Here is a 72,089-nt window from a genome sequence, read left to right on the forward strand (position 1 = left end):
TTGAAGCAGCTTCTCTAGAGTCTATGGAGGCTTTCTAGCGAAATACTGGGCAGTAGGTCCTGGACGAAGCCCCTTAATCATGGCCTCAATGACAATTTCATTGGGCACTGTAGGCGCTAGTGCTCTCAGACGCAAGAACCTTCGGACATATGCCTGAAGATACTTCTCATGGTCTTACGTGCACTAAAACAGGGCCTGAGCTGTGACTGGCTTCGTTTGAAAGCCTTGGAAACTTGTCACTAGCATATCCTTAAGCTTTTGCCACGAAGTAATAGTCCCTGGCCGAAGAGAAGAATACCATGTTTGGGCCACATTCTGAACTGTCATGACGAAGGACTTGGCCATGACAGCTGCATTGCCTCCATATGAAGATATAGTTGCTTCATAACTCATCAGAAACTGCTTCGGATCTGAATGCCCATTGAAAGTCGCCTAGAGGGGGGGGTGAATAGGCGGAATCTGAAAATTATAGACTTAAGCACACACACTACAAGCCGGGGTTAGCGTTAGAGTTAAAATCGAGTCCGAAAGAGAGGGTGAAAACAAATCACAAGCAAATGAAGAGTGAGACATGGTGATTTGTTTTACTAAGGTTCGGTTCTTGCAAACCTACTCCCCGTTGAGGTGGTCACAAAGACCGGGTCTCTTTCAACCCTTTCCCTCTCTCAAACGGTCACCTAGACCGAGTGAGCTTCTCTTCTCAATCAATTGGGACACCAAGTCCCCACAAGGACCACCACACAATTGGTGTCTCTTGCCTTGATTACAATTGAGTTGGAAACAAGAAAGAAGGAAGAAGAAAAGCAATCCAAGCGCAAGAGCTCAAATGAACACAAGTATCTGTCTCTCACTAGTCACTATTTGATTGGAATGATCTTTGGACTTGGGAGAGGATTTGATCTCTTTGTATGTGTCTTGAATGAAGTCTATAGCTCTTGTATGAAGTGTGAAGGCTGAAAACTTGGATACATTGAAGTGTGGTGGTTGGGGGGTATTTATAGCCCCAACCACCAAAAGAACCGTTGGTGGAGGCTGCTGTCGTATGGCACACCGGACAGTCCGGTGCGCCACCGGACACTGTCCGGTGCGCCAGCCACGTCACCCGATCGTTAGAGCTTCTGACTTCTGGGCCACCGGACAGTCCGGTGGTGCACCGGACAGTCCGGTGGTGCACCGGACAGTCACTGTTCACTGTCCGGTGCGCCTTCTGGCGCCTATCCTGACTTCTGCGCGCGCAGGCGCGCACTGTAGCGCATTTATTGTTCATTGCAGATGACCGTTGGCGCAGTGTAGCCGTTACTCCACTGGCGCACCGGACAGTCTGGTGAATTATAGCGGAGCAGCTCCCAGAATTCCCGAAGGTGGGAAGTTCGGAGTTGGGTTCCCTGGTGCACCGTACACTGTCCGGTGGTGCACCGTACACTGTCCGGTGGTGCACCGGACACAGTCCGGTGGCACACCGGACAGTCCGGTGCGCCAGACCAGGGCACACTTCGATAGTCTTTTGCTCTCTTTGTTTGAACCCTTTCTTAGTCTTTTTATTGGTTTGTTGTGAACCTTTGGCACCTATAAAACTTGTAATCTAGAGCAAACTAGTTAGTCCAATTAATTTGTGTTGGGCAATTCAACCACCAAAATTCATATAGGAAAAGGTGTAAGCCTATTTCCCTTTCAATCTCCCCTTTTTAGTGATTGATGCCAACACAAACCAAAGCAAATATAAAAGTGCAAAATCGAACTAGTTTGCATAAGGTAAGTGCAAAGGTTGCTTGGAATGAAACCAATAATTATTTCTACTAGATATGCATGGATGGCTTTCTTCTTATTTAAAATTTTGGACCACGCTTGCACCACTTGTTTTGTTTTGCAAAGTTTTGGAAATTCTTTTCAAAGTCTTTTTGCAAATAGTCAAAGGTATATGAATAAGATTTTGAGAAGCATTTTTAAGATTTGAAATTTTCTCCCCCTTTTCAAATGCTTTTTCCTTTGACTAAACAAAACTCCCCCTTAATGAAATCCTCCTCTTAGTGTTCAAGAGGGTTTTTAGATATTAATTTTGAAGAGGGTATCCCAATTTGAAATTATATCAAAAATAAGATACCAATTGAAAAATCTTTTCTTAACCTAAACTTGAAAGACTACATTTTTTAAATTGGTGGTGGTGCGGTCCTTTTGCTTTGTGCTAATACTTTCTCCCCCTTTGGCATGAATCGCCAAAAACGGATACTTGTGAGTGAAATATATATAATCCCTTTGACAAACTTGCTCCTCCTTTGGTAAATAATATAAGAGTGAAGATTATACCAAATTGGAGAGCGTTGTGGAGCGACGGTGAAGGATGAATAAATCGATAGAGTGGAGTGGAAGCCTTTGTCTTCGCCGAAGACCCCTTTTCCCCTTTCAATCTATGACTTAGCATAATATTCACTTGAAAACACATTAGTCATAGCACATGAAAGAAAATGATCAAAGGTATATGAATGAGCTATGTATGCAAAATATCAATCAAAATTCCTATAATCAAGAATATTTAGCTCATGCCTAAGTTTGGTAAAAGTTTTCTCATCTAATGGCTTGGTAAAGATATCGGCCAATTGATCTTTGGTGTTAATGTAAGCAATCTCGATATCTCCCCGTTGTTGATGATCCCTCAAAAAGTGATACCGAATGGCTGTGCTTAGTGCGGCTGTGCTCAACGGGATTATCCGCCATGCGGATTGCACTCTCATTATCACATAGGAGAGGAACTTTGGTTAATTTGTAACCATAGTCCCTAAGGGTTTGCCTCATCCAAAGCAATTGCGCGCAACAATGGCCTGCGGCAATATACTCGGCTTCGACGGTAGAAAGAGCTACAGAATTTTGTTTCTTAGAAACCCAAGACACCAGGGATCTTCCCAAGAACTGGCAAGTCCCTGATGTGCTCTTTCTATCAATCTAGCACCCTGCCCAATCAGCATCGGAATAACCAATTAAATCAAAAATGGATCCCCTGGGGTACCAAAGGCCAAACTTAGGAGTATAAACTAAATATCTCAAGATTCGTTTCACGGCCCTAAGGTGAACTTCCTTAGGATCGGCTTGGAATCTTGCACACATGCATACGGAAAGCATAATATCCGGTCGTGAAGCACATAAATAGAGTAAAGATCCTATCATCGACCGGTATACCTTTTGATCTACGGATTTGCCTCCCATGTCGAGGTCGAGATGCCCATTGGTTCCCATGGGTGTCTTGATGGGCTTGGCGTCCTTCATCCCAAACTTTGCAAGAATGTCTTGAATGTACTTCGTTTGGCTAATGAAGGTGCCCTCTTGGAATTGCTTGACTTGAAAGCCTAGAAAATACTTCAACTCCCCCATCATAGACATCTCGAATTTTTGAATCATGATCCTACTAAATTCTTCACAAGTGGATTTGTTAGTAGACCCAAATATGATATCATCAACATAAATTTGGCATACAAACAAATCTTTTGCAATAGTTTTAGTGAATAGAGTAGGATCGACTTTTCCGACTTTGAAGCCATTAGCAATAAGGAAATCTCTTAGGCATTCATACCATGCTCTTGGGGCTTGCTTGAGCCCATAAAGCGCCTTAGAGAGTTTGTAAACATGGTTAGGGTACTCACTATCTTCAAAGCCGGGAGGTTGCTCAACATAGACCTCCTCCCTGATTGGTCCATTGAGGAAGGCACTTTTCACGTCCATTTGGTAAAGCTTGAAGCCATGGTAAGTAGCATAGGCAAGTAAAATGTGAATTGACTCAAGCCTAGCTATGGGTGCATAGATTTCACCGAAATCCAAACCTTCGACTTGTGAATATCCCTTGGCCACAAGTCGGGCTTTGTTCCTTGTCACCACACCATGCTCATCTTGCTTTTTGCGGAAGACCCACTTGGTTCCTACAACATTTTGGTTAGGACGTGGAACTAAATACCATACCTCATTCCTCGTGAAGTTGTTGAGTTCCTCTTGCATTGCCAGCACCCAATCCGAATCCCTTAATGCATCTTCTACCCTGTATGGCTCAATAGAAGACAAAGGAGTAATGTTCACAAAAATGAGCAACACGAGATCGAGTGGTTACCCCCTTTTGAATATCGCTGAGGATGGTGTTCACGGGGTGATCTCGTTGTATTGCTTGGTGGACTCTTGGGTGTGGCGGTCTTGGACCCTCATCATCTTCCTTGTCTTGATCATTAGCATCTCCCCCTTGATCATTGTCCTCCTCTTGAGGTGGCTCTTCTTGATCTTCATCATCATCATCTTGAGCTTGATCCTCATCTTGAGTTGGTGGAGATGCTTGCATTGAGGAAGATGGTTGAACTTGTGCATGTGGAGGCTCTTCGGATTCCTTAGGACACACATCCCCAATGGACATGTTCCTTAGCGCGACGCACGGAGCCTCTTCATCATCTAGCTCATCAAGATCAACTTGCTCTACTTGAGAGCCGTTAGTCTCATCAAACACAATGTCACAAGAAACTTCAACTAGTCCAGTGGACTTGTTAAAACTCTATATGCCCTTGTGTTTGAATCATATCCTAGTAAAAAGCCTTCTACAGCCTTAGGAGCAAATTTAGATTTTCTACCTCTTTTAACAAGAATAAAGCATTTGCTACCAAAGACTCTAAAATATGAAACATTGAGCTTTTTACCGGTGAGGAGTTCATAAGATGTCTTCTTGAGGATTCGGTGAAAATATAACCGGTTGATGGCGTAGCAAGCGGTGTTGACCGCCTTGGCCCAAAACCGATCCAAAGTCTTGTACTCATCAAGCATGGTCCTTGCCATGTCCAATAGAGTTCTATTCTTTCTCTCCACTACACCATTTTGTTGTGGCGTGTAGGGAGAAGAGAACTCATGCTTGATGCCCTCATCCTCAAGAAAGTCTTCAATTTAAGAGTTCTTGAACTCCGTCCCGTTGTCGCTTCTTATTTTCTTGATCCTCAAGCCGAACTCATTTTGAGTCCGTCTCAAGAATCCCTTTAAAGTCTCTTGGGTTTGAGATTTTTCCTGCAAAAAGAACACCCAAGTGAAGCGAGAATAATCATCCACAATAACTAGACAGTACTTACTCCCGCCGATGCTTATGTAAGCTATCGGACCGAATAGGTCCATGTGGAGTAGCTCAAGCGGCCTGTCAGTCGTCATGATGTTCTTGTGTGGATGATGAACACCAACTTGCTTTCCTGCTTGACATGCGCTACAAATCCTGTCTTTCTCAAAATGAACATTGGTTAGTCCCAAAATGTGCTCTCCCTTTAGAAGCTTGTGAAGATTCTTCATTCCAACGTGGGCTAGTCGGCGATGCCAGAGCCAACCCATGTTAGTCTTAGCAATTAAGCAAGTGTCGAGTTCAGCTCTATTGAAATCAACTAAGTATAGCTGACCCTCTAACACTCCCTTAAAAGCTACTGAATCATCACTTCTTCTAAAGACAGTAACACCTACATCCGTAAAAAGACAATTGTAGCCCATTTTGCATAATTGAGAAACAGAAAGCAAATTGTAATCTAATGAATCTACAAGAAAAACATTGGAAATAGAATGGTCAGGTGATATAGCAATTTTACCTAATCCTTTGACCAAACCTTGATTTCCATCCCCGAATGTGATAGCTCGTTGGGGATCTTTGTTTTTCTCATATGAAGAGAACATCCTTTTCTCCCCAGTCATGTGGTTTGTGCACCCGCTATCGATGATCCAACTTGAGCCCCCGGATGCATAAATGTACAAAACAAGTTTAGGCCTTGTTCTTAGGTACCCAAACGGTCTTGGGTCCTTTCACATTAGAAACAAGCACCTTGGGTACCCAAACACAAGTCTTTGACCCCTTGTGTTTGCCCCCAACATATTTGGCAACTATTTTGCCTGATTTGTTAGATTTGTTAGTTAAAACATATGATGCATCAAAGGTCTTAAATGAAATGTTATGATCATTTGATGCAATAGGAGTTTTCTTCTTAGGCAATTTAGCATGTGTTGATTGCCTAGAACTAGATGCCTCACTCTTATACATAAAAGCATGATGAGAGCCAGAGTGAGACTTCCTAGAGTGAATTCTCCTAATTTTGTGCTCGGGATAACCAGCCGGGTATAAAATGTAACCCTCGTTATCCTGAGGCATGGGAGCCTTGCCCTTAACAAAGTTAGATAATCTTTTAGGAGGAGCATTAAGCTTGACATTGTCGCCCAGTTGGAAGCCAATGCCATCCTTAATGAGGGCGTCTCCCACTATAGAGCATGCTTCTAGCAAATTTAAATTTTTCATTTTCTAAGTCATGCTCATTAATTTTGGCACTAAGTTGAGCTATGTGATCATTTTGTTTCTTAATTAAAGCTAGGTGATCATGAATAGCATCAACATTAATGTCTCTATATCTAGTGCAAATAGTAACATGCTCAACGGTAGATGTAGAGGGTTTGCAAGTATTTAATTCAACAATCTTAGCATGTAAAATAGCATTCTCATCTCTAAGATTGGAAATAGAATCATTGCAAACATTTAAATCTTTAGCCTTAGCAATTAATTTTTCATTCTCAATTTTAAGTCTAGAGAGGGATACATTCAATTTGTCAATCTTAGCAATCAAATTAGCATTATCATTTCTAAGATTAACAATTGAATCATCACAAACATTTGATTTCTCAACCTTAGCAATTAATTTGGCATTTTCGTTTCTAAGGCTAGAAATAGTGTCATGGCAAGTGCTTAGCTCACTAGTTAATTTTTCACATTTTTCTACCTCTAGGGCATAAGCATTTTTAGTCTTAACATGCTTTTTATTTTCTTTAATAAGGAAGTCCTCTTGGCTATCCAAGAGTTCATCCTTCTCATGAATAGCACTAATTAATTCATTTAATTTCTCCTTTTGTTGCATGTTAAGATTGGCAAAAAGAGTGAGCAAGTTATCCTCCTCATCACTAGAATTATCCTCATCACTAGAGGTTGCATACTTAGTGGAGGATCTCAATTTTACCTTCTTCTTTTTGCCGTCCTTTGCCATGAGGCACTTGTGGCCGACGTTGGGGAAGAGAAGGCCTTTGGTGACGGCGGTGTTTGCGGCATCCTCGTCGGAGGAGGAGTCGGTGGAGCTCTCATCGGAGTCCCACTCCCGGCAAACATGGGCATCGCCGCCCTTCTTCTTGTAGTATCTCTTCTTTTCTCTTCTCTTTCCCTTCTTGTCGTCGCCCCTGTCACTATCACTAGACAAAGGACATTTAGCGATAAAATGACCGGGCTTACCACATTTGTAGCAAACCTTCTTGGAGCGGGGTTTGTAATCCTTCCCCCTCCTTTGCTTGAGAATTTGGCAGAAGCTCTTGATGATGAGCGTCATTTCCTCGTTGTTGAGCTTGGAGGTGTCGATGGGAATCCTACTTGGTGTAGAATCCTTCTTTTCTTCTTCCGTCACCTTGAATGCGACGGGTTGTACCTCGGGTGTTGAGGTGGCGCCTTGCTCGATGATTTTCTTGGAGCCTTTGATCATCAATTCAAAGCTCACAAATTTTCCTATTACTTCCTCGGGAGACATTAGTTTATATCTTGGATCACCACGAATTAATTGAACTTGAGTAGGGTTAAGAAATATGAGTGATCTAAGAATAACCTTGACCATTTCATGGTCATCCCATTTGGTGCTCCCGAGGTTGCGCACTTGGTTTACCAATGTCTTGAGCCGGTTGTACATTGCTTGTGGCTCCTCCCCTTGGTGAAGCATGAAGCGACCGAGCTCCCCCTCGATCGTATCCCTCTTGGTGATCTTGGTCACCTCGTCTCCTTCGTGCGCGGTTTTGAGCACATCTCAAATCTCCTTGGCGCTCTTTAACCCTTGCACCTTGTTATACTCCTCTCGACTTAGAGAGGCGAGGAGTATGGTGGTGGCTTGGGAGTTAAAGTGCCAGATTTGGGCAACTTCGTCCGAGTCATAGTCCTCATCCCCCGGCGAAGGTACCTGTACTCCAATCTCAACAACATCCCAAATACTAGTGTGGAGTGAGGTTAGATGGTGCCTCATTTTGTCACTCCACATATTATAATCTTCATCATCAAACATGGGTGGTTTGCCTAATGGGACGGAAAGTAAAGGAGTACGTTTGGAAATGTGAGGATAGCGTAGGGGAATCTTACTAAACTTCTTGCGCTCATGGCGCTTAGAAGTGATGGACGGCATGTCGGAGCCGGAGGTGGATGGCGATGAAGAGTCGGTCTCGTAGTAGACCACTTTCTTCATCTTCTTTTTCTTCTCACCGCTCCGACGCGACTTGTCGTGTGAAGGGGATCCCTTCACCTTGTTGCCGGACTCCCCGGATGGAGCCTTCCCATGGCTTGTGGCGGGCTTCTCGTCGGTCACCATCTCCTTCTTGGCGTGATCTCCCGACATCACTTCGAGCGGTTAGGCTCTAATGAAGTACCGGGCTCTGATACCAATTGAAAGTCGCCTAGAGGGGGGGTGAATAGGCGGAATCTGAAAATTATAAACTTAAGCACACACTACAAGTCGGGGTTAGCGTTAGAGTTAAAATCGAGTCCGAAAGGAGGGTGAAAACAAATCACAAGCAAATGAAGAGTGAGACACGGTGATTTGTTTTACCGAGGTTCGGTTCTTGCAAACCTACTCCCCGTTGAGGTGGTCACAAAGACCGGGTCTCTTTCAACCCTTTCCCTCTCTCAAACGGTCACCTAGACCCAGTGAGCTTCTCTTCTCAATCAATCGGGACACTAAGTCCCCACAAGTACCACCACACAATTGGTGTCTCTTGCCTTGATTACAATTGAGTTGGAAACAAGAAAGAAGGAAGAAGAAAAGCAATCCAAGCGCAAGAGCTCAAATGAACACAAGTATCTCTCTCTCACTAGTCACTATTTGATTGGAATGATCTTTGGACTTGGGAGAGGATTTGATCTCTTTGTATGTGTCTTGAATGAAGTCTATAACTCTTGTATGAGGTGTGAAGGCTGAAAACTTGGATACATTTAAGTGTGGTGGTTGGGGGTATTTATAGCCCCAACCACCAAAAACCCGTTGGTGGAGGCTGTTGTCGTATGGCGCACCGGACAGTCCGGTGCGCCACCGGACACTGTCCGATGTGCCAGCCACGTCACCCGACCGTTAGAGCTTCTGACTTCTGGGCCACCGGACAGTTGGATGACGCACTGGACAGTCACTATTCACTGTTCGGTGCGCCTTCTGGCGCCTGTCCTGACTTCTGCGCGCGCAGGCGCGCACTGTAGCGCATTTATTGTTCGTTGCAGACGACCGTTGGTGCTGTGTAGCCGTTACTCCGTTGGCGCACCGGACAGTCCGGTGCTATACCGGACAGTCCGGTGAATTATAGCGGAGCGGCTCCCAGAATTCCCGAAGGTGGCAAGTTCGGAGTTGGGTTCCCTGGTGCACCGGACACTGTCCGGTGCGCCAGACCAGGGCACACTTCGATAGTCTTTTGCTCTCTTTGTTTGAACCCTTTCTTGGTCTTTTTATTGGTTTGTTGTGAACCTTTGGCACCTGTAAAACTTGTAATCTAGAGCAAACTAGTTAGTCCCATTAATTTGTGTTGGGCAATTCAACCACCAAAATTCATATAGGAAAAGGTGTAAGCCTATTTCCCTTTCACCCATCATACATGGGGAGTTGAGGTGGCTTGTATGATGGGGGCCATGGAATAGCCTGCAGTTCTGCTGCCAAGGGAGAAGCATCATCAAAGGTAAAGATATCATGATTAAAATCATCATACCATCCATCCTCATTGAATAAGCCCTCTTGATGAAGCTCCCTGTGTTGGGGCCTTCGATCTTGTTCGTCTTGAGCAAGATGGCGTACTTCTTCAGTGGCTTCGTCGATCTGTCTTTGAAGATCAGCCAATCGGGCCATCTTTTCCTTCTTCCTTTGTACTTGCTGATGGATTATCTCCATGTTTCTGATTTCTTGGTCCAGTTCCTCCTCCTGGAGTGTTGGACTGGTGGCCTTCCTTTTCTGGCTTCGGGCCTCTCGGAGAGAGAGGGTCTCCTGATTTGGGTCCAGTGGCTGTAGTGCGGCAACCCCTGGCGCTGAAACTTTCTTCGGCGGCATGACGAAGGTCAGTGCTTGCCGAAGGTGGTCGAAAAAGGGTTCACCGGAGGTGGGCGCCAATGTTGGGGACTTGTTCTCAAATGCTATGAATCGAGAACTAGGAAACACAAAATGTTAAATGTTAATATCCTTCGTCCTTCGAAGCATTATCTCCCTTAGGATATAATGATCTTCAGACGAAGGTCATGAAGGACATACCTTCTTCATCGTAGAATATGTTAATAAAAGAAGAAGTATATGAAATATACGAAAGAACATGAATGATCACATAACATTATCAATTCATCCTTATTATATTAACATGGAAAAATAGAGACAATATTGAATTACATATGTACCTTCGGCTTGACAGAAGGCAAAAGTACAAGCGCGACGCACGAGTGAATACAAGTCAGTGTGAACATTACGGGGGTACTGTTCATCTATTTATAGGCACAGGACGCAGCCTGTGAGAAATTACATTCATGCCCTTTACATTTATTATTGGCTTATAGAAAAATCTATGAGGACTGGATAGCCTTTTCCCTTTTAAGTCGGTTCCTTTTCCCGTGATTGAGTCGAAGCTCCTTTGCGCATAGCTTCGAAATATTGGCAACCTTCGTCACGATCGCGCCCTTCTCATCGTGTAATCCGAAGGTACCTGTCCATAAGCCATACTTGGAAGACATTGTTAAATTACGTTTTTGAGGACCTTCGGAGGACGAAGGCCCCCAACAGAAACTAATACTTTTTCTTAATCACTTGGATAGGTCTTGGAAGGTTTTGGAGAATGCAGAGGGTCACGACTTCAACCCCAATGACATCCTCGACCTTCTATGCAGGGAACACTTCCGTGGACTTGTTGAGTACGCCAGAGTGATGGGGCCGGCCTATTCCTTTGACCACTACATCGTCGCCCCCGATGCAATGGATCAGGACGGCAGGCAATTCAACAACAAGGCAGAGTGAGTGAAGCAAGAGATGTGAGTAAGTCTTCCTCGCACTATATTGTATAATACATTGCATTCGTTGCACATTCTTGAAATAATGTATGTATACATCGTCTTTGTATGCAGGATTTATTTAGATGCGAGGCTGGATACGAGACCAGGGCGGATGTGGTGGCTACCGCAAGCTGTAAGAAGTTTGTCATGGACATGCACTATGAGGCGCCCATCTAAGCCATCATCACTAACTAAGACTCCATCCTTGGGGAGAAGGTGAGCAAGAAGGACGCCTGGACCATGTCGTTGACTTCAGACCAATACTTGCAGGTAAATATAAAACATTAATATTGATATTAAATATGCTTAATTTTATCTTCTGATATGTTGTGTACTTGTTATTTTGTAGATGATTCCTTATTGGTGTGTCGCACATACTGAGTGTTGGGAGCAGATGGTGCAAAGGTGGTGCGCGATCGAGTGGGACGAGGCACACAACGATATCTGGGAATGGCGTTTGATGATGTAATGTCCCTCCCACCACCAAAGCAGTTGCAGCTTCGACAAAAAAGCAGAAGCATGGGTACACACTCTCTTTAATTTAGTCTAACTTTCTATTAGGCATGATTTCTAATCATCTCGTTGGTTTTCTCGCAGTCGGCTTCACATTGTGGCCAACCTTGCTCCATCTTCTCGGCGTATGCTATGGCCCACAAGGGCATGGAATGGTCCGACTTCGCCTACAACCCGGAGGACGGGCCTGAGGCGTATAGCAGCCCCACCGCCCATAGCCGCCTCAGTGAGTACACTGCCATGGCACAGCATGTCCATGGACCATATTACGATCCGAGGACTGAGGACATCGACAGAGATGTCCTCATGAGGGTTGGAGGAGGCAAGAGGCATGGGCAATACTAGATTGTCGATGGGGCAACCGACTTGTCCTCCACTCCCACTCTGTCTTAAGTGCGAGCAAGAAGCACGAGCGCGAGCTCAGCTATATGACCTCGGTAGGACAGCTCACAGCATCACATCCAAGAACTCCAGGGCTTTTGTGCCTCATCATTCATTGTGTTATATACCTTCTCTTTGCATTATTATAACATTGGGGTGAAATATTACAGGCTCAACTAGAAGAAGAGAGGAGGGAACAGATGAAGATGGAGGCAAGGATGAGGGCGGAGCGGGAGGTGGAGCGAGCGGCTCAGTTGGTGGATCAGCAGAGGATGGCAGAGATGTTCCAGTACATGTAGAGCCTTGACACCGCACAGGGTTTTGCTCCACCACCTCTGTTGTTCCCTCCAACTGACCCTGCTCAATTTCATGCTTCTGTGAGTATCAAACTGTTAGTCTTGCATGATATATATTCATCTAGTCTCACACATGCAATCTCTTCTCTGTACCGGGACAATCGATGGCATCAAACAACCCTCATGGATCGCCCATCCCATCATCGAACTAGTCCAGTTGCCCACCTCGTTGATGATCCTATGTTTGTTGGTGTTGGTAATACTTTGTGAGATAACTTGGTCTGAACTTGTTGATGTTGATAATACTTCGTGAGATACTTAAGACTTATGTTTGTGAGTTGGAGACTTATGTTTGTGAAACTTGTTTGATGTGGTGATATTTGTGAGATATATGGTGTTGGTGATACATGTGTTGATTCTGCGATATATGTGATATCAATGATATATATCTTTTGTTTGTTTGGATGTAATAATAAAAACAAATAAAAAGGGGTTTTCTGGTCACTTTGCTGAGTGTAACACTCGTCAAAGAGGTACTTCGCCGAGTACCTTCACCATAGCACTCGGCAAAGAAGACACACCTGGGAACCAATAAAGCTTCTTTGTCGAGTGTTGTGGCCCCGACACTCGGCAAAGAAGCACCCTTTTACTGAGTGCCTCTTAGTGCACTCGACAAAGGGACTGGCAAATGGGCCCACTGGTGCTCCCTTTGTCGAGCGCTAGTCCAGCAGACACTCGGCAAAGAGGAAGCCTTTGTCGAGTGCCTCCCGGAGCACTTGGCAGGGAACCACTGGAGGCTTTTTTTTTGCCGAGCGCTAATCCAGCAGACACTGGGTAAAGGAGCCTTTACCGAGTGTTAGGGAGGACACTCGGCAAAGGCTCTATCACCGTCACTTGGCGCCGTGACGTCGACTTTTCTTTACCGAGTACCAGGTGGCACTCGGCAAAACCTTTACCGAGTCCGAGTGTCCGACAAAAAGTACTTGGCAATGAAGCCGTTGCCGATGTACAGTTCACCGAGACCTATTTACCGAAAGTCACACTCGGCAAAGAGTTTGTCGAGTATTTTATAAGAGCACTCAACAAAGCAGCCGTGTCCGGTAGCGTACACTGCAAGGAGTACCCGCAAAGTCAAAAGTTTATTTTGCAATGGTAGGTGTGCAATTTGGTTTAATAACAAGTCTGAACCTAAGAAGTCAAAATTCCACTGCTGGGGAGGTCTGCTGTATGCATGTTCACGTGCCTAGGTTTGAAATGGTCCACCAGTCATCAGTGTGGGAGAAAGAAGCTAGCTCCCGTCGCGTTGACGTCCGCCCCTTGTTCAACATGGACGGAGATATATCATGTCAAACATACCATATGCTAAGCTTGCAAAGTACAACTTTTCAATTACCTGACCAGATCACGTTGAAAGTAACCTCTCCTCCCGGCCGGTCTGCCTTCTCGGAAGCAACACAAAACACTGTAGTACTAATTAGGTGTGAGGAAAACAGCCGTGTCGGATTAAAGCTTTTCCCCGAGTCCCTAAACTTGCCATTAGTACTCCACCTAGCTAGCACCGCCGAACAGGTCGTCATCTCCTTGCTGCCGTACCAAACGGTGCGTTCCTTCCTTGAGACAACGGTCACCCACCATCACATTCAGACATGACAGTATCGCCAACCTTTTCTCTCTTGCACCCATCTTGCACCCATCCGTTCAGTTAGCAGCAGCAGCGTCGCAGCATCGTTTGTTTTCTCCCTCCAAAGCAAGTCCATGTTGTGTGAGCCACACAGAATTCACATGCGGCAGCATCACAGGCTGTGCTGTCATGTCAAGCAATTGGTCAGTTGCTAATCCGAGGCCTGCCTTTTGGCCAGCTTCAGAAAAGGTGGTAGTAGCCACACGGGCTCTCGCAAAAAAAAAAAAGTTGTTTGGAGATAACACGCCAAGTACCTACCTTCCTGCCATGTTGTATGGAGAAGGCGACACGATGAATGAATGAATAAATACGTTCAAATCTTTGCCTACTTTGGAGAAAAATTTTCTTATTCTAAGCACACTCTGTCAAAAAAAAACTGCAGCAACTGCCACAAGGTCAACATCGATCTGGTAGTAGTAGTGTCCATGGGGAAGAACAATGGATCCGATCCACAATATGGTTACATACAAAAACCAAGAATTCTTGTTATTAACTACTAATACACAGCAGTGTATTTCTTATCTAACAGCGGTTTTCTTCCATAATACTTCTATATGTGTCCTCGTAACAAATGCTATATTTCTAACCTATTAACCCGCAGCGGGCTGCAGTGCAGCAACACTTGTTTTGTGTTGTGCCGCTGGATCTTTCCGTCCACCGTTACACCGTACCTACCGCCTTCCTGGCCCTCCTGCAAACCTCCTGGCAGTGCCGAAGATGACGGCCTTGGTCAACAACCCACCGTCGAAGGTGCAGCAGGCCAGGGCCACAGCGCCACCGACCATGAGAACCTTGGGTATGCTGTTCGCCCAGTGCTTCGTCACCTTGCCAACCTCTGCGCCGTCGCCGGACGAAGAAGAACTGGCCTCCGTGTTGCCCGGCCCTGCGATGACGAGCTCGTCGGCACTGAACCTGGTGGTGACCTGTGCCATGGCAGCACACTTGGAAACAGCCTCTCCGGCGGTCCTCCCGACCTGGTACGCCCGAAGGCCAGGCTCTATCCTCTTGACGCAGCCCCACATCCCCTGCCGGACGCCAAGCTTCGCGATCTCCCATGGAATCCCCATGTCTTCGTGGTGGAACAAGAGCACCTCGCATGCACTCATTGCACCGTCGCCTTTTCTCGACTCAACTGGTAGATTAGATACAATAGGATAGGTTCAGTTCATGCACTTGAGTCATCCTGCTACCAAGGCTGCAGAGATCACTGCTGTGAAACTAACGTATAGTTACCTGGACGGATGCACCAGCTAGAGTAGTACAAGTCCACACGGCGAGGTTTGTTTTGTCTTGGAACGGAGGGACGAGGAACACCCTGGAGAGAAAGAAAAAATGGGCATCAACGCAACGCAAGCACAGGCAGCAGAAATTCCGTCCGTCCGTTCGTTCATATATATCAATAATAAGCTAGCTATTTCGTTCCATACCTTGGTCACACAGTAAAATGTCTTCCCAGACGCCCATATCCTGCGGCCTATGATGTACTCCCTGTCGCTGCAGAAGAACGGGAACTGCACGCGAGAACCACGCATCGTCGGTTTATATAAGCAGCCTGCGCCATGGTTTGAGCTCAATAATCACCAGCAGAGATGTGTGGATGCAGAACGGCTCACCTTCCTGACCCACCGGACCACCATGGTTCCAGTCTCGGTGCACTCCTCCAGCGTCTCGTGCTGAAGAAGCATGTCGTCCCAGCTGTTCTTCATCCGGAACTCATCGTCCCAGAAGAAATCTCTCACAACCTCCGGTGACGCGTCCTCGAAGATTGTGCTGCTGCGGTACTGTGGTGGACCACTCTGGAATGAAACAAACACACACACACACAAATAAATAAATCAATTCGACGAGTTCTCTCTAGCCATTTAACAGTGGGATGAAGAAAAGACTTGCTGCTGCATACCGGTGGGTCTCTCCGCCAGGCTTGGTACCTCATGGTTGGTAAGGTGCGGTCCATCATGTGAATCCACGACGGGCCACCGTCCTTCTCGTCGACGAGCCGCCAGAGGTGCAGCAAGTCACCGGTGTTGACCGCCAGCTGCTGCTGCTCGTCCTCGGCCGCCGCATGAGCCACCACAGTTCTGCAGACACCGGCGCAGCAAATCCTTTACAGACAATTCAGGGTACAATCACAAGAGGTCGCGCATCCAGCGAGCGAACGAACGGACGGACGGACGGACGCCTCACCTCGGTACGACGGCGGCCGCCTCGTTGCGAGAGACCACCGCGGTGGCGGTGGCGCGGTCCGGAGGAGGCGCCGCCGCGGGGAGCTGCGCCATCTGTTGGGCGTTGTCGACCGTGACGACCCCCGCCCACCTCGGGCGCCACGCCCACCCGATGAGAAGGCCGACGAGCGCGGCGAGCGAGAGCGGCGCCGCCAGCGCGGCGAGCTCCAGGGCGGCGCCGCCGAGGGTCTGCTGGCGAAAGATCCCCATCAGTAGATCGAGGAGAGCCGACATCTTGGTTGGCAACTGGAATCCGCAGCAAAAGATCCGATCTTCCACCACAGAATCCTCGAGACACGTCGCGAGAACTCAAATGTTCGCCGCCGACAGGGGCGATATGCCGCACCGGTAGCTGAGAAGAGTTTTGGGTGTAAAAGATTGGAGACTCTGGATAGTCACGCCAAAATCTCTCTCGTCAGTGAGGCCGCTAATGGAATAATGGGGGTACACCTTCTCTAAAGGAACTAGCGGTGACAAGTGACGAAAAAGAAACCAGGGGAGGAGACGAGCCCGGTGGGCAGAAGGAGCTGATGCGAAAATCGGGTCGGGGAAAAAAATCCAGACGAGGTCGAGAGCTGTAGAGGCGCGGAACGTGTGGCGGAGGCGAGGCGGGAGATGCGTGAGGGATAAGGATCGGAGTCCTCTGGCCTCGGGCCGCGCCAGCGCGAGATTTTGCAGCAGCGGAAGAAAAGAAAAAGAAAACGAATCGGGAGGAAGAAGACAAGCCCGGCCCCGGGGAGAAGGGAGGGGATTGTTGGTGTGGTCTGTGGTGGCGATCGCGAGGCGAGGGGATCCGCGGGCGCGGGCGAAGTAGATATAGCTCTCTCTGGTCAGGTACTCAGGCGGGCCTGGAGCTGCTGGACTGTGGCTGCGGGCGGAGGCGCGAGGTCCTCGTGTTTTTTCTGCGGTGGACGGAGGTCACTGGTCCGGGCTCCTCTCCGTCCGCGGCTCGGTTTCGTCAGCTCCACTCGCTCGTTTTCCTTGCTGCCGGAGCCGGAGTGGAGTGGTCAGGGAAAGCGATGGTTCCACACGGATGACCCCGGACCGGCGGAGCGCGTGACGGCTGGGCACGAGCGCGGCGTGGAGATACGGTGGCCACAGCCGCGTGCGGGCATCCACGTCCTACGTAGTACTGTGGCATGTATAGGTACCCCGTACCTATGATCACAACCGCCACTGCAGACTGCACGGAGGAATTGAAGTTCTCGCACTGGTCGGTATTAGATGGTGCTCAATAGTCCGACACCAGACAGTGTTTGTTTTAGAAGAGGACATATTTGGTGCACATATTAAATCATCACAATACATCTCATATCTAACGTTTCTGGTTGATCATTTTAATTTATAATTAACACTTCCACCACTACACCCCACTACGTTACAGGATGTCCTAGTAAATTATATCAAGCAACTAGAGACGTTTTATCTAAGATGAGTGGTGGTGGTTTAATACGTGCATCATGTGCACTAAATATCCATGTGCACCGATATGTTCTCAAGAAACCAAACACCCCCTTATTACTTTAGGAGTAACACAAATAAGATGATGTTTGAATCTATTAGAGCTAATAATTAGCTACTAAAATTAGTTGAATACATTCAAACAGTCTAACTAATAGTTCAACTATTAGTTATTTTTAGCAAATTATCTAATAGTTAACTAGTTATTAGTTAGCTAGCTAATTTGACTAACATTTTAGCTAACTAACTATTAATTATAGTGCATTCAAACACCCTCTAAACTAAGTTTCATGCTCACCCTTCGTTCTGTCTATTTCAGGGGGGAAATAGAATGAACGAAGAAAACATTGAGAGTCAATAGAAAACAAATAATGAATAATAAAAAAATGAAAATAACATAATGTAAAGATAAAACATATGATTCAACCTTATTGAACAATGTTTCTTTTTTTCCTTTTATCATTTAACAAAGGATTACAAATATACATTTGGCTACTTAAAAGTTTTTTTTAATAACGAACTCCACTCATTTATAGGCGATTTGCATTATCCGTTGGATAAAAATAAATATCATAATCAAGTAGATAATGTGATGACTGCCTATCTCTTTCGAGAAGGAGTCCTTCCCCACCGCACCCCAAAAGGTCATTTTCAATAACGAGCACCGAGAAGGTGTTTTTCGGATCTTCGGTACAAAGCCTCCTTTGTTTATTCCGTGATCTAAACTTGTTATGAAAAATAAACTATTCTCACGAGAGGCTACTATTGGGGGCCTATCGAAAAGTGACAAAGCTAGCCTTTATCTGAAGTGGCACGAGAAGAAGGGACAAAACTAGGAGCTTTAGCCCCGTGGAGTTGAATGGCAGACAGGAACAAAGGAGAAAAGAAGCTTTAGCTCCACGACACTAGCACAAAAAAGCATATATAAGTGGATGAGTCACCTTTAGCATTCGTGAAGATGTTTTTTGGAGGTCAGACGAAGTCATAACCTCCCTAGGCTCAGTCCCTAGGCTCAGTGCACATCTCTACTAATTCCTCAACAAAACCCTCTGAGGCCCTTGCAGTCCCTGGTGCCTTCGTCACACCCTTCACCTTAACTTCAACCTTTCTCTTTTCCCTCGCTGTTGTAACCGCAACCTTCCCCTTTAAGTAGACTTCTTCTACCATTGTCGCCACTCTTTTCTTCTCTAGCTTCAGCAGAGTCCTCCTCAGGGTACAGACCGTACCAAAGACCATTCAACTCAAATACACGGTTCAACCTGACGTTTGAACCACATATATCCCAGCTCCTCGGCATATTCGTCTTCATTGAATATTTCCCCCACAATCTTCACAGCCTTCACTTCCACCTCTCGGACAAAGGACGCAGCATGCCAACCATGCAGTTCAATGTTGAAGGTAGGTCTCAACACCTGCCGACCCTTCAAGAAAGGCATCGGGCGCAGCTTCACTTAGCCCAGTTCCCAACCATGTGCAAGTGGCCACACTCCGCATGCAATAAATTCCTCCACCAAATCATGGATGTTGCTCGTCTTGGAAGCACGCAAAGGGCGTCTTCATTCACATCTCCCTTCTTCAGTTAAACTTCAGAAAGGCGATGTAGCAGTGCGAGCACAATATGGACGGAGGTAGCCCCGGTACACCTTCGGCATCTTTCAAGGTCACATAAAACTAGAAATCCCACCAATTCCCCCATTTATTCTTCGCGCGTGGAACAAGCTCCACAACTTCACCCAAAGTCTTGCCAGTCCTCGAAGTGAACGTGCACGAGCCAAATTGCATAATCTTCCCACCAGCAACCTTCTTCTGCCAGTGGAGGCAATAATTCTTGGCGAAGACTTCAACCGAGGGCTCTCCTCCATATGAAGTCGACGCCCACATACACTTTGCCAGTGCCACCATGGCGTTCAGCGTGAACTGGTGAATCTGAAATTCAAAGCGCTGCAGCACTTCGACGACAAACCGATGCACAGGCAAGCAAAGTCTAGCGGTGAAGAACGCCTCAAAAACGACCAACTCACCTCTGGCTCTGGGACCTCTTCGGCTCCTCGAGTGCGCCCCACACTATCCCAAAAATACCCAAACGCAACATCTCATGCACACGACCCAAGTAAATTCTTGACTTCCCAAACTCCACAGTATGCCCCGACAACAACTCCACTACCGCCGCTGAATTGCTAACCATCTTCTCCGACGACGACGCGCTCGTCAGCGCAATCGCGACAGATGGGGACAAGAAAGAGGACGACATAAAGTACCATCTGCGGCGGCGGTCGGTTTGCTTCACGCGGGCCAGTTCACCAGCGGTGAGAGAACACGCCCGGGACTGGTCTTTATAGGCCCGAAAAAGCGCCGCGAGAAACCAACGATCCCGCAGTAAAAGTTCACCTCTCAACGATCACTTTTCGAACCTCCCCCAGAGGACCACTTCAACCTGACGAGGGCAGCGTCATCTCCCAGAAAAGACTTCGGGACCAGCTCACCAAGTTAAACCGGCTCCTCGAGGGGCTAGTGTTGGAGCGAAGCCAGCCCACTCCCCTCGATTAGATTTATTTAACATCAATTGAACATGTTTTATCGTAGATATAGGAAGTGAAGGGTACCTCAACCGGTATCAGAATTGAGGTCCTCGATCAGAGCTGCTGAAGGCATCGAAGCGAAGGGTTGCACCGTTTAAAAGGGGGCTCCTTGTAGCTTCGCGAAGGCGTCCTCTCCGACAAGGACAGTTCTGAACAAACAGTCTCGACAAGGTTGAAGACCCGACTTCATAGGGCGAAGGGTGCCACGTGCAGGCAAAGGATGTCACGTGCGAGTGAAGGCCGCGCCGCCCAACCGTGAGGCTCAAGCCACGTTTCGCTGTCATTTGGGCCCTATTTGTAAGCCCCTCCTTAGGGTAGGAACTGTAGTACGTTTAATCAGACTGTACTTAACATCGCTATAATGACCCTGTAAGGGAAATATTTCGAAGCTGTAACAGGTAACTAGGGCATAATAGTACTTAGAAGGGCACAACCAATTACTCAGTTACCTATAAATACCCCCCATTGTACATTAATGGAACACGCTTAACAAGACACAATAGTTCTCTACTTATCGTTTTGTTGTGCACCTATGTTTACCCTTTTCGAGCGTTTGGACCCACCTAACCACGTGTCAGTCAGTCCCAACAATTTTTTTATTACGGTACAACAGATACGACACCGATATCTAAACAAAGATGTCACTTTATGTATTCGTCATCTTTTTTTAACATTTTCCATTGAAGGAACATGCTAGAGGAGAATATACTAGTACTTGGCTACTTGCAAACAGGCTTCCCAAACAAGCATTTGCTTCGACGTACGAGAAAGTAGATTACAAATGACCGTCCGTGTGAGACAGCAGAGAGTAGAGGTGCAGCTAACGTTTCTGGAAGTTGAAGAACTTGATGGAATAACCGAAAACGAAGAAGAACGCAATGATGTAGGCGAAATGGACTAGCACGACATAGCCGAGTAAGTCATGCTGGATGCCGAGATTATCCTTCAAGAACTGCTTCACCACCACGGGCTTCCCACCGGGAACTGAAAGCTCGCCTTGGTTCTCGCCGAACTGAGACGCAACAACGCCGTAGATGGTCCACGACACGGGGTTCGCCCAGTAGTACCACCTCCACCAAATTGGTATTGCCTGCCAATCATACATAACATGAGGTCGTCCGGCCAGAAGTCTAGCTCAATTGATTTTTAGATCATTAGACTAGGCGTTATCTCACCGGTCTAACGATGAGGAATCCAGCGAAGAGGTTCCAAAGAGGCAGAGCAAACGTGATGAGAATGTTGGCGAGCAATGCGGAGGGAGTGCACGCTACCAACATCATGCCGAACAACCCGAAGTAGTTGAAGCACGCGGTCATGAAAAACAGGAAGTACAAGAACTTATCCGCTTTCCAGTCGTATCCGATCGTCGCATATATGATGACTGTGTACAGTATCCCCTGTAAGATGGTGTAGATCACCTCCACGCACGTCTGCCGAAACCAAATGCCAAATAAGTACCAGGCACTATCTTAAATAGTACCAAGAAGCAGGTTAATTAAAGGGTTACCTGAGCAAATGCGTAGGATAATGGAGAGTACATCCCCGCTGCCTTCTCACGGTAGAACACTGCTCGCTCAATTGATACAACAGGCTGAACCGTGATGCTATTTGAAGCCCCCAGAAAGAAGGTAGCAGCGTAAGTGGCTCCGAGTAGATTATATAAATCTTGCTGTGAATCTCTGCGTATCATAAATAAACAAACAAATAAATGAAGGTATTATTGTCTCCATAAACACTAAAGTAGAGTTCATTCGGACACAGGTTTTTTTTCAAATACAACATCAAAGTAGCCAGAGATTCCCGTACATGTTCTTTCCTTTTTGCCAGAACACTGTACCAAATACAAGGCCGAAGAGAAATGTCATCAGGTAGCGCATAGCATTGTAGGGCGGATTCTTCCAATAGGAACGGTATTGCTTCCAAAAGTTCGCGGCGCATTGGTTGTAGAAATTCTGCGAATATTTTGTAGGGAATGACAGGTCCTGGTAGTCTGGTGAGGGAACACTCAACTCCTTGATGAGCTCTTGATTTTTCCTGAACATAGTTACGAAGAGAGAATAATTTGTCATTAATATCCCCCCTGCATTTCACTTTTTTTTTGTGCAAGCCTATTCCTAGCACAAACCAAGGAATCATCTAATCTAAACTGTCATAGGAACTGAATGTTTTATTCCACAATGGACAAGCAATATGAAACCAAATTGGTGATAAAGAATGATCTTTTTGAAAAATTGAGGCTGGTTACCTATAAAGCACAGAGTTAGCATAAATTTCAGCAAAATTCATGTTCAATCGAGCCTCGGATAGAGGAGAGCTAACTTCCAGCGCCCATGTTGCAGGATTATATCCTTCTGTGATCTTTTGAACACCTGGAATCGCCTGCGAGAAAATGAGATCAATAAACGTTAAAACACCCACTTTTGATAAACCCTACATGACTGCATAAAGCTTATGACTTTTTGGTCTTTTTGTTGAACTGGTTTATACACACACTAGTTAAGTGTTTGTGCAACCGAAATAGAATGGCAATTGAAAAGAAATTCCCTAGCAATCCAATGTTGATTTTGTATGATTCTATTCCTCTTCTGCAGAACTGGGGAATCCTCCTCAAATCCAAAGATCAACATTCGTTGTATGATTTTCAGTCGGTGTCTGGAGGGGCCTGAGCTTGAGGTGATCTAAAGTCTGGTGGCTCGTCTACGGCATAGTGTTCTACCGAGGATAGGTCTGCAGGTGATCCAAGGAGCCAAAGAGCAATCTTCTTGGCCCTGTCTTGGTCTCTTGAATTTGTGTGTCGGCCTAGGTTGTTATCGGTTCTTTGGTTTTAGCAAGGGTCTGGCGTCTACTGTTAGACTGAGCTGGAAGGAATGCTTCATTTCCTAACTTCTGTTACTAGGTAGTGGTCTGTTGTTTTTCTTTGTAAACTGGTGTCACCAGTGGTGGTCTCTCGTGTGGTTTGGTTGTGAACCTTAATTAGCTTTCTTAAAAGCAGAGCAATAAACTCGTTTCAATATATAAAAAATATTTGTGAACAAGGTATGCATTCCCCTTGATAAACATCTAAAAACTTCTCAAACACATAAGAAAAGATATCTAACCTCAAAATATTCAACTAATTTGTGAGAGTGGCGACCAAGTTCACCAGCATAAATAACCTGACCTCCACGTTTCAAAAGCAGTAGCTGGAAAAAAACCAGTTGTGAGGATATCACATTGAAAAAAGTCTAAAACATCAAATGGTTTCTAGATGTGCACACAGTTTTGAGAGGGGGAGGGGAGGGAGAGAGCGGACCTCATCAAAAGACTCAAATATGTCGATGCTTGGCTGATGGATTGTGCAGACCACAGTACGTCCAGTGTTAACCGTATTTCTTACTGTACGCATGACAATCGCAGCAGCTCGAGCATCAAGACCAGAAGTTGGCTCATCCATGAAGATGATCGAAGGGTTTGCTACCAGCTCCACAGCAATTGTCAGCCTTTTTCTTTGCTCAGTTGATAACCCACTAACTCCAGGGAGACCCACAAGAGCGTCGCACAACACATCAAGCTCTACAAGGGCCATCACTTCCTCCACAAACATCTAAGTGGTTTAAGTTTAAATAACTTGGTCAGAAACAAACACTTGCTGCTTGGAATTTCAAATATATATATATATATATATAAACATGGTATATTTAATTCAGTGAGAAGCTCGCTGGTCGCCTTAAGTACCTTTTTCGTACCATCATCAATATCCGAGGAAAGACGCAACCATGCAGAGTACGTGATGGATTCAAATACAGTAACATTCGGAGAATGGATATCGGTTTGTTCACAATAACCACTAATCCGGGCAAAAGTTTCTTGTTTTTTGGGGTATCCGGACAGGGTAATATCTCCTTCAATGGCTCCACTAGTTTTCCTTCCTGCCAGGACATCCATTAAAGTGGTCTTTCCAGCTCCACTCACACCAACTAATGCTGTTAGAACCCCTGGCCTAAAAGCACCACTGATATCAGAGAGCAGTTGTAAACGGCTTTCTGTGAATCCTTGTTCCTTCATTTCCTAAAAAAACAAGATCCGAATATCAGTGAAAATATGATTTTAGATAGAGATTGTTTTCTAATTCATGGCTGCCTTCTAAGTTTATATATATTTACTTACCGCAGGCATGTCGACGTAATAGTTTACATGGTTAAAGCAAAGTGAAAGAGGCTGGAAAGGCAAAGTGACTCGTGACTGAACTAGTGTGTTTGTTGCTCCATTAGTGCCTGCAGAAATAGCAAACAAAGATATATGAGCAAAACATTAATGCTTACAATATCCATGCATGGGAAATAGAGGGCATCAATACCATGTTAATTAAAACATGAAAAGTCCAACCAATATACTAGACAAAAGAATGTTAAAAAAACTCGACTTGTGGTGGTAAGGCAGTCCACAGGTATTGCATTAAGAAAAAAAACTTTTCGTGCAAGTCGAGAAAACCATTGAAACTCTACCTCACCCATCACAGCGGCACCGTAGCTCATATGAAAATGACCACGACCGATGTCAATCTTAGATCTGTGGTTTTGGGTGGGACAAACAAAAGGATTTTTAACCCATAAAAAGCGCTCACACGAGTACAACTCAGGACCTAAAGAGTACTATTTAGACTACCTAACTAAATTAGCTAGCTAGAGACCCTTTCAAACAAAATAATGTTTTAGAGGATGTAGCAGTCTAATATACATGTAACAAGATACGCTAAAAGAGATTGAGACATGAAAGCTACATGTGTTTGCACCTAGATCCCCGTATACAACTTGGGATATTTCATCTTCGCTTCTTGCATCTCTGCTTCTTTCTTTCAATGCTATTTCATTTACATCATCTTCACCTTCTGAAACTAGGGCATTGGAGCCACTACTAGCTGGTAGGAACAAAACATATAATTAAAGTAAGTCCCAGCTTATGAAAAAGTTTCCAACAAATATAAGAAGAAAAAATAATAGTGCTTACGACTTAAATATGTAAGGGCCCAAAGGTAGAGACTGTTGAACAAAATAATGAATCCTATAAGGGCTCCAATGGAAAGCCAAAATCCCCATTCTTCAGTAAACAAGCCTTTGGATTTAAGAATTGCTTTGCCTACTGTTGGTGCATCAATAGTCGTGTCATTGTTTGGCTGTAGTAAGAAAGACTATGATTAATCCAAAACTAAAATCACCTTTCAAATATCAGTATATTGAGTCCTTGTTATATGAGCCTCAAGAAGAAGAAAACGAGTAGGTGTAGGTTGATAGAAAAAAACTTACAATAGCCCACCTACTAGCAAGGAATTCGTTGATAGATATTGCATTTTGGCTATACATCATAGGTGATGCCCAATAACCCCAGATCCACCAAGGTTTAATGTCATCTGTTAACATCATAATCAGAGTTTAAAAGGTTACTCCCATGATAAGATAAGATTTTGCTGATTTCTTGTGCCTAGATAAATAAAAAATTATGAGAATTATACTTACTTCTACGGATGACAAATCCTCCAAAAATGAAAATAATGAGCAGCACAAACATCCCAAAAGTATTGGCCACAACCATTGTTTTCAAAACAGCACCAAGAAACCGAAATAAAGCCATTGCCATTTGGTGTGTGGCAAAGAAAGCTATAAACTGACGAAAGAACCTATTATCAAAAGAGAGATACTTCATGAAGCTACTGTAATGTCACACAGCATCAAAATGACAAAATCCGGCTATGTAAATGATAGAACTTGGTACAAGGATTATAGATACCTTCCTGCAGCAGGTGCAAAGCCCATCACATAGTATGTGAGAACAACCCATACTACTGATTCCACGAGCGAGATAGGAACTTTTAAGAGTATGTTTGCCACTCCAAAGGTCCATGCAGGGAAGAATAAGAAATCCCTATGTTTGTAGAAAACTGGTAGCTTCTTTATGGTCAATTGTAGCTCAGCGAACCCATTGAACATGATCGTTATTAAACCAAAAGTCAGGGCCCCAAAGAATTTGGTGCCATCAGCAATTTGCCCATGGGGCATCTTTGTTCTGAGAAACACAGTCATGGACACGAATGCAAGGATGATCAACACTGTGACCTTGAAAATATAGATGAAAGAGTTGCGCTTCATCAATAGCTGCTCCCTTGACATCACTGCCTTGAGTGATTCCCAGCTAGAAAGCCCATATTTTTTGGTGGTCAACGCAGCAGGATGGGTTTTGGACTTTTCAAAAGGTATTTGCAACTCCTTCTGCATCTGTTGGCATGCATGGAATGATTTGAAACGTTCTGCAAAGTCGGGTACAGATACATAATGATATTGCTCCTGATCAAGATACCAATATTGTTGCTGGTCTTTCTTGGAAGTAACCTCTTGAAGAAAGTCTGCGACACCTTTCCTGTCAGGGCACCGGAAACCGACAGACTCAAAGAATTCCAGGATATTCTCGCGTGGCCCATGGTACACTATGTATCCTTCTGATAGCAGGATTATGTCATCAAAAAGATTGTAGGTCTCTGGCGGTGGCTGGAGCAGAGAGATCATGACAGTTTCATTCATTACATGGACCAAATGCCTCATAAACTTTACAATCTGAAATGTGCTCGAGCTATCCAAACCAGTGGATATTTCGTCCATAAATAAAGCCGTTGCTGGCCCTGTTAGCATCTCCCCTACACAAAACATGAAAAAAATAATAGACAAATCCTGAGATAATATGCAATGAATTGGGGTTCCAACTATAAACTGATGATTTGATCATAGGTCTTTGTAAGGGCACATGGTTTGCAGGCTTTGCATGCATACCAGTTGTCACACGTTTCTTTTGCCCGCCAGAAATTCCTCTGATCATCTCATCACCAATAATAACATCAGCACAAATGTCCAGCCCAAGCACCTGAGAGAGGTTTTACTAAACTCAATAAGTATGTTTTTGTTTCCAACCTATCATTAAAAATTAGAATCATACCTTGAGAGTGAGATCTGTTATAATATTAGTCTCCTGTCCTTGTACTGCAGTAGCTTTCATGAAAGCATCAATCTCAGGATCTGGCTTAATGCCGGCATCCCGCTCCCTTCTAGCAAGTTCTGTAATCATCTCATATCTGGCACCAATGCCTAGGCACCGCCTAGAGAAATCAAGTGTCTCCCTTACAGTCATCTCGGCATTGTGGAGATCATATTGACCAACATACGCGCTAGTCCTCTCAGGATAGAATTCTGAAATTGGATGGCCACAATACGTAATGCTGCCAGAGACCTGCTTTGTGGTAGAAGTATTTAGCATGTGACATAAACGCATAGGCCAAACTGATAGAGTGGCACAGGATGGTGGATTTAAGTTAAACCTTGAGATTTTTGTCAAGTTTGCCAGCGAGTGCTCGCATTAGTGTGCTCTTCCCTGAGGATGGAGGCCCAAGAAGAAGCGTCATCCTAAAAGAGGGAGGGGGAAACTAGCTTAGTACTTGCTCTGCTTTTAAGAGTGCGATAAAGCGATATACGTAGTTATCAAATTACATGAATACAAAGCAATAAAATTCATGGATAGGATTTTCTTCTAGGATGATTGATTGCCATGATACCTCTGACTGACAGTACAAAATAAAGGAGCAGGAGGAGATGGGAAAGATACATGGCGTCTTAGTGGGTATAAAATACTTCTTTCATGCCTTTTTTCACAAATAAATAAATAAAATAAAAGGATAAGCAATGTATATTAAGAAAATGTTAACCACTTTTGGTTGCATATGAGCAGTTGGATTGGATTTGGATGGTGACATAATCAATGGTATGTACCTGGATGGCTTCAGGATACCATTGACATTCTTAAGTATGGTGATGTTCCTCTTGTTTGAAGAACCGAAGCGTCCAATGAGACCCTACAAAGCCATCACATAAGTTCCGTTCACAAATATATGACATAATTGACTTTTTTCGAAAACTTTAAACACTTGTTTTATTTAAAAATATAAAATTTTAAGTCAAGCACCTTAAATGATAAAACAAATAAAAAATGATAATTCATTATTTTTTTGAATAAGATGATTGGTTAAAGTTTTAAAAAAATCAACGAGGGAGTACTACCCACCCTACTCTGTTAGAGTATCATAGTAGCAGGTATCACCATCACATGAACTCATGATGCGTCAATCATACACATATTGATAATCGACATGTCTTATTATTATACTGAGGGAGACGGATAGCAGTTACGAAAGAAGATGGGCGGAATTTATGATCGGAATGTACCTCGTATCCATACCCTAACTCCCCGCATTCGATCTACTCGCACCTCTTCGTCTACTAGCTTGGGGATTTTGGGAAATGATGAAGCTGAGCCCCTGGTCTGCTGCTTCTCCGCCTCTCCCTCAGGGATCCAGGCTCTGGCGACCGGCGGGCGTAGGCAGATGAATTTCATTTTCGATCGCCGGTTACGTTTTGCGCTCTCGTCCCTCCTCCAACAAATACAAAATTTATTTTTTTCTATACTACCACGCTGGTGCTGGGAATTGGGATAGGCCAGGCTAAAGATGGCAATGGGTACCCGCTACCCGAAACCCGGTGGGTTTTTGCTCTATTAGGGTATGGGTTTGGACCAATTTCTCTACCCATGGGTTTGTTAATGGGTTCAAATGGAAACCCAACGGGTACGTGGGCATGGGTTTGTTCTTACACTACCCATACCCGCAAACCCATGGGTTTTTAAAACCCGCCTTAAAATCAACATTACTTATAAATATGTCTCATAATATTATTAATTGAATATGTTCTAATTGAAATAAACTTCATGTAACAATTTTTAGGCTAAAATTTGTTATCACTTGTTCATTTTATGCTAGCTTATTAATGTATTGATTGTCATTTACATGATGAATTATTTTTTATGTTGATGTTAGTGGGTATGGGAAACCCGTTGGGTACCCGAAACCCGCATGGGTATGGGTTTGGGCAAAATTTTATACCCGTCACGGGTATGGGTTTTTTAGCGGGCATATTTTTTCTTCGCGGGTACGGGTTTGGGCAAGTAATACCCAGCGGGTTTTTACCCATTGCCATCTCTAGGCCAGGCTGGCCCGATCTAAGCGAGAAATTTGTGATGGTGTTACTCTCAATTTTGATTGTCTGTTATTATGTCATTCCGTGTCTATAACCGATAGAACCATCTGTTTTTATAATTTATAGGTCTGATGATATACTGACGAAGCCTACAAATTATAATGGCAAAATTGTTAATGTCTCGATCTAAGCCTATTGTGTTTTGGGCCAAATAGGTTTAGACTGAGAAGACCTAATTTTTTTTGAATTGTGTCGTGTCAGCTTAAAGAGTACAAACAGTAGTCTATTATAATCCTAAAACATGTTGGGACTTTGTCGAGCCGTGCCAGCCCAATGCCGACCCACATTTCAACTTGCATCGTTAAGGATATATGCATGACAAAGCACAAGTATATATGACATTATTTCAAATGGTAGTATTTCAACATATACAAACAGGTGGGTTAGGTCGTCGATAGTACGTGGTGCGCTCAAGCCAGCTGCTTGGTGTGACCATGGACAATACGTGGTGCGCGTAAGACACCTAATTGCTTTTACTAAACTAATAAGGTGCCCCTCGATGTTCCTCTCTTCCTTTGGCCCTGGCCACCGCCGCCAACAAGCTCTTCTTGTCAAGCCTCCGCCCCCTCTCCTTCCTCTTCTCACCGTTGCTTCACGTCTCGCTCTAGTTCCATTACTCCCACCGTGTGAGCCTGTGTTTTTCGCCAAATCTGCTTTACACTCGTCAGTCGTCACCACCACTGGCGACAGGGGTTTTAGGGTATGGATACGAGGTACATTCCGATGACGCTTCACCAGGGGCCCGGCCCCAGGGGCTCAGCTTCATCTAAAGAATTACCGTTCAGTAATTAACTTCTTATTTTGTCGTTCAGTAATTATTTATTTATCCAAACTGACACATCTGGTTATCTTCTTCGTCATTTTGTCGAGTATGTTGCGTGCGTCGCGACCATCAAGCCTGCCTCCGCCTCCTTGCTCACCCTCCCGCTGTGCAGCAGCATGGACACGTTCCAGCTTTCGTGTGAGAAGGGGCGGCTTCCGTGGAGATGGGGAATGTGGTGACAGAGAATCAGTGGCGGACAGAGAATAGAAATTTATGGAGGGCCAAAAAGATTGTAGGACGAAATTAAGCAAGATCATAAAAAACTAGTGTTTTATAGGTTCAAGTTTCATATCAATATATCAGACAAGTTTCAAGAAAAAAACTATATGAACAAAAGAAGCAAATATGCCTCTAATTTTTTGCTGACCGAATCAAAACCATGTCTACTTTGTCGAATGTCGATCTTATTGAAGGGCGGGGGCGCCAGGAAAAGGGGCGGCATTAGGCGATGTCTCCAGCCGAGAACCAAAACTTGTTGGTTCGCGAAGCTCGCCACCTGCCGATGACGAGTGAAACAAGAGCATCGAGAAGGGCGCGACGTAGCATGTTGGGAAGGGGTGGCGGCGGGCAGTGTCAAGAAGGGGCATCGAGGCAGACTGGCTTAGGCGGCATCAGGAAGAATGAGACCAGGTGGATAGATGTTGTAAGAGTGATTGGATCAACAACGTTTCGTATTGATCTCAAGTGTAATATTTATACACATACAAGAAATGACTAATACAGCGTGTGGGCGTTACAGGAGCGAGCGTGACGAACGAGCGACGCGGTCCTCTTAGTTAGATCATGGACGACATGAGCCCAGACGATGCCATCATGGCTATTGGGTCGTTATAGTTGTTAACAATGCGAAGACTGATCCAAGAAGTAGTACCAGAGTCAGGAGGACTAAATGATTCGATGAGCAGACCCAAGACATGACTGTTTTAGCTCACTCACATACTCAACTTTTCCTATACATAACAGTAAATAACATATATGTATAAAAGGTTATAAGAATTTGAGGGGGGCCGTGGCCCACTTTGCAACCCATCCTCTTAGGCTTCCTCTAAGTCTAATCTCCTGCTACACCGGCGACAAGAACGCTGACACACTCTTAGGCTTCCTCAACATATCACAAACGCAGCCCATCCCCTTCTTCATCTAGTCCATGTCGCATGGCTACGGCGATTACGCAGTTACACAGGTGAGGGGGGCAGGCTAGAGCGTTGATCGTGGCGGCTGGTGATCGGTAGACAAACACGAGTGAGGGAGGGAGATAGGAGTGTTGATCGTGGCGGCTGGTGGGGATTATGATTGATGAGGATGATCCCGGAAATATTAATCCTTCTATGTGATTGGATAAGAGATGAGAGGGAAATAAAGCGATCTGGTGCATTGTTTTGATGGCAGAATTTGGTTGGGGTATATTTGATGGCTGGATGTAGCGTTGTTTGAAGTGGTGAGTTTTATAGGGATATAGAAGTAGTAGCATAGGATGAATTAGAGGTAAAAGTCCTAATTGGTCCATGGATCGGAGCGAACGATGTGAGGTTGGCAGGGCACGGACGCACGGTCATATCGTATCGTATACCGAGTAGTTGGCCCAGAGTTAGGCGAGCAACGTCACTGCAAGGTAACTAGGCCAATTTCCTACTTTATGGGCAAACCATGTGGGCTGTGCTGGGGGCCTAGTAGACTGCTTATTGAGGCCCGTCTAAGACTTGCCTTCGGACTGCGTTAGCTCGATCCAAAGTACTACATGTTGAGCCATACTTTATTCTACTAATTCAGATCGTGCTCGTGCTAGTCCAAAAAGACGTGGCACATTCTCACAACACTAGCTAAAGTTACGATCCTGCAGATAGGAGGGGAGGAGAGGGGTTAATGATGGTTGTGCAAGAGAAGGGATTGACGGTGGTGGAACACACTAGAAAGTTATGCTATAAAATTTAAGGATCAAATCAGATTAGAATCATACTATATTTATATCCGTTTTTGAACTCAAATTTATTGAGGGTCCTAATTTATGGTGAAGAAATATTTGAATTATGATCCATTATCATCCCTAGCTACGATGCTCGGCTGGGGATCAAGTTGGACGATTATTCAGGTTTCCTTTTTTTGAACGTCCAAAATTTGTTTCAACAGTAACCGCTGACCAAAGCGAATTGACAGCTCAATTCATCCTGTGAACTTGGGCATTTGACCGGGTAACAAACAGGCCTACCGCGGAGACTGTTGTTTCTTCTTCTGACCATGAAAATTCGTACCAACTTGTCATCAGACTAGGACGGCAGGGAAGAGAGGGAGGCTAAGAGTGGCGAGTGAGAGAGATGATAAATGATCTAAATAATATTGTTCATTGAATTTAAATAAGTGAGAGTAGATTATCAAGCGATCTGAACTGTTGGTTTTGATAATGTTAAATTTAGGTGTAATTTGTTTTGTTGATTTAATGAAGGTTATGGGTGTTGGACAATGAGGATGATTTGGTTGGATGAGTTTTACAAAATTTAAATGGACGGATTAGTATTATATAGTGGTATAGATATGGATAAGAGCGCGAGAGCTTTATAAATTCAGGTGGGATAGGACAAGAGGGTAGAAAAGAAAGCCCTTGTCTTGGGCGCTTATTTGGAGCCTTGAGCTTCCAAATAACTAGTGGAAGCTTTGGCCTAACATACTTTTTCGGTCGAGCCACACCACCTAACCAGGCACTGATTGTCTATAAAAGCCGATCAAGACTACCATGGATTAGGTTTTTCGACGGCATCGGCTACACTAGGTACGAGCGCGCGGCGATGGCCACGCGAGGCACCATTGGCGACTGCAGTGGCACGATTGGCTTTGGTGGTGGCAGCAGCGGCCACGAGGGGCGCGGGTGGCGACGGCAGTCGCATGAGGCATAGCCATCTCCAGTAGTGGAGGCCACGTCAGGCGCGTGTGGCTCTGGCGGCAGCGACGACCGCGCAAGGCACGAGCTGTGAGGATCGGCGGTCGTGCGTCCTCTAGCGACGATGGCTCCGATCCGACACGTCTTGGGCGTCCTCCAATGACGACCTCCTCTGATCTGTGGCTACGGGGGCATCCTCCGGTAATGACCTCATCTGATATGGTGGCCTCGGCAGCATCCTCTGGCGGTGTCTCATCCAATCTTTATTTATGCACGAGGGGCTGTTGATTAGGTCCATATTAGGATTTTTTTCATCATTTATGATGCACGATGTAGATATGTATGCAATGTTCTATAATGATTTATGCTTTTGCGCGATTTCTGTCATCAATTTTTTGCATGTATGTAGTGGGAATGAAAATATAATTTAAAATTTGCGCGCTGCAATTAAAACTCCCATTACTTTTTATAATTTTTAGATGTGCATAAAACTAGGAACCGCATGCATGCGCTCGGTGGTTACTATAATTTTTGAATCTGCCATAAAATATGATCGCATGCAATCCCTTGATTTATGGTGCCCGTTACTGTCAAAAAATTAAATTCTCTTATCAAATCACATAATTAAATCCTCCAATCAAAGATTTATATTGGCCGCACGTGGATGCTATTGGTTCGAAGTAAACAAATATTTACGCTACATCTAACACTATTTTTATGCTCGAACTTAAGGATTTTTATGATCATAAATATAATGCATCGGGGGTTATCAACAATTTTCATGTTGGATCAGTATTTACGCTCATAACTGCAGGTTTTATAATCAAAATTGAAGGTTTTCACGCTCAAATATGGAGAAGCGTACACAAGTGAACTGTATGCTAGATTTTTACCCAGTGTAACGCGTTACATAAATATCTTCACCGAGTAACATAACTAGTGTCAGTATATATTATAAACTGGTTCTAACGAGCCTATTTGTATGGCTGTTAGAGCAATCATGTATTTATGGAAGAAATAAAGCATTTAATTAATTTTTTTTTGTTTCTATGCATGCTAATTTATTTCCTTTTATCCCACATTGTTGTCGTCCTAAATTTGTGGGCATGTAGCAGGAAACAATTTTTTAAGCAGCGTACCGCAGTGCATAAATATCTTCACCGTGTAGCATATTTAGTACAAGTATATATCATAAATTGGTTCTAACAAGCATAACTGCATGACTATTGGATAGATTCTATGGAGGAAATAAAACATTTAAATCAGATTTTTTGTATCCATGCATGCTAATCCATTTTCTTTCAACGAACATTCTTGTCATCCTAAATTTATGTGCATGCAGCAGAAAACAATTTTTTACGCGGTGTACCACACACTGCATAAATATTTACACCGTGTAGCATAATTAGTATCAGTATATGCCATAAACTGGTTCTAACGAGCCTAACTGCATAATTGTTGTAGAGCCTATTTTTATGGACGAATTAAAGTATTAAAATCAGATTTTTTTTTGTTTCCATGCAGCAGCAGGAAACGTATACGCATTCCAAAATTTCCACGTATGCAAATAGAAACAAACTTCGCGCATGCATGGGATGAGACGAGGGGTCTAGTGACTAGACCCGTCGGGGTGGTGCAGGGGTGGCTGGGGCTTCCGAAATATATATATGATAGATCTATTCATCACCTTAAGTGACGGATCGAATGGTCCATCACCTGGACCACTCCCTCCCGATCCCCTGCACGGCTCGCCCGCACCCGTCGAGCAAGTCTGACCGAGCCATCCCCTGCGCCCGCCCAGCCGGTCGATGGAGCTGCCCCCGCACAAGAGTTGAGCCAAGCCACCGTGAGCCGAGCCCCCTCGCCTAAAATAACTTAATGTTTCTGAATGACTTAATGTAGCATAAAATGGCTTATGTTAACTAGACTTTGGAATGACTTAAACTTACCTCGAATGATTTAATGTTGTCTGGACGCTAGAATGACATAATATTTTCTGGAATGACTGAACCAATAACATAAGAAATGCTTGAGAAAAACCAAAAAATGGATAAAACAATAATAACTTAATATTTTTTTTAAAATGAGTTAATATTTATGTTATCTAGACTTTGGAATGACTTAAATTTACCTAGAATGACTTAAATGTTGTCTAGACGCTTGAATGTCTTAATATTTTCTGGAATGACTGAACCAATAACATAAGAAATGTCTAAGGAAACCCAGGAAAAATGGCTGAAAACAATAATAACTTAATGTTTTCTGAAAAAATGACTTAATATTTATTAGAATGACTTAATATGGCTTGAAAACGAGCCGCGCGGGGACAAGGGGCGTGGAGCGGTGCGGGCTAGAGCCACACTAGGGCGGTGTCGCGCGGGAGGAGCATGACAACACCTTGCTTTGTAGATACGAAGGAGCATGACAACACCTTGCTTTTCTTGTGTAGCAATATGGAGGAACTTCATATTTCAAAATATTTGAGAACACATATCAGGTAACTCTTCAACAACTTACATTGAAGGTGGATGACCTACGCTTAAACCGGGTACCCAGTGGTCCTTCCTTTGTTTAGCCGTTCCATGAACATGTAATTATCTTCATATCCCTTTTCTTCATCTTCTATTTCATATATTTCATATAATTTAACTATATATATATATATTCATTTGCATGTAGTGTAAGAAACCTAACATTCAAGTCACCGAGGACTCCTACAAATATCACATGGTCAATTGATCACAAAAAATGATCATTATGATATTAATGGGTACCATTTTTGAATAGAATCACTCGAAGCAAGTCGTCCGTTTGCAGCACAAAATCAGTGGAGTAGCAGTAAGTGCGTATAATACTGATAATGGAAACTTCTTTATTATTACTGTATTCTTGAAGATATAACAAAGTATACATTTAGAGGTCTTAAGGCCCTATGGTTTGTGACCTTTGATTGTATATGGTTTGATACGCGAGCTAACATGCGAGTGGATGAGTTTTGGGTTGTCGAGGTAAAGCACACATCACGGTACAAAGGCAATGAGTATAACAATAGTGTGCTTACCCATCAAGCAGATCAGGTGTACTACTTAAGTTATCTTAACCCAAGTTTGAAGACTTGGTGGATTGTCTACAAAGTTAATCCAGAAGTCCACCCTTATCTAAGAATATCTGCTGTGCAGGCCGACATACTTAATGCTCTAAGTACATCGGTCTCCCGACGTACTTAAGGCCACGCGGCTTGCCTAGGAAGCCCGTGCTAGCTACCACTTGATTGGGTTTTAAGTATGTCGATTCTACAAAAACCAACGTACTTAATGCTTTTAACTAATTCGGTTTCGCTTAGCCGATGTACTTACCATAAGTACATCGACCCCAACGTACGTACTTACTTTCTTAAGTACATAAGAAGAAGTACATCGAGTAAGTATGTCGGTTAACCGACGTACTCACCTTTAGAACTTAATTAGTTTTGTCTAAAATATAATTATTAAAATAGAATTTAATTCCAACGAAATAAACGGGGCCTAAGAGTTTTATCATATACATTAAATAAGATAAGATGATTTAAGTCATGTAGATTAAATAAAAAAGTTTTAATCAAGTTTAGCCTTGACCTCTGATCCCACCGGCGCTCGGCCAATGGGTGGGGTTGGAGGTCAACTAGGGACCAGAGATTTCATGCGCGGTGGGGCGAACGTGTTCGGGGTGGGGGTCGGCGAGGTGCTGCAGACTAGTGGCGAGAATGACGCACAGGAGAAGCTGAGCTGTGCAGGCGGGAGATGCACGAGGAGGACGTGTAATAGGTTATCAGGTAGGGAAATAATCGTTTTGTGTGTAACATATGACATTGGTGCTTAAATAATATAGAATTTTGGTGCTGTTTGGTTCACATATTGGTAACGTAATGGGTAATCGATATCGTTATATTATATTTGTTTAAATCTAACCGTAGTCGATACTACACTAGAAATGGAAACCAGCTTATTTAAACTTGTTACCGCCGGTATTCGAGTGTTAATCATTACTATTATTATTTACGTTACATTTCGTGAAACAAACGACACCTTTATGTCTACGTCTATTTTGGAGTGATTTGGAGCTGCCAAAGAGGTCCCACCAACTCTAGGATTAAAATGAATTAGAGCTCCACCTACTCCATGAAGTTAGGCTGCTTTAAAAAAAGGTGAAGCTTGGGTGTTTAGTTAGCTCCAATAAACTCTCTAGTCTCTCCCGTCTGAAGTTTGATAGCGTTAAGTTACATAGCGTGGTAGTAGGTTTGAGAAAGGAGTGAGTCTGTCGTTTTATAATCTGTTGCTTTTTTTTCTGTTTGGTTTATAAAATAAAATGGACTGAAATGAAGCACCACCGTCACTTCTGAAGACAGAATGAGCTAACATATATAAGTACAAACTACTACAATGCTCTTGATGGTATTGGTTGGGTAGGCTCGTACCTTGCAATGATAAAAAATATATTTGGTGGTATTGATTGGGGTTAAGCCAGAACCTATCAGTAGTGCAACCACTCAGCGACACACGAGGGTCTAGTAAGCCAGTTTGGTGGACCCTTTCCAAAAATTAGCTATAAAATAAATATAATATTGAAATAAACAGATAGTCCATATACCATATATTAAACTTATAAGAATAAATATTACCATTTATCTTAGCCAAAAGATCCAGAAATGTATGCGCTTAAAAGGAGCCTGACCCCTTTATATTTCGCTCGTCGCTCATTCTACTTTAATTAGCTGGCTAAATGATACTACGTGGAAGCGTTATGCGATGCGACTTCATGTCGTGTTGGATTTGGATTAGTTTCTGACAACTTATCTGTGTGCTAAGATCACCGATAAGCAAAAAAGCAGATGAGGGAAACAAGACCGTCAAAATTGATGCTTTAAAGGAATAGAAAAGAGATTAATTAATTAATTACTATGATAAACCTGAAGAAAATTGGTGGCGGCGTTCCACAGCGTCGGGAGGGCCCTCCCGGCGGTAATCACGTCAGCCTCCACCGTCAACTGCTCGTACCGAACTTCCACTGTGGGGAGCTCGATGCCAACCCTGCATATCATATAGAGTACTATGTATGTATTATTGATGGGATCATGCATGCATAAAAACAATTAATGCTAAGTGTGTGCGGTGTACATGTCGATTCGGTCCCTGAGCCGGCGCAGGAATCGCTCGCTGTCGTCCTGGAAGAGGCGCTCCAGGAGCGCACGGCCCCCGTCGCCGGCGGCCAGCTTGTGGATGTCGACGATCTCGACGCCGCCGCCGCCGCTCTCTTGTTGTTGGTCGAGCGCCCGGCGTAGGATACCCTGGCGCATGCGGTCGTAGGTGGGCAGCTTCTCGAGCGCGGCCCAGCGCAGGTTCTCCTCGTCGTCGCGGTGCTCATGCTCCGACTGCGACCGCGCGAAGGGGTCCTCCGTGTCCATCTGCCGGAACGACTGCGAGATGGAGGACCCCAAGCTGAGGCTCCGACGGCTAGACGTCGACGCCAGCACCGCCCCCGCGTGGGGATGCGGATGCGACTCCGGCATCATCGTCTATCGACGCACGATGGGTGATGATATGCAATTGCTTTGCTACTACTCCGGCGGTCCTGGTAACGAACCATTGTATTTATATATACATAGAGGGGTTACGTGTGTGAGGCTGTGAGCTAGATCAGAGCTAATAGCTAGCTAGCTGGTCGCTGCGTGTGCCAGTAAAAATAACTCTAGAATCGTCACACTATAAAGCTTCTGTACTAGTGAACAACGTATTCAACCACTCAATCGTATGCATATATATTTAATATATATAGGCATATTGTTCGAAGTGCTTAGCCTGTACTCACCTCTATTTAAGTTGCACATTTCCATACTTCATACATCATGTTATTTCTATCTTCTCCTCCTTCCTTTTCTTTAATAGCAAGTGGAGATTGTACTACCGTTCTAACTGTGTCGCTCTGTTGTAACTTCTAACTGAAACTTTGACGGGTGTGACTTCACACCATGAGAGCTAGTCTTACTATGTCAATGTCACCCGGCCTACAATTAATCAAGTCGTGGTTGTCAACATCGTTATAGGAAATTAGGACGGAGCGATAGTCATCATCAATTGCTTCGTTGATCAACAATAGTTTGGTGCTGTTTGGTTCCGATATTTATAACATATATAATTGGTAACGGATGATGTTAAAGCATATTTGTATAAGTACAACCATAATTAGAAATCATACTAGAAACTGATACCGGACTATCCAAATTTATTACCGCTGGTACTCGAGTGTGAATCGTTACCGTGCCATTTACGTTATATACGTTATATTTCGTGAACCGAACAACACCTAATAAGATGCATCGCCGCCCTCTCGCGTGGGTTTATATATATATATATATATACTAGTCACTGGCGCGCGCCCTGCGCGCGTTAGAATTTTTTTTCTAATTTGATTACTGCAGATGTTATATGTTTATATGAAATAGAGTTACGTGAGTTGTGATCAGAGTCAACATTTTTGTTCATTACGTAGAATTAGGCTATTATATTTACATAAATTGTTTTCAAAGAGCTGAGCAGGTCATCATATATAATTATACATATGTTGCAAAATAGACATTCTGCAACTCAAAAGGTCGTATGAGTGAAAATTTAGTTCTTGGAGGATTTGATGTCCATTTCTTTTCCGATGCGTATCGTCCCTTGTTTGAACCTGTAAACGAATTTTAGAATTTAATAGTCAGCCTAGTATGTAATATATTCCATAGGAAAATATAAGATTTTTATTATTCTGAAATGTAGCCAGGACCTTTTTTTCTCTTTTTCTGACGGCAACCTGACGGATGTGCAAGGACCTGGAAGTATCCAGTTGAATGTGTTGACCCTAGCTGCTACGGGAAGGTTTCAGTCGCTGCTGCAGGCCGTGTGATGCCTTCCCAGCCATTGATAGAATATCGAACGGCTGTAAGAATTTAAGCCGACGTGGATGCACGTGTTTCCTCCTTTGCTCCCCGCTCTTTATCTATATATATATATATATATATATACCCACGCCCCGTACCAGCTCGCGTCCCATCGTGCACGGCTTCTTACTCGGGTAGATTTTAGCGTAAAACGTAAACCAAAATAGCGTAAATGATTACAAATTTTAGCGTAAATCGTAGATCTATTTCGTAACGGCGAATGGGGCCTAAAAATTACAGCGTGAAAATCTCACACGTCCCATCGTGCACGAGTTTTGACTCGAGCAGATTTTAGCGTAAAACGTGAACCAAAACAGCATAAATGATTATGAATTTTAGCGTAAATCGTATATCTATTTCGTAATGGCGAACGGGGCCCAAAAATTACGGTGTGAAAATCTCGCGTGTCCGATCGTGCACAGGTTCTGACTCGGGTAGATTCAGCGTAAAACATGAACCAAAATAGCGTAAATCATCGACCTGTTTCGTAACGACCAATGGGGGCCTAAATTATGCGTGAAAATCGCACGTGTACGATCATGCGTAGGTTCTGGCTCGGACGGATTTAAACATAAAACATGAACTAAAACAACACAGCATAAATGGGTATGAATTTTAGCGTAAATCGTCGATCTATTTCATAATGGAAAATGTGGTCCCGCATGAGATTGTCGCAAAACGCATCAATAAATATCATAAATTAGCGTAAAACACATCAATAGATGTCATAAATTGGTGAAAAAGGCAACAAGTGATTTGAGGTAATTGTAGCATAAAATGCAAGCTAACCATCTACAGAACAAATGTTTTAGATTTTACAATAAGATATAAAAGATAATTATTCTTGTACTCAACTATGAGAAGGACATCTTCTTTTGGCAAGGCTTTCATAAAAGAGTATGTAGTCATCATCAGTGTTACCACTGAACTTTTACGGTGAACTCCTATGTTCAGTGCTCTGAATTAATGAAAAAAAAACAGAATTAATAAGGCGTCTTTGAGGTGGTATATGTATGGGTACATGATGAACTGCACATTCCAAATACTCAGCTGCCTTCAAGAAGAGATTGACGGTGGCTTGCCTACTCCCTACATGCAACCACGAGTTTTATGTTGTCTTAGTCATCATAGTGCACCTAAAAATATTTAGATCCATGCCACTACTGCTAATGAATGCAGATGACAATCTAGAGCTGGTATTTATACCTCAATTATTAGCTCTACACTTGTACAACAAGCTTATCCATCTAAATGCTAGAGTCTATGACCACTTATTAGTGCAAACTTATGCGAAGTGTGGCCACTAGGAAAGCTCTTGTGCCCATCCTATAAGAAGTTTTTCTCACCATGGCAAATAACATCACCAGACACCTGATCGTATAACTGCACCAAATATATCATAGAGGCACTGTGTTAATTTAAGGATGAAAATCATCTCTAGGAAAGAACTATCTACACACAAATGAATACAAGTATAGGTGTACATTTGGGACGAGCCTGATGGGCCGGCCCGAAGCACGAAAAAAAGCACGGCCTAGGCACGACACGACCCGATATATCAGGCCGGGTTTGGGCCGAGGTCGCGGCCCATGGGCGGGCACGAGCACGACCCGTTTAAGGCAGGCACGAAATAGCCCATATAAATGCACGAAAAGGCCCATATATTTATTAAAATCACACTTCATTCCACACTTTCATGTACTTGATAAGGAACACAAAGCTAGAGATAATGTTAGTTAGATGTTTTTGTAGCTTTGAATTAGAGTATGTGATGTAATTTTATTTTTGTTATGAACATTAGATAATGAAGTGAACTTATGAACTTTATATAGAGCTGATTATACTCTTTTCCTTTCTAACAAAATGATTTGTAAACGAGGTAGAGCTGATTATACACTTATGAACTTTGTACAAATATTAAGTTTGCTTTTGGTCAAATTTATTTGTCTTATCTTTTATTTGTTTTATTAAATTTGTTTTGAATTTTGGGCTCTCATGTGAATTCCGGGCGCTAATGTGAATTCCGGGCCAAAAACTGAATTTTGGGCAAAAAATTGAATTTTGGGCCCTAATGTGAATTTCGGGCCGCCCGAAATGAGCCCGACACGTTTAAGCAATTACGGGCCGGGCCGTGGGCCGAGGGTTAGGCCCGTGGGCTGGCCCGACACGACCCGAAATTCAAATAATACGAGCCTTTTTGGGCTTAGGCCGGGCCGGGTCGGGCGGCCCGAATGTATAAATACAAGTATACCTACTTTCCATGAGGAAAGCTTCGTCAGAAGTCTGGCCTTGGTCTCCCTACTGCAGTCTTTATTAAATTAGTAAAGACCATAGTTATCAACACAACAAAAAGAACACCTGGAGGATTTATATGAATTCTTCTGCGACATGTGAATCAGCAACTCAACACACTAAAGAAGTAAACTAACAGAAGATAGCAGGGACATTTAAAATAACCTAGTGCTTCCTGATGCAGATCATAAATGGCTCTCTTGGCAACATATATGGATATGAAGATGAGCCAGGGATAGAGTATAGAGACCATCTAGCAAAAGGTTGAACGCCCCACATCAGTGCTGAATAGAGTGAGTTCGAGCTTTCATCAGACAACATAATTGGAAGGTAGTATCATAAACATACAGCGGAGCCCAAAAACTTCACTGCATGTATCACACATTAATATTACTTACTTGTCCAGGGAATTGTGGACATATAGTGCACACAAATGTCAACATGACAATAGCAGATCAATGAAGCATCATAAGTTATTTATGACAATATAAAATAATTCATATTTAACAGTAAAGGTATGTGGATGTTAACTTTAGAGAATTGATTAAAAAGATTAAATAAGAACAAAAAAAGTAAACTAGGTCAGGTAATATTTTATTTTTCTTGTCACATACTTAACAACCAGATGAATAAAAATATTAGTTGCAACAGACCTCATCAACCAAATAATAAAATTAATATCTGCATTATTTTAGGTAGAACCTATATTGTGAACATTTGTAGTTTTGTTAGTAGAGGAATGACAGTTAACAATTCACTACGTAACCTATATGCTGAGAGTAGGATCTCCCGCAAACTCGCTGGATACAAAATCATAAGACATTAACGATCCTATGCAATACTAATAAAAACAAATCTAACAGTTAACCCTAGGCCTACGTTTTGACGGACGATGCCACATATGGGGACCGGATGGGAAGACAACATAGATCAACCACTCTAAACAACAGATCGAATAACTAGAGTCATGGATCTATAACTCCAGTTGACATACGAAGCAGTTGGAGCTAAAACGGCGGCCGATTCACTCTGTTCACCGGTAGAGGGCCGTAGGCCGACCAGGTGCCCACATCTTTGTTGTCCCATCGTTGGCGACGAGGTACGCCCCATTCCCCTGTTGTCCCCTTCTTTCTGTGCAAAACCGAGCACACAGACGCTAATCTAAGCACTCTTGTGCTTGGAACATGCATGTTGGGGACTTGTTCTCAGATGCTATGAGTTAAGAACAAGGCAACATAAAAAATGTTAATCGGTTAAGCCCTTCGTCCTTCGAAGCATTATTCCCCTTAGGATATAATGGTTTCCGAACAAAGGTTATGAAGGATATACCTTCATAAATTCATTACACAGTGACGAAGGATGAATTATAAGAAATATAAAGGATAACATAAACAATTATATATTATTATCATGTATAAACAGAAGTGACGTCAAATTACAAATGTACCTTCAACTTGAAGGAGATGAGAGTAAAAGCGTGACGCAAAAGTGAATGCCAAATCAGCGTGAACAGTACGGGGGTACTGTTCACCTATTTATAGGCACAGGACACAGCCTATGCAAAATTACATTTATGCCCTTTACATTTGATAATAATTCTATAGTAATCTATCGAGGTCTGAATAGCCTTTTCATCTTTAAGTCGGTTTCATTTTTTGCTGCCACGCCGAAGCTTTCCTGCTCACACCTTCGGCGCTGTATCAACCTTCGTATTATTCTGGTCTGCTGTGATGCTGACTTGAGTCCAAAGATACCTGTTCACACACTATACTCCAGAAATACTGTTAAATCCTGTTTTTGAGGACCTTCGGAAGCCGAAGGCCCCCAACAGTAGCCCCTCGCAATATTAATTTGTTTAAAATAATAAATTTAGATTGCGACATGGACGAAGGCTTTACGCCGAAGGTCTGAAAAAACACCTTCCCTTTGCTAGAATAGCAACATTCACTGACAAGCGGGGTCTTTCAATTTCCAACGCACTGGGCGTATAAATACGGTCATACCGCAAACTCATTTGGCACGCTTTCTGGCTATCTGCTCCCGCTCACTCAATTTTTAGCTCTTGTGCACTAAGATTTGCTGAGTTCTTAGTTTTGAAGCTTCGGTTTTGAAAACAGTTTTTTAGTGTCTCCGAAGATGTCTGAAGATAAGAAGGCTGTTACTGAGATGAAACTGAGTCTCGATGAAGAGAAAAATCTGGGGTTTCTTATAGCAATGTCAAAGACCAACACAGAAAAAACCACCAAGGAGATTCTAGAAGGTTTGTCTGAGGATACTGGTGACAGCGACAGTTATGATGTGGACAGCGGTGGTGAAGACTCCGAAGATCGTCCCTGGCGACCAAGCCATTCAGTTTATGGTAAATCAACTATCAAAGAGAATCATCTTGTCAACATGAGAGGAAGGTATTTCCGGGATTTGTCCGTAGTGAGGGCCGACGAAGGGGAGAAGACTTGTCCACACCCTGAAGAGGATGAAGTCGTAGTGTACCGAAGCTTTTTGAAAGCTGGGCTACGATTTCTCTTGAGCAGCTTCGTCGTGGAGGTGCTGAAAATGTTTGAAATCTATCTTCATCAACTTACCCCCGAAGCAATTATAAGGCTGAATATCTTCGTATGGGCCGTGAGAAGCCAAGGTCTGGAACCTGATGCGAAAAGCTTCTGCAACATACACGAATTATCATACGAGACAAAACCTTGGGGTAAGGAACAGTATCACAATAACTTTGGCTGCTACAATTTTGTTTCTCGGTCTGGGTCAAGCTGTCCCGTGCCAAACTTTCGGAAGAGATGGCCCGGCGACTGGATGACAGAATGGTTTTATGTGAAAAATGATCTGAAAGCACGAGAAGATATCAAAGGTATAATTATGCGCCCTATTTGGCAAAGCTTCGGCCTTCGGAGGCCGAAGGTTGAAATGAATGAAGCTGCCGAAGAATGCTAGAGAGCCTTCGGCGTTATCTGTTCTTTTATTGGAACGAGAGATTTAGTACAAGAGCATATTGCCTTCAGGGTATGGCCGCTCGCAGAGAAATGGGAAATGCCGCAAGAAACCATAAAAGAGGCCGACGAAGGTGGACTTATCAGGCTGAAGTACACTTTTAAGTTCGGAGATAAATTCGTTGAGCCAGATGATGACTGGTTAAAAAGCATTGAAAATTTAAGTGATGAACTGCTTAGGGCTTATTCGAAGGCCGAAGATACTGCACTGTCAGCAGCCTTCGGAGGCCGAAAAAAGAAGAGGCTGAATCGAGTGTTTGATGCAATCGGGTTTGTCTACCCTGACTATCGCTATCCCATTCGAGGGCAGAAAAGAAAAAACACAACCTCTGCGAAAGAAGAAGCTGCAATTGCTCCCAGCGAGCCAGAACCGAAAAGAAAGAGGATAAAGGTCCTCACACACCGGCCGCGCTATATTGAAACAGCTTCGGTGCCTGAGTTTACCGGAGAAACCTTTTCGGCCACCGAGGCTGAAAGGCCAACCAAACCAACCTTGCTGCCAAAAATCACAGAAATGGCCGAAGCGCCAAAGAGGATAGAATTGGAAGAACCGAAGATTTTGCTACCAGAAACCAAAGAGATGGCCGAAGCGCCATCCACAGAAAAAATGGAAGAAGTGAAAAAACCAACTGAAGAAAAAACATCAGAAGTTTTGAGTCCTGCAGCAAATGTTGAGACAGTAAAAAATCAAAAAGTGCCAGCAGTGACTCTGAAAAGAAAGAGAATGGCTAATGTGCTAGATGTACTGGAAGCAATTAAATCTTCAAGCACACCTCCGAAGAAGACTGCTGCCATTTCTGAAGCATCAACTGAAATTTCTGATACTAAAGCTCCAGAGCAAGAAACTGAAGCCGAAGCTGGGTCCTCAGAGCCCACGAAGATAAAATCCTTGAAAACTGAGGAAGAAAAAATAACAGAACCAACTTTTGTTGAAGAAATCGGTGTCATTGCCCCCGAAGCATCCTCCAAAGTCTGTGATTATATTGTTCGTCATGCTTCGGGGAAAAAACTATCAGAAAAAGAAGAGCAAGAGGCCCAGCGCTACGCCCAAAAACTGAAGTATCCAAAGGGGGCGTTAATATTCAATGGCAGTGGAGAAGAAGACTTTTTGTATTGTCTCCCTGACAGCAAGGAGATTTCTGTCTGTCGGGAGATGAGCAAGAGCTTCGGATTTCCAATATTAGAAGACGGGCTCTCGGTGCTGTCGAAGAACGATCTGGCCGACAGCCTGGCCTATAATAGCTTAAAGGTGCAACAAATGGGATCTTTGTATTTTTTGTTGAGACCAAAATTTTTCGTTTGTTTAAATCTATTGACGCACACATATTTCTCTTTGCAGGGCCTGATACTTAGCAATGCCCTCAGGGCACAGAAGGATGCTGAAGACGAAGGGTGTGCTATAGCCCTGAGCAACCTTCGTTCCGAAGTAATTGAACTGAGGAACGAAGGTCTCGAAAAAGATAAAATATTACACTCATTGATAAATAAAATAAAGGAAAACGAAGCTGCTTTTAAAGGTCAAGCTGAAGCTCAGAAGCGCGAAATTGAAGATCTTCGGAAACAACTGGCCAGAGCCAAGGAAGAACGCATACTTGAAGAAACAAAGCGAGAACTCAGCGACCAATGGGCAGATCACTTAGAAGGAACTGTTGAAGAGCTTCGTTCGTCCAAGAAGAGATGCTATAACAAATCTATAGAGTGTGTTAAGAAGTTAAAAGCTAGCTTCGCCAGGGTCGGCGCATTCTCAAGCGAAGAAAACTTTACAAGAGGCAATCCCGAAGGTCCCATCGAATGGATTGATCACGAAGCTGAGGCCTTCGAGGAAATTTTAAATAGCCGTGGAGATATTTGTGCTTTCTCGGGTGCCAGAGGAATTGCCACCATTTTAGAGAAAAAGGGCTGCGAACACGTAAAGATTCTATCGCAATCCGAAGCTGCTTTGTCCTTCGAAGATGCAAGAGATCCCTCGGCCGAAGCTAGCATGGTTGGTGGAAAATTTTTTACTGATATCTGGGATAATGGTGGCCGAGAAATGGCCCGAGAAATTATTCGAAAAAGTGAAAAGGGCATTCGCGATGCTAGAGAAGTGGCTGAAGCTGCTGAAAAAAAGCGCAGAGCCTGAAGGGCAAATAGGTATCAACTAATGGTTTTATTGTGTTGTAATTTTCGATTTTAAATTTTGTTCGCAATTTGTAATAGCAATGTAGCCGTATCCTGTCCTCCTTCAGATCCTACTAAAGCGTCTTCTGGACCCCCCCCCCCCCCCCCGAAAGGAGACGACGAAATTAAAAAGATGGCTGAAGCTATCATGGATGAAGTTGTTAATCGGCTCCTGAACGAGGCTGCAGAAGTCGTTTTGAGAGAAGATTAAGTATTATTGTAAAAACTTCTGAAATGTAATATACTGTGACATTTTGTAACCCTGAATGTAATATACCTGTTTTTATTGTTCAACTCTTTACGATGCATGAAATTTTACACGTACCATTTTTGAGTCTTTGACGAAAAAACACCTTCCCTTCTTTTCATGCTTCGTGAAGAAGAATTTTTCTTTGTCACAACAATATCCAGTGTTCTGATGAATAATATCCAGGCTTCGTGAAGATATTTTCCGAAGCTACACTTCCGGCGATCAATAATGTATCTCCTTGTGACATTGTGATTTTTTCCTTTTTTCAAAACATTCTTCTGTAGATCGATATTGTATCCACCTCTTGTGCCATATGCAACATGATGTATGATGCTTATGCTATGCGAAATGATGTGATGATGTTATGTTATGTGAGGTGATGTTTATTCCGAAGATACATACGCATCCCTGCAATAAAACACATAATCTTTTATAAGCCTCCCTTAGGAGCTTCTTCGCCTTTTACTTCAGCGGAATCAGCGTTTATTTTTCGCTGTAAGCCTCCCTTAGGAGCTTCTTCGCCTTTTACTTTCAGCGGTATTCGCGTTGACTTTTCGCGCTTCGCCTTTTACTTAGGCGGTATCAGCGTTGACTTTTCGCTGTATGCTCTGCATTCCCTTTGGAACGACTTTGGAGCAGAAAACTTACACTGCACTCCTTCTGGAGTGGCTTTTTGTGACTTCGGCAAACTTACTCTGCGTTCCTTAGAACGACTTTTTGTTGCTTCGAAGAATTTTCGATAGTTCGAAGGTCCTTTTTGTTATCACAAATCTTTAAACTTCAACAACTTAGGCCTGTGAAGAAAATATATTTTCCTTGTGGCAAACAACGAAATTATTTTCATGAAATCTAAACAATGTCCTTTATTACACAGAAAATAAGACTGAATAAGAAAGACTGCTATTGAGGTAGGATATTTGTCAATAGATGTGCTTTGACTCTGGCACAGTGCTGTTGACTGTACGAGCTTCGGACTGCTCTCTGAAGTCCCTTTGGTGTGGAGCATACTGGCTCCCTTCTGGCTGTTGGCCTTGTTGCAGCGGAGGTGGAGGTGGAGGCTGCTGCCAGGAAGCTTGAGGTTGACTCGCCGAAGCAACAGAAACTGCAGGGTGGTTGCCCACATATTCTGGGATGTAAGGCGAATGATACGAAGCAGTATGCATGACCTGCTTCGGCTGAGCTTGTTGTGCTGCGGCTTCGGCTATTTCCTTTTGCTTCTGGATGGTAACATGGCACATCCTGGTGGTATGGCCTTTGTTCTCACCACAGAATAAGCAAAAGATTCTTCTCGGTTGATCGCCAAATCTTCCGCCGAAGCCCCTGGCGCCTCTGCCTCTCGGAGCTGGTGGTCGGAAGGAGCCTTGCTGTTGCCCCGAAGCCTGTGAGGAACATTGTGGCCTTTGCTGTTGGCTCCCTCTATCATCATTTTGTGTAGAGTTATGAATTGATCTGATGTGCCTCGGATAGAACCTCCCTCCGAAGCCCCTGGTCATCTCAGAAAACCTGAAAGCCTCCTCCCTTCTTTGGCGAAAATCATTATCGGCCCGAATGTACTCGTCCATCTTCTGGAGCAGCTTCTCCAAAGTTGGAGGAGGCTTCCTAGCGAAGTACTGAGCTGACGGTCCTGGCCGAAGCCCCTTAATCATGGCCTCAATGACAATTTCGTTGGGCACTGTTGGTGCCTGTGCCCTCAAACGCAAGAACCTCCGGACGTACGCCTGAAGGTACTCTTCGTGATCCTGGGTGCACTGGAATAGAGCTTGAGCCGTGACCGGCTTCGTCTGGAACCCTTGGAAGCTGGTTAACAACAAGTCCTTCAGCTTTTGCCACGAAGTGATGGTTCCTGGTCGAAGGGAGGAGTACCAGGTTTGAGCAACACTCCTGACAGCCATGACAAAAGATTTGGCCATGACCGCAGCATTGCCACCATACGAAGATACTGTTGCTTCGTAGCTCATCAAAAACTGCTTCGGGTCTGAGTGGCCATCAAATATGGGAAGCTGAGGCGGCTTATAGGATGGAGGCCAAGGTGTAGCCTGCAGCTCAGCGGACAGAGGAGAAGCATCATCAAAAACAAAATTCCCATGATGGAAATTGTCATACCAGTCATCTTCATTGAGGAAACCCTCCTGATGAAGGTCTTGGTGCTGAGGCCTTCGGTGTTGCTCATCCTGAGTAAGATGACGAACTTCCTCAGAGGCTTCATCTATCTGCCTTTGTAGTTCAGCTAGCCTGGCCATCTTTTCCTTCTTCCTCTGCACCTGTTGGTGAAGCATCTCCATGTCTCTGATTTCTTGGTCTATCTCATCCTCTGGTGGTGTCGGGCTAACAGCCTTCCTTTTCTGGCTTCGAGCCTCCCGAAGAGAGACAGTCTCCTGATTGTGGTCCAGCGGTTGAAGAGCCGCAGTGCCAGTTGCTGAAGCTTTCTTTGGCGCCATAGCGAAGGTTTATGATCGCCGAAGGTGTTCAGAAAACTCAGAGTGTGGAAGTGAGTTCACCGGAGGTGGGCGCCAATGTTGGGGACTTGTTCTCAGATGCTATGAGTTAAGAACAAGGCAACATAAAAAATGTTAATCGGTTAAGCCCTTCGTCCTTCGAAGCATTATTCCCCTTAGGATATAATGGTTTCCGGACGAAGGTTATGAAGGATATACCTTCATAAATTCATTACACAGTGACGAAGGATGAATTATAAGAAATATAAAGGATAACATAAACAATTATATATTATTATCATGTATAAACAGAAGTGACGTCAAATTACAAATGTACCTTCAACTTGAAGGAGATGAGAGTAAAAGCGTGACGCAAAAGTGAATGCCAAATCAGCGTGAACAGTACGGGGGTACTGTTCACCTATTTATAGGCACAGGACACAGCCTATGCAAAATTACATTTATGCCCTTTACATTTGATAATAATTCTATAGTAATCTATCGAGGTCTGAATAGCCTTTTCATCTTTAAGTCGGTTTCATTTTTTGCTGCCACGCCGAAGCTTTCCTGCTCACACCTTCGGCGCTGTATCAACCTTCATATTATTCTGGTCTGCTGTGATGCTGACTTGAGTCCGAAGATACCTGTTCACACACTATACTCCAGAAATACTGTTAAATCCTGTTTTTGAGGACCTTCGGAAGCCGAAGGCCCCCAACAATGCACACCTAGGGAATGGGAAAGGGAGGATGAAGATGGGCGAGTTCGACGACTAATGGGCGCATGCGTACAAGGGCGACTCATCGGTCTCGCACTTCGACCCATAGCGGCTCGTCTCCACCTAGACTGGCGCCTTTGCTCTCGGCGCGGCCACCTGTGTCCACCACCATGCCTCCACGCTTGCATCTTTCGTTGACGGTGGATTCTAGTTTTAATAAAAATAGTACCAAGATTTTTATCACAAACTTGGAATTATTTAGCATTTAAAGATGCTCAACCCAAGCTTTTTAGAATTTTAGAAATAATTTAGTAGCTCCAAAAATGGTAAAAATTTTTGGGCAAGCTTAGTTTGATGATTAAAGACCTTGGGTGAAGCTTAAAATGAATTGGACATTGTTTGGTCCCAAACCCAACAAACTAGCCTCCTAGGGTTTAAATGCCTAATAGTGATAGACTACTAACTTAGGAAACCCTAGTGATTAGTGTGTACCGTGAAGGAAAGTTGTATTCAAGATACAACTTAGTATGTTTCTATTATGTAACTGCATATTCATAACATCACATGAGCATTCATGTAAATGTACTGTCGTGTATAGAAAACATGGAAGAGACTGTGGTTGAAGAAGTTGTCACTCCAGCTGAGAATCCTCCAGCCGAGAATAACTTCTACTTCGACATTTGTGGAGTAGACCCAAAACCTCCTACAACACAAGGCAAGCCCCGGTGCATTTACCCCTTTCCTTGTTGTTTTAAACTCTTTATCACTTGAGACGATGCATTAGGTGATAAGAGTTGTGTGCTAAACAATTGCTGCATTTCCTTCCTTGGAAACTGATTACCATTCCTTGTTACCTGATTTACTTAAAGTTTTCTAATGCTTAGCTTTGCTTTAGAAAACAAAATGTTTTGTTTTTAAAACAAAAGGTGATGTTTCATATGGGATGGGAATTTTACAAAGAAAAGACTGGTGATGGTGAATCCATCATGGCCGTGATGGGTTCAACATCTGAAAAGATGTACCTCTGCCAGGTACCAAACTTTGGGTTTTAAATGTTAAAGACGAGACCGGGCAGGTGACTTGCAAGAGAAGGAAGTCTCGGTGTAGTGTCTCCGTCTGAGTCGATTAAGGACCGAACCGATGTAGGCTTGATGATTGATGACCTTTTAACTGGCCACATGCCTCATCATGGATAAGCTTTGCCTCGGTCGGACCAATACTAGAAAGGCCACCGCGCAATGGGAGTGGAGAGATGGCGAGAGTAGCGTGTACCCTCCATGGCAAGAGGCTGGACGGTGGTGTATATGTGCTAACGGTTGGCGTGAACCCATTCTGGTCTTGAGAAACCTGTGGGCGAGTTGACATATGCAAGGGTTAAGTGCTACATATGTCGTGTGGTTGGAGATCCCCAGCTGAGTATTAATCGATTCAGATCGCCGTTACTTCTCAGACATGAAGACTTGGTCACTGACTTACACGTAGCAATCTAGTGAACTGAAGGGTTGATAAAAAACAGCTAGTGTAGGCCAGGTGTTTGAACTAGGATAGAAATAACTCTAGATGCAGGTAACTACTTAACCTGATAATAAAAAGAGACTTTTTAAGGATCCACTCATAGTAAGATTTTCTGCAAACAGAGTCTTTGAATCTTGTTAAACTTTACCTTGATTCCCAAAAACCAGCATATCCTTGAGAGTCTTTTTCCTTTGTCGGGTAAGACTTGCGAAAGTACACTCTGTACTCAAGGTTTTCGAACCCATGTTGTTGTAGGTGATGAAACAGCCGAGTTCTACTGTTTCTGCTCGAAGGTGGTGCCAAAGCAGGAGGAAGATCACTAAGTTTGTTTTTGGGAGGGAGTTTTACCTCCCAGTTGTGTAATAATAAGTGCTGCACTCGAACACCCTGTTATGTAATAAGTACTCCTATATTTTTATATATAAATGTAAATTATGTTATCCTTTCCGCTCATTCTCAACTCCGATGATGTGTGATGTCTGCGTGATGGGTTAAGCGCTCTTGGGCAATATGATGAAGATGCAGTTAACCAAACTTGCCGAGTCATTACATGCACCTGCATGACTGTCTGAGGTCCTTAGGACAAGGACATCTGTAGGTGGGCCTAATACCTTGGGAGGTTCCGTCACAGGCTCTAAAGGGGCGAGGGCGTGTGGAGGTGGCCGGGGAACGCGTGGATGTGGGCGCGTCTATGGCGGGGGCATGGGTGAGAGGTTAGGGAAGCGGAGGGGGCTGACGGGTGGGATCCACAGGGCAGCGAGAGGGAATCCGCGAACGAGCGGTCAACACTGATGGAAAGGGTCCACCGGGCAACGAGAGGGAACGAGCGCGAGCGCGTGGGAATCGGCGTCGACAGATCGGCCCCACTGGCAGCGAGCGGGAGAGAGAGAGAGAGAGGGAGAGAAGATCGTGGGCGCGGACTGGCACCGACAGGCGGGTCCGCCTGTTAGGGGCTAAGGACGCACGGGGCTGGGCCTGCTGGGCCGACTTGGGCTGAAATGAGGATTTCCATTTTCTAGGGAATTTCTAATGCTTTTCTATTTATTTTCTCTAGGGTTTTCAATTCAAATCAAGTTTCAAATTCAAACCAAATCAAACATGTGCAACAATTCAAAGAATATTTGGAGCTCAGCATGATGCATCATTTCATGAGTCATATTGTTTTGACAAAATAAAATAAATAATCCCTCACTAATTAAGCTAAATCTAACCAAAAGAAAAATAGAGAGAGAGAGAGAAACGAGAGAGAGAGAGAACAGTAACACCTGAATTTGGTAGGTACTTAGAAAGAAATTTTATACCCCTAAATTCAGGGTTTTACAGACCTATCCCCCTTAAAAAAAATCTCGCCCTCGAGATTCAGGGTTGGCTAGCAAAGAGTTCGGGGTACTTGGCTCTCAGATCATCTTCTCTTTCCCAGGTTGCTTCTTCTTCTGAGTGATGGCCCCATTTGACTTTGCACATCCTGATAGTGCTTCTTCGAGTGACCCGATCTGTTGTCTCTAGAATTTGAGTTGGCTTCTCAATATAAGTCAGATCTTCTTGAACTTCAAGGTCCTCTATTGGTAACTGCTCTTCTGGTACTCGCAAGCATTTCTTCAGCTGAGACACATGAAACACATCATGCACGACAGACAGATTTTCTGGTAAGCTGAGTTGATATGCCACTTATCCACGTCTTGCTTGAATCTAGTACGGTCCGATATATCGAGGTGCTAGCTTGCCTCTGACTCCGAACCTTTTGGTTCCTCTGATGGGTGACACTTTCAAGTAGACATAATCTCCCACTTCAAAACTCAGTTCTCTTCTTCGGGTGTTGGCATAGCTTCGCTGTCTGGACTGTGCTGTCTTTAGGTTCCCTCGAACCATTATGATGTTCTCTTCAGCTTCAAGCAGAATATCTAGACTGAACACCTGCCTTTCATCGGGTTGGTCCCAATGTAACAGAGTTCTGCAATTCCTCCCGTAGAGTGCCTGGAATGGTGACATCTTCAGACTGTCCTGGTAACTGTTGTTGTAGGAGAATTCTGCATACAGTAGCCTCTTATCCCAACCTAACTTGTCTTGCAAAGCACAAGCTCTCAACATGTCTTCAAGAATCTGGTTGGTTCTCTCTATTTGACCATCTGTCTGCGGGTGATAGGCTGAACTGAACATCAAGTGTGTGCCCAATGCTTCATGCAACTGCTGCCAAAAATGAGAAGTGAACTAGTTGCCTCTATCTGATACTATCTTCTTTGGAATTCCATGCAAGCACATAATCCAAGACATGTATAATTCTGCTAGCACTACACTGCTATAGGTGGTCTTGACTGGTATGAAATGGGTTGCCTTCGTTAAATAGTCCACTATTACCCAGATGGAGTCATAACCAGCTCGAGTGTGGGGTAGACAAACTATAAAGTCCATCCCAATCTCAGCCCATTTCCACTAAGGAATCTGCAATGGTTGCAACAAACCTGCAAGCCTCTAATGTTCTGCCTTGATCCGTTGATATCTGTCGCATCTGGCAACATACTCTGCTATCTCCCTTTTCATATCGTACCACCAGAATATTTTCTTCAGGTTTTGGTACATCTTCTCGCTACTAGGGTGTATAGAATATGTTGTCTCATGAGCTTCCTTAAGAATCAGTTCCCGGATCGATTTGATGTCGAGAACGCACAACCTATCCTTAAACCATACCACTCCTGCATCTTCACGGAAATCTGGACCTTTCCCATCTATGATCAGCTGCCGGATCTCGTTGATCTTCTCATCGTCTTTCTGACCTTTCCTGTTGTCTTGCTCTAGAGTAGGTTCTAGCTTGACTGTCACTCCTTGAGTGTTATTCAGAATTCCGATACTCAGCCTGTCGAATTCCTTTGCTAGCTCGTATGGCATCGGGTGAGCGGCCAACATATTGACTTGGCTCTTTCTGCTCAAAGCATCTGCAACCACATTTGCTTTGCCTGGGTGATAATGTATCTCCAAATCATAGTCTTTGATCAACTCTAGCCATTTTCGCTGCCTCATGTTTAGCTCTGACTGAGTAAATATGTACTTGAGGCTCTTGTGATCCATGTAGATATCGCACTTCTACCCATATAAATATTGTCTCCAGGTCTTCAGTGCATGAACCACTGCTGCTAACTCCAGATCATGAGTGGGGTAATTCTTCTCGTGAACCTTCAGCTGGCGGGACGAGTATGCCACTACTTTCCCTTCCTGCATTAACACACATCCCAGTCCAGTGTACGAAGCATCACAATAAACTAAGAATGGTTTGTGAACATCTGGCATAGCCAATACCGGTGTTGTTGTCAACTTCTGCTTCAACATCTCAAATGATTCTTGGCACGCGGGGGTCCACTTGAACTCAACCTTCTTTGCCAGCAAGGCTGTCATTGGCCTGGCAATCTTGGAGAAACCCTCGATGAAACGCTGATAGTAACCGGCCATTCCAATGAAACACTTGATTCCTCGGACATCTTTTGGTGCTTTCCAGTCCAAAATCGCTGCTACCTTCTTTGGATCCACAGCTAGTCCATCTCAGTTTATGATATGACCCAAGAACAGGACTTCGCTGATCCAGAACTCGAACTTGCTAAGCTTGGTGTACAACTGACAATCTCGTAGCCTCTAAAGTACTTTCCTCAAATGCTCTTCATGCTCTTGGTCATTCTGGGAATATACAAGAATATCATCAATGAACACCACTACAAACTGGTCGAGGTAGTCCATGAACACACTGTTCATCAAGTACATGAAGTAAGCTGGCGCATTCGTAAATCGAATGACATGACCATGAACTCATATAGTCCATACTTGGTGATGAATGTCGTCTTCGGTATATCTGAAGGTCGGATTCTGAGTTGATGGTAACCTGACCTCAAATGTATCTTTGAGAACACACTGGCTCCTCTCAACTGATCAAATAGGTCTTCAATTCGAGGCAGAGGGTACTTGTTCTTGACAGTAACTTCATTTAAAGATATGTAATCAATGCACATCCTCTTTGTTCCATCCTTCTCCACAAATAGCACTGGGGCTGCCCAAGGCGAGGTACTTGGTCTGATGTAGCCTTTCTCCAACAACTCATCAATTTGCTTCTTGAGTTCCACCAACTCTGGTATGGACACTCGATAGGCTCTCTTGGAAATAGGGGTGGTGCCTGGGATAAGCTCTATAGCAAATTCAACTTTCCTTTTAGGGGGCATGCCTGGTAACTCCTCAGGAAACACATCGGGGAATTCCGACATAATTCTGATATCCTCAATTGGGTTGGCCTCCTTGTCATCTACTGACAAATAGTGACAGGCTCCTTCTTCTAGTTCATGCAAGTATAGCTTAGTTACTACTTCCTTTCCAGATGGGGACACCAAGTTGACTATTCTCTTGTCACAACTGACGGTGGCTTGATTTTTGTGTAGCTAATTCATCCCTTGGATGACATCTAACCCTTGAGTACCCATTACTACTAGGTTAGCGGGGAAGTCTACCCCCTTATTTCAATCCTTAGATTTGGACAAATCCTATCAGACTGAACTTTTCCCCCAACTGAATTAACTCTTAAAGGTGGAATCATTGGTTCTATGGGGATGTTATGTGCTTCTACCCAAGATGTAGAAACAAAAGAATGTGTGGCACCAGTGTCAAATAATACTTTTGCTGGATGGGATTCGACTGGAAACATACCTACTGCCACGTCCTGAGCATCCTGGATTGCTTCAGCCTCCAGGTGGTTCACCTTTGCATGGTTGTAAGCCTGACCATGGCCTCCTGGTGCCTGCTGTGATGCTCGTTGTCTTGCTGGGGTATTGACTGCTTGCGACTGCTGAGTTGCCTTTTTCGGACAGCGCTTCGCCCAATGGTTTTGTTCCCCACAATAGAAGCATGCGCGGCCTCCTACTTGCGCTAGAGCTGCTTGGTTGTTCTAGTTGGTTGCTGGGGCAGGAAGGCGAGCTGCCTGGTTGTTCTGACACCGATACTAAATTCCTCCCTGCTGGTTGTTCTGACGGTACTGCTGTTGCTGCTGAGAAAACTGACTCTGGTACTGGTGCTAGTGCTGACGCTGATGCTGGTGCTGGTGACCTTGCTTGAATTGATGGGGTGGGTTGCCTGAGTAGCGGGGACGGCTGCTACTCCCGGCCTGAGATCCACCAATCTTGCATTTCACGTCCTCCATCTCCCGATGCTTCCTTTCAGTCATGATTGCTCTGTCGATCAAGTGCTGGAAGGTGGGGAAAGTGTGGTTCATCAACTGGTAGTGAAGGGGGTCAACCAAACCTCTCAGAAAACGGTACTGCCTCTTAGCATCCGTGTTGACATCTTCTGGTGCATAACGTGACAGTTGCAGAAACTTGTCCCTGTACTCACCGACAGACAGGGGACCTTGCTTCAAAGCTAGAAACTCCTCCTTCCTTACTATCATCAGTCCTTCAGGCACATGGTAGCGATGGAAGTTGTCCCTGAACTCCTCCTAGGTGATGGCTTTAGGGTCGGCATGGGTGGCGAGGTAAGACTCCCACCAGGACTGTGCTGCTCGCCTTAGTAGACGGGGACCATACAAAACCTTTTCGCGATCATTGCACTGAGCAGTGTGCAACTCACGCTCCATAGTATGCAGCCAATCTTCGGCGTCCATGGGATCTGCAGAATGGGAAAAGACAGGGGGATGACCCCTCATGAACTCTGCCCGCTTGTCTCTGGGCACCTGTGGCATCTGAACTTGCACCTAAGGTTGAGGTGGGGATGGCTGCTGCTGCACCTGCTGCGTCGCTGCTAAGGTCTAACCAATTGCTTGGACTGCTTGAGTCTGCATCAGGAACATCTGCTCAACTGTCATCGTGGGTGGCAACTGCTGCTGAGATGCCTCCTCTTGGGTTGTCTGCTGCTCCGGCTGAGCACGCCTTGCACCTCTGCGCCTGTTCTCAGACATCTGTAGAGAGCACACACACACATCAGATCTGACTCTGCAGTCTTTCAGCATAAGAAAAGATATATGGAATTTTTCATAGCACTGAACAATTGATCATCTTCACTGACAGCTTCTCAGATAAAGAGGAAAGTAGAAATAAAGTGATTACCCAACTACATAACTGACTTTATTAATAACCACACCAAGTTACAGGGGATACCCACACCTTGGTGACAATCATTACAAAGAGCCAACTTCGTTATAGGTTCATCATGACAAGCATCCAAAACAAATAAGCAACCTAACTCTAACTAAGACAGACTAAGACTAAGATACTAAATTAGGCATTATTACAGACTCCGACTCCGTCGATCTATGGATCCAAATCTATCTGGGTCATGCAGTCAGGGGTACCATAATCGAAGTGACCATGGGGCGGTGAATGGTAAGGGTGCTGAATCCTGATAGGGGTGGGAGAACCACCATCCAAATAGTGGCGCGTTGTGCACTCAGCACGCAATTCCGCAACCTCCGCCTGAACCTTGCCCAACTCGTCAATGGCGTGGTCCAGCTCGGTGTTGAGCACGATGGCTAGGTTGACCATGATGTTCAGCCTGGGATTGCCTTCACCAACAGGCAAGACAATCACACCTCCAACACTGTCGGTCGAGTGGCGAGGGTAGTACTTCAGGTCAAGGCCATCAGCTACCCCGCTAAACAACGAGCAATACTGCGAAAGTGCACATTGTGCTGCATCTTGCATGGCTACCTCGGCAGTATCCCTCTCAGTGATAGAATAGTTCTCTGAGAATGTCTCTGCACCCCGGAGATCATTGTCCCGACAGCGCACCAAGCAAGTAGCCTCCCACTGGTCCGAGTATAACCCACAACAATGCTGGTAGACTACACAACGGTACTCGATGGACCAAGTGTGTCGGTCGAAGGCCCGACGCAACAAGGTGTCGAGAGCGTCGTGGATGTGACACCCGCGAGCGGTGTCACGAGTGATGGGTCTAGCGATCCATCCCTCCGACTCCTGCTCCTCCGAGAGCTCCATGCTGTGGCTCGAACTGCCACCATCGTCGTCTTCGTCTCCGTCTTCGTCAGGGTCCCCTCCAGCAGTCGGGATGCCCTATGGTGATGCAGGGGGCATCTCTGGCTGAGGTGCAGGGGAAGGCTGCCTCCCAGACTCCACCTCCTGCTGAGGCAAGGGGGAAGAGTCCTGCTGCTCCTATTCCTATTCCTGCTCCTGGCATCGGTGCTTCTGCTCCTCGTGCAGGCGACGATGCAGTCTCTCCAGGTGGCTGGACTGACCTGGCACCGTGTGACGCAGTGAACGCTTCGCCAGACGAGAAGGCAAAAGGGGGATCACTGACTTACATGCACTGCATCTAATACGAGCCATCTACAAAAGACATCGTCAGCACAAGAGTGCGGGTAGAACTATAAGACCAGTGAGTAAACAGAAAGATAAGTGAGACAAAATTTTGTGAGATAAGTAATAACATAGAATTGGTCAAGACGACCAACTTTTGAAATGACACTAAGGTCAAGCTAAGAGTAGAGGTCTATAGTCCTTAGGGCCACCATTCTAGTCTAGGTTAGCGATCCTACAGTCATCAAGGCTTTGATACCACTTATGTCACACCCGGTTTTGAAGGTAAACCGAATGCGAACCATGTACGTGCCAGGATCAGAAACTCACGTACACAGCGATTACATAATTGGACATCATCACACATTGCTCAAAGTAAATAACGGAAAAGTACTTTATTACAACAAGATGTCCAAGACATCCACTGAGTCTATAACATAGTCATTAACATCAAAGTGCGGAAATAAGAAACGTAGAAGAAGATAAGGCCTTCACAGGCAGCTGACTGGGGGTTTGCCACTAAGATAAACTAGAACTCATCGTAGTCCTGAAACTCCTCAAAATCCTCTATGCTGCCAGCATCTCCTCCTGAGCACTGAGTACAGTTGAGGCAACCTGGGGTGGGGTGGTTTGTAAAGCAAGGGTGAGTACACATTAACGTACTCAACAAATGTCCCATTTAGCTAAAGTGGACTAGTTGTATGTGGAGTTAAGGCTAAGTGAAAGTCGCCTAGAGGGGGGGTGAATAGGCGAAACCTGAAATTTATAACTTTAAACACACACTACAAGCCGGGGTTAGCGTTAGAGTTAAATTCAAGTCCGAAAGAGAGAGGAAAACAAATCAAACAAGATTCAAGACGAGTGAACATGGTGATTTGTTTTACCGAGGTTCGGTTCCAAAGAACCTAGTCCCCGTTGAGGAGGTCACAAAGACCGGGTCTATTTCAACCCTTTCCCTCTCTCAAACGATCACTTAGATCGAGTGAGCCTTCTCCTTAATCAATCGGGTCACTAAGACCCCGCAAGGACCACCACATACTTACGTGTCTCTTGCTTTGATTACAAGTCACTTGAGAGCAAGAATGAGAAAGAAGAAAGGCAATCCAAGAAACAAGAGCGCAAAAGAACACGAACACACTCTCTCACAAGTCACTAAATGTTTGAGTTGAATTCTAGGCTTGGAGAGGGTTTGATCTTTGGAAATGTGTCTTGGAGTGAATGCACTAGCTCTTGTATTGAATGTGATCTCTGAAAAACTTGGATACCAAAGGCTGTGGTGGTTGGGGGTATTTATAGCCCCCAACCACTTGGGTAGCCGTTGGGGAGGCTGCTGGCGATGGGCGCACCGGACAGTCCGGTGCGCCACCGGACAGGCGCTGTGCACTGTCCGGTGCCCCGCCACGTCACAGCTCACTGTAGCACTTTGCAGAGTCGATCGTTGGCGCTAGATAGCCATTACCCGCTGACTCACCGGACAGTCCGGTGGTACACCAGACAGTTCGGTGAATTATAACGGAGCGCACCTTCATTTTCCCGAGAGTGGCTGGTTGACATCTGTACGGTCCTGGTGCACCGGACACTGTTCGGTGGCACACTGGACAGTCCGATGCGCCATTCTACAACACACTCAAGTCCTTTGCTCCATTTCAAATTGAGTCCCTAACTTGAATCTTTTATTGGTTTGTGTTGAACCTTATGCACCTGTAACACTTGAGTTCTAGACAAACTAGTTAGATCATGTGTTTGTGTTGACTATCAACCACCAAAAATTAATTATAGGAAATGGTTAACCCAATTTCCTTTCACTAAGTAGTTGCTTTTAGTTGGTCAAGTATTTATTACGATTAGTAGAGCCAAATTTTAGTAATAGACCCAGTTATTACCCAAATGTACTCCCTCCAAGAGGAAATACCAGAGATCATAATTATACCATCCTCATTAATCATCATCGTAAAAGTAACCAAAGTTCTTCTAATCAAAGAGGATCCCAAAGCCGCTCATAAACGTGAGCACGACTGATATACCAGTTTATAACACTCTGCAGAGGTCGCACACTTTACCCACAAGTCGTGATTCCCATTCTGCCCGGAAAGAGCCAATCTCCATTGACCACTACCTAGGTGGCCTAGCAGGGTATCACTATGTAGCCTTTACAAAGATTTCCCAGAGATCATAGTCGCCCGTTAGGTTTCTCCAGTTTGATAAACACAGTACATCTCCCCAAAGGAGGGGTGACTAACAAAACCAAATCGAGAACCTATGCAAACAGCCTCGGTAGAGCAAGTACTGTGCCCAGACCCCATTGACGGCCCTACGGCGAAGCCAACTACTCCTCCGGTTCCTCTAATTAATCAGCTAAGGGCGTCCCATTCCACCCTCATGGTTGCAATGTTATCCCGGGTTGTCACTCCCCAAACAGGTCCTTAAAGAGAGGTACTCAGTAAAATGGCCTGAGTCCCCTAAAGTATCACAAGATCATCATCCGGATAACATCATCGTATCATAAATATTCACATCATGTTCATTGATTAAATTAAAGCAATATCATAAAGCTAACCATGATGACCCAAAAGGTAAACAAGGATAAGTAAATACAGACTAGTCAATCCTTAGGTTTCAATAATGTAATGCGGGACGGTGAATTATAAAGTATGTAGGACATAATAGGTCAGGGGACACTTGCCTTCACCAGGTTGTTGCTCAGGAAGATCTTCGGTAACACACTCAGGAACCACGGGCTGCTCGTTGTCTAAATAAAGCGATCATACATTCAATACATTTGGAAAAGTACAAATGAACAACACACCAAACATGTACAATCAAGTGAACACTAGTTTGATAAAACATTGTGAACAAAAAGGGGTAGACTTAAATGCTAGGGTTTAATATAATTAGAGATCAGTGATTCCCTAGATACTATGGACTAATTGTTCAGTGCCACTAATTTTAGTGAGACAAAAAATTATACTAAGGATTAATTCATGCACAACATTTTATTAATCTCACAAAATTAAACATATAAGTACCACTAACATTTCCTTTTTATTTATTCTCTTAAATAAATAATTCAACTCATAAACTAGCCTATAGCTTAGAACAAAAATTAGAGTACTCATATTGTGGATGAACATAATTTATTTGGACAGAGGATATTTCTATGAACATTTTGCAACTTGAACCACTAAATTTGGAGTACATATGAAAAAGATATGAAATAAACAAGTTTTGAAGTTTAAAATATGAAATTAAGCCCAATTCTGTGATTATTTAAAAGGTCAGGGGTCTGTTTAAAAGAAACCAGGGGTCTCGCGCTAAAACTCAGAACGCCGGGTTGATTTTCTAAAACCCGAGGGTCTCTTACGCAAAAGTACACGCGAAGGGGTATTGGACGATCTCAACCCTCAGATCGTAGATCAACAACCAAGATCAGATCCTGCGGACGCGCGCGCAGCGAGCGCTGATAGGCGAGGATGGGTGTCAGCGACCAGTGGGAAGGCGGGCTGACCAGTTGGGCCCAACGCTAGGGGGCGCAGGCACTGACTGGCGGGACCTAGAGGTAGAGCGCACGGGCGCAAACCGTTATCCGCAGATCTGAGCCGTTGGATCAGGGTCATACGGTTGCCAAATTGGCCAATACCAGGGGGAATTGGGAGAAATTGAGTGTGGGAGCGGACATCTCACCTCGGGACGGGACTCGGGGTGACTTGGCGTGGCTCGGGGAGGCTCCCGTTGACCGGATGTCGAAGAATCGCAGCGGCGGCGAACTCCGACCTGCACAGGGAAAAGGATAAGCGCGGACCAGACGAACCAGGGGTGCTGGGGGTGAACTAGCTGGTGGCGAGGTAGAACTCAACGAGGAAACGGACGCGACGCGGTCTCGACAACGGTCGCAGAACGGACGGTGGGCTTCGGTGAGCTGTGGTGGAGCTACCTGGGCGCGCGTGCAGGGCGAGAGACAGCGCGAGAGTGCTCGGCTGAGGGCGCAAGTGAGCAGGGGGAACTGGGCGAGCGGGGCGTGGCTCTAAAGGGGCGAGGGCGTGCGGAGGTGGCCGGGGAACGCGCGGACGTGGGCGCGTCCACGGCGGGGGCGTGGGCGAGAGGTTAGGGAAGCGGAGGGGGCTGACGGGTGGGGTCCACAAGGCAGCGAGAGGGGATCCATGAACGGGCGATCAATACTGACGGAAAGGGTCCACCGGGCAGGGAGAGGTAACGGGCGCGAGCGCGAGGGAATCGGCTCCGACAGATCGGCCCCACTGGCAGCGAGCGGGAGAGAAAGAGAGATAGAGGGAGAGAAGAACGCGGGCGCGGATTGCCGCCGACAGGCGGGGTCTGCCTGTCAGGGGCTGAGGGCACGCGGGGCTGGGCCTGCTGGGCCAACTTGGGCTGAAATGAGGTTTTCCATTTTCTAGGGAATTTCTAATGCTTTTCTATTTATTTTCTCTAGAGTTTTCAATTCAAATTCAAATCAAGTTTCAAATTAAAACTAAATCAAACATGTGCAACAATTCAAAGAATATTTGGAGCTCAGCATGATGCATCATTTCATGAGTCATATTGTTTTGACAAAATAAAATAAATAATCCCAAACTAATTAAGCTAAATCTAACCAAAAGAAAAAGAGAGAGAGAAACTAGAGAGAGAAGAGTAACACCTGAATTTGGTAGATACTTAGAAAGAAATTTTATACCCCCAAATTCAGGGTGTTACACATTCCACCCTCATGGTTGTACTGTTATCCTGGGTGATATCTCAACGAACAGGTCCTTACGGAGAAGTACTCAGGAAAAAGCCTGAGTCCCCTAAAGTATCACAGATCATCATCATAATCAATATAACATCATCGTATCATAAATATTCTCATCATGTTCGTTGATTAAAGTAAAGTAATAGCATAAAGCTAACCATAATAACCCAAAAGGTAATCAAGGACAAGGTAAATACTTAGGTTTCAATTAAGTAATGCATTACAATGAATTATAAAGTAAGTAGGACATAATGGGTTAGAGGACACTTGCCTTGACCAGGTTGCTGCTCAGGGAAGTCTCCGACAACACACTTAGGAACCACAGACTGCTCGTTGTCTACGCAAAGCAATCATGCATTCAACACATTTGGGAAATGATAAAGGAATAGTACACCAATCATATGCAATCAAGTGAACACAAGTCCAACAGAAAAGTACAAACAAAAGATTGAAATCTAGATTCTAGGGTAGACAAATAAACTTAGGGTTTGTGGTCCTCTAGGTACTGCTTATCTCAGTGGATTACATAACTTACTATAGTGATCTTATTGGATTATTAAAATTATGCCATAGATGGGTTCATACATTACATGACATTAACTTCACAAAGTTAATCGCCTAGTTATCATTAGGGTTTTCCTTTTTTACTTCCTTTTAAATAATAAACCATTACTTTAAATGCACCTATAGCCTAGACATAAAATTAAGACATGTAGTTAGTGAAAGACAGTAATTTTAACAGATAGAGAATAATTTTATGAACATTCTGCAAGTTGAACCACCCAATTTGGAGTTCATATGAAAAAGATATGAAATAAACAAGCTTTAGAATTCAAAATACAAAATTAGACATATTTCCGCAATTAAATATAAGCCCGGGGTTCTTTCTGCGAGATCCTAGGGGCTCGGCTACAAATTCCAGGGACGACAGGTTCTATTTCTCAGAAGCTGAGGGTTCTTTTTTATAAAATTGCAAACCAAAGGGGTACGGGGCGTCTTCAGCCATCCGATCACAGATCGACGACCGATATCAGTTCCAAGCGTGAGCGCGCGCGGGCTGACAGGTGGGCGAGGGGCGTCAGCGACTAGGGGCACGGCGGGTCGACCGGTCGGGCGAGGGCGAGGGCTCGGCGCGGACGCCTGACAGGTGGGACTCGGGGAAAGTCGAGACACTGGCGGGCGGGCCCTCCAGTCAGGGGCACAGAGGGGGAGAGGGAAGAAGTTGGCGTGGGAGACTGCTAGTGGGCCCCGGATGTTAGGGTCCTCGTCTTCCCCGGCCGCGAAACAGAGTGCCGCTCGTTGGCTGCAGCCAACGGCGGCGCGGGAGGGAGGCTCGCGCGGACGTTGTCGGTTGGCCGGAGAATCACGGCACGACGGTGAAGCACCGATGTCGACCCTCATCAGCGAATCACGCAAAAACAGAGAGAAAATAGGGATAGAGAAAAAAGGGAGGCGACCGACGATCCTTACCTCGGGCGGAGCTCAGGCGAGGTGGAGCTCAGGCAGGTCGGCCGTTTTCGGGCACGAACGCAACGGCGACACCGGGCGAGGCAGGAATGGGGCACTGGCGCGGCGCGGTCGCGGTGACCAGCACGGCATGGGCACGACGGAGCTTGGCTCAGCGCGGTGGAGCTCGGGCACGGGTGGGCGAGAGGGGATGAGCTGGGCACGGTCTGCAAATGAGGTGGCCGAGCGGGGGAGAGAGTGCAGGGGAGAAATAGGGGCCAGGCGCGTGGGCGGTTGCTGGAAAACGCGCGTCATGATCGTGTCCACGACGGCGTGCACGAGAGAGGGGGCGGTTACAAGGTAGTGGGCGGAGCTGACGAGCGAGGCTCACTGCCCATTGACCGTGGGCATGAGGGATGGGTGAGGTCGCGCGACTGCGACTGGCAGGGCAGGCCCAAGCGTGGAGGGAGAGGAGGGGCACGTGCGGGCGCGCAACTGTGCCGACAAAGCGGGCTCACTCGGAAGCGAGAGCGGGGAGGGGAGAGGCGGGCATGCGCTAGGCGGGCCGAATGGGCCGAACAGGCCGAGGGGGAGGGATGGCTGGGCTTCTTTGGTTTTTCTATTTATTTGTGATAAGCATGGTATTGTCAAGCTGAAGTCGTTTAGATGAACTTAGAAGAGATGATTGGGATATGCTTATAGCTGAAGTTTATGCATTTTGTGATAAGCATGACATTGTCAAGCTGGAATTGGATGAGGCATATGTTGACCCAAAGAACGTAAGAAAGAAAACTGGAATCACCAACAAACATCATTTTTAGGTGGAATGCTTTAACGATGTCATCGATTGGCTACTTCAAGAGCTTGATAGTCGTTTCAATGAGACTACATCTGAATTCCTTGTTTGTTCGGCTTCTCTAAATCCAAGAGATAAATTCCATGATTTTAATGTTGAGAGGTTGATAAGCCTAGCTAAATTATATCCTAGTGATTTTGAATCCAATGATTTGAGGGAACTTCATCACATGCTTTCTCTTTAGATGTCTAATGTGCGGGGAGATGAGAGTTCTCCAACTTACCAACAATTGCTGAGCTTTCAAAAAAAATTGTGGAAATAAATAAACATCAATGCTATCCTTTGGTCTATTGATTTGTGAAGCTAGAACTGGTATAACTCCTAGCTAGCAAACAATTTATATGCATCTACACAATTATAATACAAGCCATAGAATACTCACTTAGCCGATGGTGAGATCGGGATGGCCGGTGGCGGACGATGTAGTGGCGGATGGATGTTGGAGCCGATGAGGCGGTGGAGGCGGAGCGGGCGTCGGCAGGAGCGAGAAGGTTGTCGGCGGGCGCCTGCGGTGGCGGGAGCCGGTGGCAGGGCGGATGCCGGTGGGACAGGTGGCTGCGTGGGCACGGGTGCCGGCGGCGGGCACGGGCGGGGGGCACGGGCGCCGGTGGGGGTGGGCTGGCGGCGGAGGCACCAATGGTTTAGGCTGGCGGCGGTGGCGCATGATGGGGCGGCGGTACAGCGCGCGAGCAAAATGAAACAGCGCGGGTCGGGGCCGCTGGTTAAAATTACTTATGTCCGATGGCTGCGTCGGACATAGACTTATGTCCGATGACTGTCTGACAGGCCGTCGGATGTAAACCCTTATCTCCGACGGCTGTAGCAAGCCGTCGGACATAAGGCTATGTCCGACGGCTCCGTATGAAGCCGTCGGACATTGAGTGGCCGTCAGATCTTTGTCCTTTTACTGTTGTGGTTGAGAGAATATTCTCAGCCATGAAACTTGTGAAAACATATTTGAGGAATCGTGTTGGCGATGAATACATGAGTAATAGCCTTGTTTGCTATGTTGAGAAACAAGAGATGGAAAAAGTTACAAATAATATTGTCGTTCGTCGTTTCAAGGCCATGGCTAAACGGAAATATTAGAAGGTAATGTATCTATTTTCTTTGATGTTACCTATCAGATACGTGTTTAAAAAGTAGTCATTTTTATTTGCATGATCGGCAGGTTGCCGAGGATGTCCATTTTTCTTAAGGCCGGTGCACAAGCAATTGGTATATTTTGTAAGTGTACTTATTAATGGACTAGGTGTATGCCCGTGCGTTGCTACGGAGTAAACATGTTATGATAAGATATATTAAGACGCAAAATCATTAATTATCATTTTATGCTCTTGTTAGCATCTTTTAAAGGTTAAGAATGTTTACATATAGCAGACTGATTCTTGTTTCAAAATGAAATGAGATGGAAAAAAGCAAAAAAAACACAGATCTGAACTCCTTTGCAACTACCATAAAATCCACATATTTAACTCTACCATAAGTAATTTAGCACTCCCAAACGTTCATGCAGGTGGTACAAAGGAAAAATTATAGAAATTTATTTATGGACGGATCAAATCTAACACATTAGACCACATAAACATCAACTTTTGGAGAAACAAAGTGAAAGCACAACGAATCGAGCTTTACTACACAGGGTCTTTAAGGTGAGTCCTTGTAGGTGGTCACAAAGCTAAGCGACAGCACGAGCAGTTGAGCGAAACCAAGAAGGGAGCAAGCACGATTGCTCCTTCCCATTATGGGCCACCTCCACCTACATCGCAACAGGTCACAACGACAGCAGTAGTAGACGCAGCTTGAAGAACTGGAGCTCCAAGAATGCCCCTGGGAGGAGGGGGGAGAGAAAGATGTGTATCCTAGAGCTTCACCGATCCACTGCCACCACCGGCTGCAGCCAGAGCATTAGCCTGAAAAGGGAGAGCACACGGTTTAGCCTAGTCTGTCAACTATTGAAACTTTTACTAATTGAATGTACTAACATCGTGTAAAATGGTTGGAATTGATTTACCGAACATGTGTATAATATAAATCTAAATACATAAGTTGTCACAAGGATGTCTATGTGGCATACTGTTAGTGCACAACCTAGCTTAAAAACATGCGTTAGTTTCCTCCAGCATTTACCTAAGCCTTAACATCTATTATATCTTTAATCTTTGTCAAGGCCATCCTTGCTCTTGGCAGAGGTCTACCCAAACTCACCCTCAATCTCAAAACCTTTTTGCAAAACAATGGTGACAATTAGCAGATGGGCAGAACAAATGATAGGTGCAAAAATTCAGAGGGAAACCATCAGGCAATTATGTTCTATGCATTAAGTGTAGCTTGTGATATCTGAACTTTGTGATCTGGTATAGAAGGGTGTCAATATATTAGGGGCAACTCTTGATAGGAATGGGCTACACCTAGCATGTTATTGGAGAACATTAGATAATTTCATTTATGTTGTGTCTCAGGTAGGTTTCAACTATTTCTTTATTCTGTAAAAATTATATGTTCAACAATGTCGTCAGAGAAAAATATTCTTCTCATATATAATAAAATAACTATTTGGAATCCTTAAATAGTGGCTCTACCAAGGGTGCACACATATCAACGGCAAAGAGAGAGTTAAGAGATATAAAACCATACAGTTAAAAGCTTAGCACCTAGACGTTGTTAGTAGCAGCTGTAGTATCCTTTGCTGAGCATAACTCCTTCAATCACCTAAACATGAAGATAAAAGATTAAATGGAAACAGTAATATTACAATCATCTACATGAGAAATTACCTTTTCATGTAGGATATCCTTTGCTCCAGTTCAGAGATGTGTTCTTTGCTTCGTCTCAAGGAGCTAGAAGATTCATATCTCTCTCTTTCAAACTAAAACACATAGGTTAAGTTAGTGTTTGTGTTCTAAATTATATCTATCCAGTATGAGTTAGATCATAAAGACTATCCATCATGAGTTAGATCACAAAGACTCACCTTAGCAATATTTGCTGACATCTCATCCATATTTGTTTTTCCTAGTTTAGCCAAGTTCTTTGCTTTTGCTTTCAGTTCTTCATCAAGCCAGAGATTGTGCTTTTCAAGCAACTCCTTCTCCTGATAAAACCACATAAGAACCAACAGGTGCACCATGCAAACATATGGGTAAGGCTCAAGATTAGATAGTAATTAATGCATCAAAGAGTAAAGTAGTGAATACAGTAAAATAACAACTCTTAATCTCGGTGTTAATTCATCCATTTTATGTTCATACCAGGGAAGTCTCTACCAGGTTTACAAATTGCTTGATAATAGGTGATCGCAAGAGCTAGTGAAATGAGGGGGAACATAACAGAATAGCTATCTAGCACTGCCACATTGTGAGATCAAATGCAAGATGATGATGTTGATATGATAAAGCTTAATCAACATTGGACATCGGTAAATTGAGACCCTATGTTCGATTGCGCATGATGTGGTGGAAGACCTCTCGGACATGTCTCTAGCTGGTGTAGCCCGTCCTTCGTGGCGGAGCAGACCTCAGCGAGCTGGCCTGCAGCCTCCCGCACCTCAGCTTCCTGCTGTCGGTGAGTGGGACCGACGACCTAACTCTACCATAATAGTTCAGTGGATTGTACTTAGCCTGGTGCTGTCAATGCCTGCTATCGACTTACAGACTTACAAGGAAATAATCATTGACTTCAAAGTCTCATGCGACAAGACTATTCTAATAAGAAAAGCATTTAGTGAGCAAGATTTTACGAGTATCACAACTATCATCTTTTTTGTGCATCTCTAGGTCTGTTGTTCTTGTCCATGCAAAACCAAAAATAATTCTAGAAAGGAATCATTAGTTATGCTTTAGGGGTGTGGACGCCTACATTAGGCACATAATTAGTAGTAGAGATTTCTGATAACCACAACATCACCAAAAAATAATTCTAGAAAGGAATCATTAGTTATGACACAACAAAAGAAACCAAAGACAGACCTTGAATTGGAAGTGGTCATCTATGCTTCAGAATGCGAAAGTAAGTTTCAAATAGAGCAGAAACTATTTCAGACAGAATGATTGAAGTGAATGCAGTTTTCTGTGTTCTTTTGTTTTCTGAAACGTCATGTAAAAGTGAGTAGAGGTAGTAACACATTTTGGCCCAAAGAAAAAAGTGCAACTCTTTGCAGATAATACAGACTATATATAGAACAGTACCAATAATCAAATATAGAGTTTACTAAAGTAAAATTTCATGTGCATATGAGGACCTTTGCAGGAAATATATGCACATACTGAATTGCACATACTGAATTGCAACCTCACCTTAAGCATATGAGGACCTTTGTACAAATTCAATCCCAAGAAATATATGCACATACTGAATTGCAACCTCACCTTAAGCATATCTTGTACATGCCGACCATCCTGCATTGCATATATCACGACAAATCGATTGGAATGAAATAAAAAAAATCAATGGAAGCATACAGGGAGAGGGCTCGAGATTGGACCACCTTGTACATGTTGATCTTGGTGATCTGGTAGGAGACATCGCGCCAGGTGGTCTTGGCGACCTTGTCGCTACTTCCTCTCCTCCCTTCTTTAGAGCAGCAGCACACCACCTCACTCGATGTTCTCGATGGAGCGCAACACACCAACAATACAAATCATTTATTTTAAAAATGATTATTTCCTTCAAGGACAGGACGAGTTTCTTGGGCCCTTCTTCCATTTCAGGTAAAATAAGCATCATGCATGGACAAATGCATATCAATATATATATGAACCTGTACAAACGACACATACTATATAGCATTATATGCTTAATTAATCAGACACAGCCACAAAAAGCATGCAACATTAAGCTTAGTTAGAACGAGCGAGAGAGAGAATAGGGGGAGCCATTATATTAATCATGTGGCCTCGGGAGGGTGCTGCGGCTGGCTGATATAACAGGTGAGACGCACACCCCTCACCTACACCATTTGTCACAGCAACAACAAAGACACCTATTTGGGATGGGAACCTGGACATCTAAACTACTGTCCGTAGCTCTAAAGCTCCTTTCACCAACCAATATTTGGGGCTGCAGGTGAAGGCACTCGATCACCCTCTCATTTCTCTATGTCTTCTCTATTGGAGAGAGAGAGGCTAATTAAGAGTAGATGGCAGCATCTAGCTTGGTTAGATTCATTCAGATGCATCTCTCTCTCTCTCTTTCAGTCTCCAATGGGCAGGTGACTCGTAGTAATAACTTGTTGTTCCCGGCCGACCCTTTGCTTGTGACCTCCAACGTCACTTCCTCCAAACATGTTCTCTAGTGCTTTTCTAAACTAAGAAATCATACTGTATTTAGTGACGAAAAATGTGCATCTGTTTCTTTGTGGAGCTAATTTCTTTATTGTTATAAAATGCATTTTCTTTTGCGTCGTGCATGCAGTGCGTGGTCTGGCCTGATGATGTCGTCAGGAAACCTCTT

At 44.4% G+C, this 72,089-nt stretch overlaps 2 protein-coding genes and 1 non-coding gene across 7 annotated transcripts; all 3 read right to left on the reverse strand.

Moving 5' to 3' along the window:
• Positions 1-14,297: 14,297 nt before the first annotated feature.
• LOC100281983 (uncharacterized) lies at positions 14,298-17,176 on the reverse strand. 2 transcript variants are annotated; one of them, XM_008663688.4, is made up of 6 exons: positions 16,115-17,176; positions 15,831-16,032; positions 15,544-15,726; positions 15,358-15,441; positions 15,164-15,245; positions 14,298-15,062 (listed from the first exon to the last, which is right to left on the reverse strand). In XM_008663688.4, the coding sequence occupies exons 1-6, from the start codon at positions 16,384-16,386 to the stop codon at positions 14,602-14,604; spliced, it is 1,284 nt and encodes a 427-aa protein (XP_008661910.1). In that variant the 5' UTR covers positions 16,387-17,176; the 3' UTR covers positions 14,298-14,601. The 2 variants fall into 2 exon arrangements, with proteins under 2 accessions (XP_008661910.1, NP_001358740.1); NM_001371811.1 differs by having other exon boundaries at positions 14,339-15,062; positions 15,831-16,008; positions 16,115-16,901.
• Positions 17,177-20,819: 3,643 nt separating this feature from the next.
• On the reverse strand, positions 20,820-38,790 carry LOC103641492 (ABC transporter G family member 48). 4 transcript variants are annotated; one of them, XM_020545564.3, is made up of 20 exons: positions 38,148-38,790; positions 37,940-38,060; positions 27,980-28,062; positions 27,532-27,616; positions 27,153-27,443; positions 26,990-27,080; positions 25,956-26,856; positions 25,685-25,845; positions 25,475-25,578; positions 25,179-25,344; positions 24,964-25,089; positions 24,339-24,445; positions 23,907-24,239; positions 23,485-23,775; positions 23,291-23,374; positions 22,438-22,571; positions 21,999-22,226; positions 21,700-21,871; positions 21,368-21,622; positions 20,820-21,282 (listed from the first exon to the last, which is right to left on the reverse strand). In XM_020545564.3, exons 1-20 carry the CDS (start codon positions 38,540-38,542, stop codon positions 21,013-21,015), a joined length of 4,398 nt encoding a protein of 1,465 aa, XP_020401153.1. In that variant the 5' UTR covers positions 38,543-38,790; the 3' UTR covers positions 20,820-21,012. The 4 variants fall into 4 exon arrangements, with proteins under 4 accessions (XP_020401153.1, XP_008663061.1, XP_020401155.1 ...); XM_008664839.4 differs by having other exon boundaries at positions 24,952-25,089; XM_020545566.3 differs by lacking the exons at positions 37,940-38,060; positions 38,148-38,790 and adding an exon at positions 28,433-28,678.
• On the reverse strand, positions 37,484-37,684 carry LOC111590427 (U2 spliceosomal RNA). The gene has a single exon (XR_004853539.1). It is a non-coding gene; the product is annotated as a U2 spliceosomal RNA (small nuclear RNA).
• Positions 38,791-72,089: the final 33,299 nt, after the last annotated feature.

The sequence above is a fragment of the Zea mays genome, chromosome 10 (genome assembly GCF_902167145.1).
Source record: "Zea mays cultivar B73 chromosome 10, Zm-B73-REFERENCE-NAM-5.0, whole genome shotgun sequence".
Classification (NCBI taxonomy): Eukaryota; Viridiplantae; Streptophyta; class Magnoliopsida; order Poales; family Poaceae; genus Zea; species Zea mays.

Bases quoted from the DNA above. Each gene is read 5' to 3' on its own strand.
- LOC100281983 (XM_008663688.4), bottom strand. From the start codon at position 16,386: ATGTCGGCTCTCCTCGATCTACTGATGGGGATCTTTCGCCAGCAGACC. The intron at 15,442-15,543 runs GTGAGCCGTTCT...TCTCGCGTGCAG, and splicing joins TGGTCCGGTGGGTCAGGAAG to TTCCCGTTCTTCTGCAGCGA. The intron at 15,063-15,163 runs GTAACTATACGT...CTAATCTACCAG, and splicing joins TAGCTGGTGCATCCGTCCAG to TTGAGTCGAGAAAAGGCGAC.
- LOC103641492 (XM_008664839.4), bottom strand. From the start codon at position 38,542: ATGATGCCGGAGTCGCATCCGCATCCCCACGCGGGGGCGGTGCTGGCG. The intron at 25,846-25,955 runs GTATCTATAATC...TTTTGATAATAG, and splicing joins TTTGCACCTGCTGCAGGAAG to GTTCTTTCGTCAGTTTATAG. The intron at 21,872-21,998 runs GTACGGGAATCT...TATGATACGCAG, and splicing joins TGGCAAAAAGGAAAGAACAT to AGATTCACAGCAAGATTTAT.